The sequence below is a fragment of the Rhineura floridana genome, chromosome 4 (genome assembly GCF_030035675.1).
Source record: "Rhineura floridana isolate rRhiFlo1 chromosome 4, rRhiFlo1.hap2, whole genome shotgun sequence".
NCBI classification, from domain to species: Eukaryota; Metazoa; Chordata; class Lepidosauria; order Squamata; family Rhineuridae; genus Rhineura; species Rhineura floridana.
Genome location: NC_084483.1, coordinates 139,535,659 through 139,607,747, shown reverse-complemented (window position 1 = coordinate 139,607,747; position 72,089 = coordinate 139,535,659). Strand labels below are relative to the sequence as shown.

Here is a 72,089-nt window from a genome sequence, read left to right as displayed (position 1 = left end):
TTTTCTTTTCCATTCCTGTGGCTTCCCAACAGCAAATGGATGCCACGGAGCTTCCTGCTGGCTCCTTCTCTGCTGGCACCCCTTCTGCCGACTTCCCCTGATTTGGATTGCTCTGCCCTGTGATTATTTATGAAGAAAGTTTCTTTTTCACTGCAGGCAAAATTTACCTATTTATAGGACAGTTAAAGCAATTTCTTTTAACATCCTACAGTTTTCTGACTGATAAAAACAACATAGATTTATAACATGTTATCTGTTAAGCAATAATGTTTTTGTCTATAACTTGAATAGTATACCATACTCCTACACAGAAAGCTCAAGTAAGTGAAAGTCAGGAGGTGTGAAATAGAAAACAATTGTATGTAACATTCTTTGTTTAGGAAGGACAATCTGATTATTCTCTTATTCTACATTGTATGAGCATGAGCCTTCTCATTAATGTATATCTTGGTGCACTGCATCAAGCCACAAGCCAAATGTATTGATGTACTAAAGAAACATGTTAATAAGGAATAAAATATATTCTTCAGTGTCTTAACACATCAGTAGAAATTGGCATTAATAAAGTGTCATTATCCAAAGAGCTTGCACGCTGATTAAATTTACAAATTTAAGACCTTCTCCTGCAAGTGTTACTCATATATGTAGTTCTGTAAATAGTCCAAATAAAGCTATTTTGAATGTTGTTTTTGTTGAATGATGCACTTCAGGTAATCAGATGGTTATTATTATGTTTGGGTTGGTCTTTCACAGTCCAATCCACTTCCTGTGTAGCTTGGAAGAACTTGGTAATGTGCCTCTGAGCATATGGTGAGTGGTGGCAACACCTGTCATCTCCAAAGATGGAGAAATACATTTTTTGTATGTTTGTTGGTGTTCTTCTTTGCTTCTTTCCTGTGTTACTACTATTTCTACAGAGAATCTAACCTAGAAAATTATTTTTCTCTCATTATTCATCAAAAAATCTGTGTCAAATATATTTTTATTAAAGCCTTTTTATTGGTCAAAGTCATATGATGGTGAAGCCTTTTGTGCTTCAAACTGGAGGCTATATTTTATTTCTATTTTGGGTGCATTAACAGTTGAATCTGAAACTACAGTTTGATGTAAAATTAGACTCGATTACAATATGTTGCTACTTAAACAATAAATCTAGCTGTTGGAAAAACAAACTTGGCCTGCCCAAGATGCATGTTTTCAGCCTGCTATGCTTAAACTACTTAAGGACTGCCGGGCATGGTCAATTAACATCATAGACCACACCTAGAAATTTGCTAGAATATATTTCATCCCCCACAGTTTTATCTTGTGCAAACTGAGACCTGCCTCATGTCCACAGAATAGCCAGTGCCATTATTCCACAACTGTTTTTGGAGGGTTTTTTGTGTAAATTATGCAAAACGTTGCTGTACCTTACATACTCACAGAAACAGAAGCAAAATAAAGTAATTTATAATAGGGCACTAAAATTGCAAAGTAAATCAAACATATTTAAAGTGACTATCTGGACTATATAAACTGTCTTAATATTGTTGATTCCTCAACAAGGGGAGGAGGGGGAGGGGAGGAGGGGGAGGGGGGAGGAGGGGAAGGGTGTCAGCTCTTCACTGAGACAGCAGTGTCGGTGGGGGTGCAGGCAGGGCTGGAAATTCCTTGGTAATTGCCAGTCCGTAAGTCCTCAGCCAGCAGCTTGGCTATAAATCTGCCAGGCTAGCAAGGAGAAAGCAAGATAAGGGCAGGGGCCGTTCAAAGCTTACGTGCCAAGCCAGAAATCCAGAAGAGACATCAGTGAAGGTCTGGATCTAGTTTGCCGAGAGATCAGTCCAAGTCAAGGTTCAGGGGATAGGAAGACACACAGTGGTCACGCCTGACGTTGTAGTCAGTAACAAGCTGAAGCCAAGGTTTGACTTTTAAGGAGCAGGTTTGTCAGCAGGTGTGAGCCATCAGCATTTTGGCCTTAAGTGGACAGGCCTGCCCCTCTTCTGCCTGACCTTCTGTTGTCTACATTCTGCAGGTGAGGGGGGAGTATCCTGTTCACTGGCTGCGTTTGGCTGAAGGGCTTCAGCTGTGTCTGGGGTGCTCTGCAGCTGAGGGGGAGAAGGAGCTGGGTTCTCAGGAGTTTCCTCTGTTTCTCCTTCTGGGTCTGCTGCTTCTGGGTCTGCTGCTGTTACTCCCGAGTCATTCTCATCTGATGAGTCCTCTGACGGGGCCATGACAAAGGGGAGGAGGAGGGCAGGTTTGATTATTTGTATGCTTATTGAGTTTTGTGGGATTTACTCCCATGCAATCATGCTTAGGATAGCTAAAGCAGACCATGGGGGAGGAGAGATGGCTGGAGTGGGCAGGGGAGGAAGAAAGGAGGAGGAGGAGGAGGAGGGGAGTGGACAATGGGAGAGGAGGAGGAGAAGGAGTGGAAAGACAGGTCTGATCATTTGCATGCTTATTGAGTTCAATGGGATTTACTCCCATGTAATCATGCTTAGAATAGGTAAAACTGACCTGGGGGAGGGGCAGAGGTGGGAGGATGGGTGAGGTGGGGGGAAGGGTTGGGGTAGGGAGAAATGTACAGGGGAGCAGGGGGAGGGGAGGAAGAGGGGGGAAGGAGATTGGGTGGTGTTGGACAGTGGGCAGAGGGAAATCCCCTTTCCTTTCCAAAAGGAAAAAATTGTTGACAATATTATTATTTTTCAGGGTTTATTCTACAGCAAACATGTGTAGTCTTCCATCCAAATTTAAACCCAAACTATCCCTGATTACATCCACACCTGACATTTATTCCATTTTAAACAGTCATGGCTTCCCCCAAAGAATCCTTGGAAGTCTAGTTTGTGAAGAGTGATTAGAGTTGTTAGGAGATACCCTATGTCCCTCACAGTGCTACAATCCCCAGACGAGGGGCTGACTGTTAAACCACTCTGGCTACTGGAGCTCTGTCAGCAGCTGCTTGTGATGATGTAGCCAACCACATGTTACCTTGACCCTTGAGGCTGATTCAAGCTTGCCAAGTATGGCTGGGTGGTCCTGGCCATATTGAAAGAGGTGGTAATTTGACCACTCCTGAAAAATTCCACCAAGACTCATTAGTTTGTGACAACTACTGCCCAATCACAAATACCCCATTTTGGACAAAGGTGATGGAAAGGGTTTTGGTGTAACAAGTGAAAATACTCTCGAATGAAACCAATCCTTGACCCATTCCAATCCAGGTTTAGGTCTGGTTGTAGGACTGAATCAGCCTTGGTCACCCTGATAATGACCTTTTTTGGGAGAAGGATGGGGAGTGTGACCTTGTCAGTTGAATTAGAGTCACACCCCTGTTCTTCTCCCAATCAAGTGGCTTTTGATACTATTGATCACAGTATTCTCCTGTGCTGACTTTGTGAGACATTATTTCTTTAACACAAACATTAGTACCAGAGATCAGAATAACATGGAATAACAGAATAGGGATAGGTTCCTACACCTGCTCATAGATGTGGGGGTAGCTTCAACAGGGGCTTTAAAGGGTGCCTACCTGGCATCCACCCACTTCCCTTCTTTCCCTTCTCTGAATTTATTGGATCCTTCCCTCCCCAGCCCTAAGAGCAAGCAAGAGATCTTTTAAGTGCAAACACACAGGCTTGTCAGTTTCACCTTGAAGCAAAGGCACAGGCTTGAAAGTTTATTCATAGCAGAGGAAAACTAGTCAGTTTCACCTTAAAAAGCACCCCTTTTTAAAAAGAGCTTGTGAGGATTCCTTAACTGAGGTATTGCTGTAATCCACTCCTGTGCAACACTGTGATGACAACCAACACAATTACACAGTACTATGATGTTGATTCTGGCCCTGTTTACATGGGGCCCTGGATCCACATTTTAAATGCTTCTTTTTGCAGCGGGATTGATTTGGACGGTTCATATACGTCCGTCCTCGCTACGGATTTCTTTTTTTTGGTGTTCACATGCGCTCGCATTAACTGCATTCGGTTTTTTTCTTGCCATGCCCCCCTATTTAAAACGTTAACTGAAGGGGCGGTGTTTCCCTGTCTCCTGCAGGTAAAGTCTGCAGACACTGGGGGGGTGCTATTCTCCTCTTTTCTGCTCTTAGTTTAGTGTCATCCAGGCAAAAAACTCATTGCAGCATTGCAGGCTTCTCCCTCCACCCTCATTCTGTGGCTGCTTGGGTGTCCTACTTTGGAAAAACCAAACAGCAAACAGGAAAAAACCCCAACCGCAAACAAAAAGAGGGGGCCTTTAGCTGCACCCCTCCCTGCTGGTCGCCTGGGCATGCTTGGGGGGTCCCTCTGCAACTTATGGGGGATTGGGGTTTGCAGCGCCATGGAAGAAGAAACATGCTGTCAGGGAAAAAGCTCATCAAGTAGAAAAAGGGGATTAAAAAAACCCAACCGCAAACAAAAGGAGGGGGCCTTTAGCTGCACCCCTCCCTGCTAGTCACCTGGGCATGCTTGGGGGACCCTCTGCAACTTATGGGGGGTTGGGGGTTTCAGCGCCATGGAAGAAGAAACATGCTGTCAGGGAAAAAGCTCATCAAGTAGAAAAAGGGGATTAAAAAAACTCCAAACGCAAGCAAAAAGAGGGGGCCTTTAGCTGCACCCCTCCCTGCTGGTCGCCTGGGCATGCTTGGGGGATCCTCTGTGACTTATGGGGGGTTGGGGGTTTCAGCGCCATGGAAGAAGAAACATGCTGTCAGGGAAAAAGCTCATCAAGTAGAAAAAGGGGATAAAAAAACCAACCACAAACAAAAAGAGGGGATCTTTAGCTGCACCCCTCCCTGCTAGTGGCCTGGGCATGCTTGGGGGATCCTCTGTGACTTATGGGGGGTTGGGGGTTTCAGCGCCATGGATGAAGAAACATGCTGTCAGGGAAAAACCTCATCAACTGTGTGTAGTTGTGTTCCTTAATTTCATTTAAAAGCAGCACCACAGCAGCAGAGAGTAACAGCAGATGTTGAATTGCGAGTGTGCCAGCGTGTGCATGTGTTTGCCTGAGAAAGCAGGCTTTTACCCTGCATCAGCATCACTGAGACTGGAGACTTGGTAAAATAAAAAAAGCTACTTTATTTATAGAAATACATAGTAGATAGAAAAAGCATACCTACTTCTAACTAACTAGCTAAGTTGGAGGCATAACTCCCAGGTGTAGGAGTCAGCCTCATGCTCGGAAAGAGAGAGACGAAGGGATGCTCCTCTCTCCTAGTCAGCCGGAGGAAAAAGGAATGGAAAGGGCAGAAGGAGGAGGGGCAGGTAAGCTTCCCTAAAGGCGTCACAGTCTAGCGACAGAAGGAAGTCAGTCAGAGCATCACAGGTAAAAGGTAAACAAAGCCTATCCATCTGGAGGACCCTAGCCTATCTTCCCTCTGGAGCTTAAACAAAAGAACAAAACAGGAGTTACTCTTGTCCCACTTCCAACACCCCTTCTCAACGACTGTTTGGTTCAGTCCATGAGATTCATCTTGTCTGGCAGCTTGCAATGTCTTGACTTTGCCCAACACCTTTCGTGAGAGCGTCTGCAGTCATGCCTGTGGGTGCTTCACGTCTATGTACTTGGTGCATGAACTCACCCCTTCTGACTCCAAGAGTCTGTTGCATCCTTGCTTGCTTCCCAGTGCCTTTTGGTTGGCGAGCTGGTTCTTCAGCACAGGTATCCCAGTGCTACCACCACATCTGGCTTGGTAACAGTACTCATATGCAGGCTTTTCTTTAGCATTTGGCTTCTTCTTGAATTTCCTCTTGTAGCCTGCAGCTTTCCTTCCTTCAGGAAGCTTGGTTGGTGTCCAAGTTTTACTTTGGTGTAGAGATTCCAGCTCTTCCTTGGCTGGCTGCCTCCACCTCTCAGCTTCGGCTTTGGGTAAGGCATAAATCTCTTCCCAGGTCTCTGGTTCTGGAAGTTCATCTCTTACGAGGTAAGCAAGTCTCTCTGGTGGTACACCTCTGCTGGTGCGTTCAGAGCATCTGGGTGCTGGCGCTGCGGCTGCCCCTTCTGGCTCTGATGCCTGTTCTGGCTCAGACTCCTCACCTTCCTCTGCAGGTATACTGTTATACCTTTGGGATCCCCGGGGTGGGCTAATTTCTTTATATTGTTTTAAAACTGTCTATTGATGGCCCTAAACTGTTCTGCACTGCTGCTTTTAAAATGATTATTGTTGACTGCACTGTATTTTATTATGTATTTATATTGTATTTGAACTTTAATGTTGTACGTCGCCTAGAGTGGTTTCGGCCAGATAGGCGACACAAAAATTAAATTTATTATTATTATTATTACCTTCTGTGGTGGAAGAATAACTCAGCTTCTTCTTCCATTTTGCTGTCATCTGTTTGGTGTGGTGCCCCTTCTGGTTGGTGTGCGCACTTTCTTTCATCAAAATGGACAGCTCTGCATACTTCAACTTTGCCAGTTTGGGGATCTATTACTTTGTATCCCTTTTTCATTGGAGAATATCCAATAAAAATCACTTCCCTGGCAGTGTTGTCAAGTTTGGATCTCTTTTCCTTTGGGATGTGCATAAAGGCCTTGCACCCAAATACACGAAGGTGTGACATACTTGGTATTCTGTCATGCCACAGTTCAAATGGTGTTTGTTGGTTGCAGATGCAGGAAGTCGGTTCTGCAGGTAAGTGGCAGTAACTGCAGCTTCTCCCCAGTACCTCTTTGGTAACTGTGCATCATCCAACAGGGAACGAATCATTTGTTCAAGGGTCCTGTTCATTCCCTCCGAGACCCCATTCTGCTCTGGGTTGTATGCGACTGTAGTCTGGTGCTCTATGCCTTCCTCACAGATTGTTTCAGTTTTTTATATTAGTTTTAACCTTTTAATTGATTTTGTGTCACTTTTGCTTCACCTTTGTGAAGAAAGGGACTAATAAATTTATTTATTTAATAATAATAATAAAAACTCCTAAAATGAATATACATTCTGCCCAATGCATGTCTTACATTTAAATTAAAGAAGCAGAAAATTCACGAAGTCCTTTAGAAATATGTTCTAAACGTATTTAAGTAAGCCATTTTGAAACTTTTAGGATTAAACAGGTATTATACAGCCACAAGAGTGGCTGTATACTATAGCCAGTGTGGATTTTTCACATTTTGCAATGTTAAATTGAAAATACCCCCATGCCATTCTGATGCTTCCCATAAGCTCATTTCAAAACAAAACCTTACAAAACTTACAGTCCTGAACTCAGAAATCCTTGCTTAACAACCCTGTAAATTTTCATGGTGATACACAAAACAGTCAGAGAGAATAGAGAGTTCAAAGTCTAAAAAGAGAGAGAAAAAACCCAGAGCCCTTTTGGACTTTTTTCTGTCACAGTTCTCATAATCTGCTGAAATTCATTAAAAATCAGCCATGTTCACAGAGTACCTGTAATCCTACTACTGACATTGCCCTATACTCTGATCTTCATCTTCTGCAGTTTAAAAGATAAAAAAATGCCTGACTGATTTTTAATTAATTTAATAAATTTTGCATTGAACTGAATGATAGTGTCAGGCATGCTCAGTAAGAACCAGCTGTCAGTATTCTAAAAGCCAGACTCACAGCTGCTGGGCTTGGCTAATTGGGGCCACACCCACATCAGACTTTGATTTCACGTGAGACAGTCAAGGCTTCCCCAAAGAATCCTTGGAAGTGTAGTTTGTGAAGGGTGCTGAGGGGAGAGTCCTATTCCTCTGACAGAGCTCCAGTGGCCAGAGTGGTTTAACAGTCAGCCACTCTGATTGAAGGTCTGTGAGTGATACAGGGCATCTCCTAGCAACTCTCAGTACCCTTCACTAACTAAACTTCCCAGGATTCTTTGAGAGAAGCCATGACTGTCTAAAGTGAAATCAAGGTCTGGTGCGGATGTGGCCAGGGACAGCTTTGGTTTAAATTTCAGTGAGAGGCTACATGTGCCTGCCATAGGATAAAAAGGTGAGGGAAACGCTGAGAAGCAATGATGCTGTTCACAATGTTTTCCTGTTGGAAAGGAAAGGCTTCCCCTCTGCCCAATGCCAACCCACCCTATCTCCTCCCCTCCCTGTCCCTCCCCCGGGTCAGTGTTGCACTAGGACCTGGGAGACCAGGGTTTGAATCCGCACACAGCCGTGAAGTTCACTGGGTGACCTTGGGCCAGTCACTGCCTCTCAGCCTCATAGGAAGGCAATGGTAAAACCACCTCTGAATACCGATTACCATGAAAACCCTATTCATAGGGTTGCCATAAGTCGGGATCGACTTGAAGGCAGTCCATTTCCATTTTCAAACATGATTGCACAGAAATAAATCCCACTGAACTCAAAAAGTATGCAACATGTCAAACCCACCCTCAGTTCTCCTCCCTCCTATCCCCTCCCTCTTGCCCCACCCTCCCCATCCCCATCCCCTTCCAATCCCCTCCTCCCCCTTCCCTTCCTCCTCCCCATGGTCAGTTTTACTTAAGCATGATTGCACAGGAGTAAATACCACTGAACTCTATAAGCATGCAAATGATTAAACCTCCCCTCCCCCCTTTCTTTGCCCCCCTCTAATCTGCTCCTTCTCCTTCCCCCTCCCCCTCCTCCTCTCCCATGGTCAGTTTTACCTATCCTAACCATGATTGCATAGGAGTAAATCCCATTGAACTCAATAAGCATGCAAATGATCAGACCTGCCTTTCCCCTCCTTCCCCCTCCTCCCCTCCCCTCCCCTCCTCTCTTCCTTCTTCCTCCTTCCCTGCCCACTCCAGCCCTCCCTCCCTTCCCCCGTCAGTTTTACCTACCCTAAGCATGATTGCACAGGAATAAATCCCACTGAACTCTATAAACATGCAAATGATCAAACCTGTCATTCTCCTCCCCTCCCCCTCCTCCCCTCCCCATCGCCTTTGGTCAGTTTCACTTATCCTAAGCATGATTGCAGGGGGAGTAAATCCCACTGAACTCAGTAAGCATGCAAATGATTAATCCATTCTGAGCAAGCTTGCGCTGGATCCCATTTCTTACCTCCCAGATTAAAAAGCAGAGAAATTCACTAATAGGCAAAAAAACCTTGTTACCTAATTCTTCTAAGCTACACAGCAAGTGGATTGGACTGTGAAAGACCAACCCAAATTGTGTTTGCATTTTTACAGATTTGTGGGGCAGTACAATATCTCAGAGAGAAGGTCAGGTCTCCTGCTCCCCTGGTGCATTCATAATAGTTACCCAATTTCTCTGCTTTTTAAAGTTGGATAGAAATATCTGCGTGCTATAGGTATGTTCTTAAACCGCAAGGTTTTTTGCCTGTTAGTGAATAGCCCTGGGTTGTTAGTGCTGTGTGTGGAAAATATACTAAAAATGTTTGGGAGAAATCAGGTTCAAATTTTTAGTAAAGTTTATGTAGCTTAAAAGTAGCAATTCAAGGAATAATTCTTTGTATGTGGTTTTTTTTTAAAAAAAATAGACGTTTCATTTTTTAAAAACTGTATTATTTGGACGAGACCATTGGTTGTTAAAAGTCTATAGCAAGATAGCTTGAAAGAGAATATGAAATGTATGGACAGGTGACACCCAAATGCATGGCAAAATATGCAGTGAAGCATGCAAAATGAAGCAAACAAAGCCAATGAGCTATAAAGATTGTGGTGCCAACACAAACATTAAAAAAAATGGGACGAACATTCTTAGTCATTCCTTCTCACAATATGTCTCTCTTCTCATATGCACGCAATTCACAGTCAATAGATGTTATATTTACCTGGTGACTGCAAGGCAATAATATTCAGTAGAGCACTTCCTTATCAGCAGGCAGCATGAGCATGATGTGAAAAGGACTGCTACATGTACAGTTCCAGCAGGATGTTTCACGTTAGTCCCCATGTAAAAAAACATAGACTTAATTTATTATTTTGCAAGTCCAATGTGCCGTAAAATTTCTGGGAACTGCAGCACAGATACCTAATGTCCTGAAGCTCAGCAAAACCTTTCTTGCAAGAGCTGAACATATAGAATAATACTGCAACAGAAGAAGAAATCAGTGACTCTTTTTTATGTTTGAAGGTGGTACAACGAAGCATTAAAACCATTTGGCACTGATTTCAGCAGTTACAAAGGCAGGACAAAAGATAGCATTTCCCCTTTGCCTTTCACCTTCTAGAATTTAAGTTACAGAACTTTTCTCCAAAGCATATGAGTGGGGAAAAAATCTTCTTCCCCAGTAGTCTACTCTGGTCATTAATTTTAATAGCTTAAAGGGATGTAAGGAAGCCCAGCAACTATCCATGAAGTTAACAATGATAAATAAGGTGTCATGTCAAGGTATACTCCTGAGGCAAGCCATGTTCTTCTGCATGTTCTCCAAGTGCTTAAGAAGGCCAAAATACTTAATATGTTATTCTGATCCAGTGCAGAAGTTAAAAGATAAGCAACAGTCCAACTCAGGCTCACTTAAGTCCATTGATTTATATGAGTTTAAGCGGACCAACTCTTGGGTGAATGATAGCTTTAATGCTTGATTTATTTCCCCCTTCCCACAAGACAATAAGAAATATTCATTATTTAGCATTTCCTATAAAAGGAACACAGTACTTCACATAAAACTTTACTGTACTTTAGATAAACCTCGATAGTAAGTATGGTACACAGAGCTATTAAAAATGAACCAAAATTGTTATATCCATAGAAAACAGGAAGGCTATCTATTAATTCCACAAAGAAACCACATTTGCAAAACTTGTATTTACTATCCAACTAAAATAGAATTTAAAACCCATAATCATGTTGAGTGAACATTACAATAGTCATGCTTAGAGTATAACCATAGAAATCAATGGGACTTAAGTTAGTCATGACAAACTTAAGTTCCATTGATTCCAATGGGTCTTTTCTCAGCATGCCTAATTCTGGAACCAACCCAGTTATCAGGATCACTCTGCATAGTATCTTCTATGGTGTTTCTTGCTTTAGATTTCTGACTTGCGAGTTACACCTCTGTATGTTTGTCAAATGATCAATCCACCAAAAACTGGTTGATATTATTGGTTGTGCAGTCTTCATTGATGCACACATGTGTCTGCTGGTCTTCCCTAGGCACTGTGCTGACTACACATGTGGGGAGGGAGAAAGTCACCCACCCAATTGTGCTTTAACATAACTCTAGCTTCTGGTTCCACATGTTAAGTGAGTATTATAAATGAATAAATAATAGTTATTATTATTATTATTATTATTATTATTATTATTACATTTTATTTATACGCCGCCTTTTGGCCAAAGGCCCTCAGGGCGGCTTACAAGAAAACTAAACACAGGTATAAAACATAATAATATACAATATAAACAATACAATATACAAAAATTAAATTAAATAGAAACAACATTATCATTATCGACACCACCAAGAAAGAGGTGGTGGTGTTAGCGGGGGCGGCAGTTCTTGAGAGGCAGAAGGGCGACAGGCATTTATTACAGCGAAGCTGTTTGCTGGTTCAATATTGTCTTCCTCCCCATGTCCTTGGGCTCACTCAGCTGCTGCTCCCTGGGCTTCTGCTGCTGCTGATGGCAGTTTCAGGAGCGTCACTAGGGCGGTGTGGCAGGTGCAGGCCGCATCGGGTGACACCACCAGACGGGGGTGACACCCAGAGCCGCCCCCCCGGCACCGCCTAGGCACCAATGAGAGTCTTCACATGGCACGCCGGCTGCCTTCCTGGGCTGTTAGAAGGTGGAAGTGGCGGCAGGCAACGAGGCGGCGGCACGCTCCCGGGTCCTGTCGTTTGGCCGCACGCTCCTAGAGGCTGCGTGCATGCATGTGTGCGTGCGCGATAGCATGCGCGATCACTCAGAGTCAGAGAGAAGGCGCTGCGGGCCGCACGGGGTGACACCAACCCTAGTGACGCCACTGGGCAGTTTATGTCAGAGGGCAGCTGTGAGAGCTCGGGCTCGGGGATCTGGGCCCTACCTGGAGCAGGAGGGGAAGAAGGATGGCACCCCCCAATGCTGCCCCGGTGCCCCAGCAGCCGGTCAAACAGCCGCCTCCCTGCCCCCGGCATGGCCAGTTCTAAGTGTTAAATGTGCACACCAAAGGCCAAATCCCTTTGCTAAAAAATAATAATTAAAAAAGTGTGTGGGTGCGTGTGGGTGTTTGACTTATTGTTTGGATTAACACTATCCTCAGGTGTGTTTATCAGACATGTGTCTACCTGACATCATTATAGGCAATTCTCTGCTGAGCATGTGGGTCTCCCAAGCAAGCTTAATTTTATTGGAACTATTCCTGGAAGGAAAGGCAGAATTTCATAGTACTTAGTGAGTACTGCTTGTTCTTCAGTGTCCTCAGTGCACTTAAACAAAATCCATCATAGTTTTGGATTGGTCCACTTTAGGCATACTAAAACAAACCTGACAACTCAACATTTTTCCTAAAGATGTCTGGTACATTTTCCTGGAAAGATCCTGAATATTACTCAAGAAACACAGGTAACATGTATCTAAGTCTCAAAGGACACAACCAATCCCATCCTGAATGAGTTGTTCCTTGGGGAAATATCTCTTTAAAATCAGATTCTGGATAGCACTGCCAATGTTCTGCCTGTACTGTTATTTTACAGAGAAACTGTAGCAGGCTAAGGGTCCTGATGGAAAGATCTAAATATCATTACTTTCAAAGCTAATCAAGTGATGTTTATCAGAAATGTTCTTTCTTAGCTTGACATGATACGGGAAAGAGTATACCCCCCTCCACATTTGGGAACTGGGGAAAAAGTGCTGGAAACTAGCTTTAAGAGGCATTGTGACCAAATGACATTTCAAAGGGCAGGAAACGGTTTCATTCTAGTAGCTCCTGGCATTCTGTTATGCAGCTCGGTGTGTGAGGCTGAGTAACATACTGATGGACCACCATCATTTCAGTCAGGCTTATATAGACTCTTCTTTTTCCATCCCATTCTTGTCTGAAACTGATTAGGTCATTAACACATGCTGTCACGGATAGTCAACATGATCTCTTCCAGATGTGGTTGGACTACAACTCCCATCAGCCCTAGCCAGCATGGCCAATTGTCAGGGATGGTGGGAGTTATAGTCCATGAACATCTGGAGGGCACCATGCTTGGCTACCCCTGCTGTGCAGTCTATTTCTGACCTATTATCTAAGTTAAGACACATGAGTTATTGATTCTCTTGATTTTTTTAAAAAGTCAATGAACACTGTTCTGACATTTCAGAATCTAATGTTAATAATGTTAAAGTTAGATTCCTAGGGAAGGTGTGGAAGTAGTTGTGGTGGGGCAGCTGAAAGCCTGCTTGGATGGCATGGGTTATTTAGATCTATTCCAATGTAAGTTCAGGCCTGATCATGGGACTGAGTTGGTCTTGGTCATCCTGATCTTTACTGAGAACAGGTCAAGGGGAGTATGACCTTGCTCCTGCTTCTCCACCTCTCTGTGAGTTTTGATAGCATTGACCATGATATCCTCTGTGTCCTTGTGGTATGGGAATTGGGAGCACTGTGCTACAGTGGTTTTGATTCTATATGATCAGGTTCAGAGAGGGAGCGTCCTTGTTGTTTCCCTGGCAGATATGCTATGCAGGGGGGGGGGCTTGCAGGTTCACTATTTGATCCCCAATGCTATATAATATGTCAATGAAGCCACTTCATCAGACAATTTGGAGCAAGGTTCCATCAATATGTTGACGACACTCACCTCTATTTCTCCATAACATCTGAATCAGCAGAGGCTGTGTGGGCCCTGGACTGGTGCTTGGATGCAGTGATGGGATAGATTAAAGGAAATAGATATCCTCCCCAGGAGGAGTTGGAGGGGTGGGATTGACCCCAGGGGCCTGAACAAGGCTTGTTGGAAGGTAAATAGGGAAGTCCAGCCCGCCCTTGCTGGTTGGCAGGGCGAGGTAGTACATCATCCGGAGGTGAAGTGTGGAAGGGCTGATCTTTACCGGCCAGACGGTGTTCATATCTCTGACTTGGGTAATGATCTGTTTTTGACTGATCTGCAGAGTGCCCTGCACATAATTATTTGTCTCAGGTGGGGGAAGAGGGACTAAGCTGAGGCTTGTCCTCTTCTGTGGCAGATAGGTGCGGGAATTTCACAGGATAGGGATTGGTGACCACCCTTAGTAGGGTTGCCATATTGCCTGGTTAGCCGGGTTTTACCCAGATTCTTTGCATGCCACCTGGCACCCGTTTAGCCCCTTAGGTGGCCTGGATTCTCAGCTTTAATAAAAATAATAATTAAGTTTCTAGGTGGTCGGGTTCTCGAGAGATACATAAAAACGTCAGCCGCCCCCGACTGTTAAATCTTTCTTTAAACAGTACTGTATAGCACTTCGTAGCTTTAACCCCGCCTGTTCAGGATTGCAGCCAATCAGTGAAGCCAGGGTTGTGTTTCAGTTTGGTTGAGCTGAGGCAGTGTCTAGAAAACCTTATTGCAAGGCCAGAAAATGGTGGTTTCTCCCCCTGTTTATCTGAAAATCTCATAAATTGGGTAAGTATATAAATTTCAGTTTTTTTCCTCTTGTGTGCAGGAGTCAGATCCTGGGCAGTGTTTTGAAAACCTTCCCAATACTTGCTTTTGTAAAAGCAATGCTAATCCCATATGCCCAGAGTAAATCCCATTGAATTCAATAGGACTTACTTTTGAGTAGACATGGTTATGAATGTGCTGAAAATCAATGGGACTTTGGAGTGAATGTAAAAAAGAATTGTGTTTGTGTTCTAACTCTTTCTGTTCCTCCCTCCAGTCCTATTTTAAAGCAAGTAGGCAGGGCTTACTTAGGTATTACAGTTTTTATTCTGTAGGAAACTAATACTGATTTTTTAAAACTAATACTGATTTTTCTGCAATGACCAACTGGTTTGACAATAAACTGTTATATGGACTGTATGTATTTATACATTTGCAGTGTGTGCATGTGCGTGTATGGAGTCTTATGATTCAGAATTTTGGGTTGTGTGAATGAAGTTGCTTATCACTTGAGGTTGCATTTCTGTCCCTGTTTGAGTAAGCCCCACTGAATACACTGGGACTTGCTTCTGAATAAATAAACCTAGGATTGCACTATAAATATCTTTACAGTTTGTGTAAATAATACATATATTTGATAGTCATGCTTATATAAATATTTCTCTAATTTACCATTCTTGGGCAAGGTGATTGAGCGAGTGGTGGCCAAACAGTTACAGACACACTTGGAGGAAGCAGATTATTTAGATCCATTCCAATCGGGCTTCAGGACTGGACATGGAACTGAAACGGCCTTGGTCGCTCTGGTAGATGATATGAGGAGGGCATTGGATAGGGGAGAATATACCTTCCTTGTCCTCCTGGATCTCTCAGCGGCTTTTGATACTGTTGACCACGGTATCCTTTTAGATCATCTGGAGGGATTAGGAATAGGGGGCACTGTTTTGCAGTGGCTCCGTTCCTATCTCTCTGACAGACGTCAACGAGTGGCATTGGGGGATGAGGTGTCAGACCCTTGGCCTCTCAATTGTGGAGTACCACAGGGTTCTATCCTCTCCCCCATGCTATTCAACATCTACGTAAAGCCGCTGGGGGCCATCATCAGGAGTTTTGGGCTGCAGTGTCACCAATATGCGGATGACACTCAGCTCTATCTCTCCTTTAAGTCCTCACCAGAATTGGCTGTGAAGACCATGTCCAAGTGCCTGGAATCCGTAAGTGGTTGGATGGGAAGGAATAGGCTGAAACTAAACCCCGATAAGACCGAGTTGTTGCTCGTGGGAGACAAGGGAAGGTTGGGAGATATAGACCTGATGTTCGATGGGGTAAGATTGCCCCTGAAAGACCAGGTCCGCAGCCTCGGGGTCATTCTTGACTCCCAGCTGTCCATGGAAGCTCAGATTTCGGCAGTGAGCCGGGCAGCTTGGTATCAATTACATCTGATACGAAGGATGCAACCCTACCTTCCTGTTCATTTGCTCCCACGGGTAATACATGCCCTGGTCTCCTCCCGCTTAGACTACTGTAATGCGCTTTACATGGGGTTACCCTTGAAAACGGTCCGGAAACTACAGCTGGTACAAAATGCGGTGGCACGTTTGAGTAAGAACTGCCGTCGCCGTGATCACATTACTCCGGTGTTAATAGATCTACACTGGTTACCAGTTGTTTACCAAGCCCAATTCAAGGTGTTGGTATTGACCTTTAAAACCCTATACGGTTTCGGCCCAGTTTATCTGAAGGAGTGCCTCCAGCATCACCAATTATGCTGCCTGACAAGATCAGCCACACAAGACCTTCTCTCGGTCCCACCAGTTAAATTGGCTAGGCTGGTGCGGACTAGAGAGAGGGCATTTTCGATCATGGCTCCCACCCTCTGGAATTCCCTCCCGTTTGATCTTTGCCATGCCCCCTCCCTGTAAAGTTTCCGCCGGACCTTGAAGACCTGGTTGTTCAGGCAGGCTTATGGGATTTCTGGGGTGGGTTAGTCTTTTAACTCTTGTTATTAACTGATGTTTTATTAATTACTGATTATGGTCCTTCTCAGTTTTTATAGTGTATTTTATTGTATTTTGTACGTCGCCTAGAGTGGCCGTTCACTCGGCCAGATAGGCAACTCAAAAATAAAATTTATTATTATAATTTATTATTCATTTATCATATTTTTGGTTTTTGGTTAGGAATCCTGACTGGTTGTGAGATGCTTAGTTTTCTGCCTTACTCATAGGAATCTCGTTGTGGTTGGTATGGTATTGCATTTAAGAAATCATGGTATGAAATGGCCTGAATCAGTATAAGGCAGATTCCTTGGTTCTTAAAAGTGGGAAGAGACTCAAGGGCCACAGTGACTCCAACATTTATTTATTTTTATTTACAACATTTATAGACCACTTTATTGTAAAAAATCTCAAAGCGGTTTACAGAAAGAATTAAAACAATAAAATTATTGCCAAAAGCGTTAAGGACAGATACTTAAAAACATTCAAAATAATAAAATGAATAATGAGTTATAAACAGATTTAAAAACACAATAGCTGTCGGTGTGTGCGTATAGAGATCATACAAGTAGGAAATTCTAGAGACGCATAGAATCAGTAAATGAGCCAGGCCAGGCAAGTTTCTTGTAAGAGTCTTTACTGACAAAATCCTAAACACAGTTCTCTCACTCCAAACTACTTTCTTCCCCCACACCAGAGCTTCTGCAAGTTCCTCCTTATCTACTTGCCAGCCAGCTGCTGACCTTGGCAAACCTGGCGCTCTGTTCTGCTCTGCTCAACCCGTTTATTGCAGGTTTCCTTCTCTCACTAAAAATCCCTGTCTGTGAGTCTCATAGCTTGCTTTACTGAACAACAGCCCCCACCTGAGACTCACAGATTACAACACTACATATTCATTGTTACATTTATACAATCTTACTTTTCATTTCAATACACATCAGTACATGTTTCCGTACAGTATTTATTTACATTTCCATTTCAGTTTTTGTTTCTTTATTCATACAAGTTTTACAGAGTTTTGGTCACTTTTATTTGATAACACTCATTTATATTTCATTCTTCAATACAGTATTTCCACATGAGATCCATTGTTTCTTTGTCTATTGGACCTTCTTTTTCCCATTCTACAGGATATTCATCTGTCTCATCATTCTTTTGTGTAACATTAAATGTGAATCTATGAGGTGGTTTTCCTTTCGTTTTTCTTTCTGACCGTCTAACAGTATCTATTTCCATTTCTTCATCACTCTCAATTTTACTTGGTCCTGCACCTGTGTCTGCACTTGTTCCTGCACTAGTACCTGGCACCTCTTTATCTTGCATTGCCATGTCTTCACTCCTCAGTTTTTTTCACAGTACGTTTGCCACTTTGAATTAAGTCAGTCAATGCGGTTCTTAATGGTATTTGATGCCCAAAAGGAACATCTGCTGCTTCCTGCTTGCTTGCACCATCAAGTATTACTGTTTGACTGTCTCTCCAAGGTTTATCTATCACCTTTATGTTTCTGCTTAACACTACTTGTTGTTTCTCAGGCAACCAAATTCTATAATATGAATGCTGAAATCCCAAAATACGACCTGCCTGAGCTCTTGAAGCTAATTTACCATGTCTTTTCTGCTTTGACACATGCACCCAGCATTTTGCTCCAAAACGCTTTATGTGTTTTACTCTGGGTTTTCTTCCAGTCAATTTCTCATATGGAGACATGCCTATCACTCTGTGTACAAGGCGGTTCTGAATGTAAGCAGTGTACAGAATACATTCACTCCAATAGGTGTTATTCATATCTGCATCAGCCAGCATGGCTCTCATTGAATCCTGCAGTGACCGGTTCCTCCTCTCTGCAGTTCCGTTGGAGGATGGGCTGAAGGGAGCAGTGAGACTTTGTATTATTCCCTTCCTTTCCAAATATGTTTTAAATGAATTACTGGTAAATTCCCCACCTTGATCTGATTTGATATTTTTGATAACAACCCCATATTGTGTCTCTGTCCTCTGTATAAATGCCTTTAATTTATCTTCTGCTTCACTTTTCTTTTTCCAATAAGAATACATGTGTGAATCTGGAAAAATCATCTACAATCACTAAATAGAATCTTGCTCCACCTTTTGAACACTGGAAAGGTCCAGCCAAATCCACATGTATGAGCTGATAGGGTTTAGTGGTAGTACTTTCACAGCTCTTATTTACAGGAGTTACAGTCATTTTTGTTTTATAGCATACCTCACATTCATCCACATGCTCACAATGTGTTAGTTCCAAATCTTGACTATGCTTTGGGGTATTTTTCACTTTCTCAAAATGTGCGTGCCCTAATTTTCTGTGCCATTCATGTATGCAGTTTTTGTGTTTGTTTTTATTTACTCCTATCCAGGCACACGTGGGTTTATCAAGCTTGCTCTCTACCATAAACATTTGGTTCTGTAATTTCCCTTGCATACAGATTTCACCATCTTTTCTCACAAAACATCTATCCCCTTCAAATGTAATTTTACAACCTATTTGAGCTAGTTTTCGTACAGATAGAATGTTATATTTTAAACCAGAAACTAATAACATATCTGTCAATATAGTTCCCAAATTACTTAGCTTGAGCGTGCCTCTTGCAATTGCGTCCTGAGTCGATCCGTCAGCCAGATAAATCTTCTCCTGCACTGGCTTTGATGTGTAAAATAAACTAGAGTCTGTGATCAGGCAATTAGACACCCCGCTGTCTAACAACCATTTAGAGTTAATTAGTTTATTGTCCTCCTTAGTAATAAAGTTCACGCTTGTTCTCTGACATCCAAAGTCCCTGTTATTTCTCTTCTTACTTAAACAATGTCTCTGTATATGTCCCCGGGACCCACAAAAATAACATATTTTATTCTCTTGCCTGTTTCTTTGATATTGATGTTGTTGTACAGCCTCAGTCTCCTTTAATTCAGTCTTCTTATTCTCTTGTCTCCTATTCCATTCTTGTTGAAGTTTTTGTTCTACAAAGTCCAAATTTAAATTTCCGTCTGGTAAAGTTTCTAAGCTCGAGACCATTACATCCCATTTTCGATCAAATGAAGATAACAGTATATAGACCATCTGAATGTCACTATGATGCACTCCTCTTTCTTGAAGTTCAGCAAATAATCTACGAAATTCAGCCAGATGCTCTGTCATAGTCACTTCATCTGTAAAACGCATCTGATAAAGCTTCCGTGCTAAACACAGCTGGCTCCCTGCGGTTTGCTGCACATGAGCAGCCATTAGCTTCTCCCACATTTGATTAGCTGTCGGCTCATTACTCACCAGCAACAGTTGAGAATCAGACAGCCCCAGAGTAATAAAAGCCTTCGCTTTCTCGTCTTTCTTCATCCACGCTGCTGAAGGAGCTGCCGGAGGGGGGTTTTCTACGACATCATTCAAATCTTCTTTAATCAGAACTGCTCTCATTCTCCATTTCCAGCTGGAGTAGTTTACAGCATTCAGCCTCTCCATCGGCATTCCGGATGACAGGTTTACAGCCATGTTGTCCACTCTTACTTGCCTCTTTCTTGCACTTTCTTTTCTCTGCAGCAACGTCACTCGAACCCCTTACTTTGTATGATAAGCTGGGCCCATAACCCCTGTCGGTGTGTGCGTATAGAGATCATACAAGTAGGAAATTCTAGAGACGCATAGAATCAGTAAATGAGCCAGGCCAGGCAAGTTTCTTGTAAGAGTCTTTACTGACAAAATCCTAAACACAGTTCTCTCACTCCAAACTACTTTCTTCCCCCACACCAGAGCTTCTGCAAGTTCCTCCTTATCTACTTGCCAGCCAGCTGCTGACCTTGGCAAACCTGGTGCTCTGTTCTGCTGTGCTCAACCCGTTTATTGCAGGTTTCCTTCTCTCACTAAAAATCCCTGTCTGTGAGTCTCATAGCTTGCTTTACTGAACAACAATAGCTTCCACATGCCTGGAGAGACTTGCTTCAAGAAAACTGATTTTAGCAGGTGCTGAAAAGAGGCGTCTGCCTAATGTCAATAGGCAAGGAGTTCCAAAGCATAGGTGCTGCCACTTTACAGGACTGATTTCTTACAAAAGCAGAACAAATACTATGTGGCACCATAACATGGAAAGCACAGCTTGAACTTGGCCTGGTAGCAAATCAGCAACCAATGCAGATTTCAGAGCAGAGGTATTATGTGCTGATAGGATCTCACTCATGCCAGCAATTGTGCTGCAGCATTCTGCATTAACTGCAGTCCCCAGGTCAGGTTGTGCTGCATGGGGATTTCTGTGACCTTGGCTGACTGGCTGCTAGGATTTTTTTAGTTTGGGTTTTTGGTTATGAATCCTGACTGGTTGTGGGATGCTAGGTTTTCTGTCTTACTCATAGGAATCTTGTTGTGGTTGGTATGGTATTACATTTAGGAAAGTGTTACTGCCTTTTGTTTTGTTGTTTTTCCTATTTGCATTTCACTTATCTTTAACCTCACTCTGTTGCAGCTATAGAAGCAACAGCAGCATATGCAAGATAATTAACTCCCATTAGTGATAAGAGCAAGAATTTATAATTATTATTTTAATTAAAACAAGAGGCTTATGAGTACTTTGAAGAGGACCAGATATTTATTTTCTTTCTGAGCCCAGGACTGGGTCTTTCATGATGCCATGAGCAGGAAAGTAGTCGATAAGACAGACATCCTGGCATTGGTAATCCAATTAGCAAGGTATGTGTGGGGTTGTTGCACACTTCTAGGCCCAGTTTCATTTTGAGTATGGAGGTGGAACCTGTGTAGATGTGGTTGATCAAAGGGAGAAGAAATCTTGAGTTAAGCAAAGCTCTGCTTTTATAAAACCTAAGAAACATACAGATACTTTGAATGTCTGAGTGCCTGCATCAGTGGAATACTGGAGCAACTTGTAAAACTTGCTGCAACAGTATTTAGAACTGAGCATGTGGTGTGAAAGACTCCTTTTCCTAACATTTTGGCTTCTTGTTTTTCTCCACCCACCACATCTTTGAAATATATAATATATGGTTAACTGTACTAACATAACTACAGGTAGTGGAGATGTAGAACTGACACATTCTCCTGTTTGCATCCTGTTATTAGAGCAAATCAATGCAAATATAGTAAATTAATTAGCTTGAAACAATATGAAATAATTTTGCTTTGCATGCCCCACTATCTCCATATGAGAGAAGGCACAAATAGCAGTCTCTGTCAGCAACTAAAGAACCACAGAGAAAGAACCATGCAGATTAAAAATCATGTGTGACAAATATTCATCTCATCTCTTAATAAAATCCTTTTTTTTTTAAAAGAAAATACTACAAATTTCTCTAACAGCTTGCTCCATTGTCCTGTTATATTTACACATTTCCTGAAATCTAGACTAAATTTTCATGGTTGTGTTTTGAAGCAATTATTTTTATTTATTTATTATTTTATTTTGTGATAGTATTTTAAGAGTGCTTCAAACATGAGTTTCCTACATAGTAAACTCCTACATAGAAAAAAATGTACATTTATTTTTTGTGTCTACACACTGTATTTTTGCAGTAGGAAACAACCACCAATTCTAGCTTTACAATCACAGTATGTAAAGCAGGTTTGTGTGATATTGTCAAATGTGACACTTGACTTATAACTTGCATGCTTTGTCCTACACATGTGTGCTTTCTATATAGGAAGTGTATCACATTTGGGGCAAACCTCCCCCACCGAGATATTTACAAACTGCTATCATGACTCTCTCCTCCTTAATCTTTCCCACCTGGAATAAACATGCCTGCTTAATCTTTTTCCTCTTGGATAAACATGCCTAAACTTTCCTCTAAAGAGTTTGGAACATGATTTATAATACAAAAACGTAAGAATGGCCTTTCTCCATCACATGAAGATCCACCTACAGAGCAATCCAACTGCCGGGAAGCCAGCCGAGGGAGGGCCAGTGGAGGAGGAGCCAGCAGAAAGTTCCACAGGATCCTCCTCCCTCTCCTGAGCTGCCGACCGGGCTGAACGTGGGCTCCATTGGGAGCCATGCTCTCAAGCTGGCTGGGAAGCGCCGGCTCTGACAAACAGGCCTCTCAGGGAGTAAGCACTCCCTGTAGGCCTCAATGGGGCATATTTAAAAGTATCTTACTCCACTATCCTTTTGATCGGTGCAGTTTGACGGGGGATTGGGACCCAGGAGAGGGGTCCGAACCCTCCAAACACACACTGAACAACTGCACAGAGTTTTGGTGATCTGACACAAAGATTCCATTTACTTGTCATGGCTAATAGTCTATTATATGACTTGATTTCACTGGAAACTCTAATCAGCACTGTTGCTTCCACCATAATCATTTGAATTTGTAGTGTAGAGTCACTACAAGGGATGGGAAAGAAAGAACAACGGTGGCCTATTGGGGAAACAACGTGGAATCCATGGAAGTTTGGCATCCAACATTTTTCCACCCAAAATTTCCATGACTTTTGCACTGGCATTCCATCAAGCATTCAAGACAGCCAATAATAATTAATATTCAATCATAAGACCAGTAATAACATATAAACAATCCACAATTCAACTAAATCACAAATCAAAATATGAGTGTAAAAACCAGGACCACCACCACAATTCCAACAGCCATTGGAATTAAACATCAAAATACCAGAAAGAGGAAATATTCAGCCAAAGTCCTCTTAAAAAAATTATGTCTTCTCCTGCCTTTGCTCATTCAGCCAAGCGCACCACAGTGCAGATGCCACTATAGAAAAGGCACTAAGCCCTGGTCACTGCCAAACATGCATCTGGATCAGGGCCTCTGATGATGGTTGCAGCATGCAGAGAGGCTCATTTGGAAGAAGACAGACCTTGTTAAGAAAAGCACCTTGAGTTAAGCATAGAAACAATCTGTAAGAAAGAGCATATCACACAAAACTGACATAATAGATTCCTAACACCTGTCAGTATCCTAGCTGAATTTCTGAACACTTTTCAGGGGTAGCCCCACATATGGTGCATCACAATAATCTGTCTCTTTCCAGGTCTATTTTAAAATACTGATTTAATTAATTAATTAATTAATTACATTTATATACTGCCCCATAGCCAAAGCTCTCTGGACAGTTTACAGCAATTAAAAACAATAAAAAACAAATATACAAATTATAAAGCACAAAAAACAATTTAAAAACACAATTTTTAAAAAAATTAAAAACAAATGTTAAAATGCCTCGGAGAAGAGGAAAGTCTTGACCTGGCGCTGGAAAGATAACAGTGTTGGTGCCAGGCGTACCTCATCAAAGAGATCATTCCATAATTTGGGGGCCAGCACTGAGAAGGCCCTCTCCATTGTTGCCAGACTCCCAGCTTCCCTCCGAGTAGGCACCCGGAGGAGGGCCTTAGATGTTGAGTGTAGTGTACAGGTGGGTTCATGTCAGGAGAGGCGGTCCATCAAGTATTGTGGTCCTAAGCCGTGTAAGGCTTTATAGGTTAAAACTAGCACCTTGAATTGAGCTCGGAAACATACAGGCAGCCAATGCAAGCGGGCCAGAATCAGTTTTGTGTGTTCGAACCATCTGGTCCCTGTTACCAATCTGGCCACTGCATTTTGCACAAGCTGCAGTTTCTGAACCGTCTTCAAAGGCAGCCCCACGTACAGCGCATTACAGTAATCTAGCTTGGAGGTTACCAGAGCATGGACATCTGAAGCCATTTTATCCCTGTCCAGATAGGGGCGTAGCTGGGCCACCAACTGAAGTTGGTAGAAGGCACTTCGTGCCACGGAGGCTACCTGAGCCTCAAGTGACAGAGATGGTTCTAGGAGAACCCCCAAGCTACGAACCTGCTCCTTCAGAGAGAGTGCAACCCCATCCAGGACAGGTTGGACATCCACCATCCAGTCAGAAGAACCATCCACTAGCAGCATCTCAGTCTTGTCTGGATTGAGCCTCAGTTTATTAGCCCTCATCCAGTCCATTGTCGCAGCCAGGCACTGGTTCAGCACATTGACAGCTTCACCTGAAGAAGATGAAAAGGAGAAATAGAGCTGCGTGTCATCAGCATAGTGATGGCAACACACTCCAAAGCTCTGGATGACCGCACCCAACGGTTTCATGTAGATGTTGAACAGCATGGGGGACAGAACTGACCCCTGTGGAACCCCATACTGGAGAGTCCAGGGTGCCGAGCAATGTTCCCCAAGCACCACCTTCTGAAGCTGACCTGCCAAGTAGGAGTGGAACCACTGCCATGCCGTCCCTCCCACTCCCAACTCAGCCAGTCTTCCGAGAAGTATACCATGGTTGATGGTATTGAAAGCCACTGAGAGATCAAGGAGAATCAACAGAGTCACACTCCCCCTGTCTCTCTCCCAACAGAGGTCATCATACAGACGACCAAGGCTGTTTCAGTGCCAAAACCAGGCCTGAAACCTGACTGAAATGGATCCAGATAATCGGTCTCATCTAAGAGGGTCTGGAGCTGGCCTGCCACCACTCGTTCAAGGACCTTGCCCAGGAATGGAACATTTGCTACTGGCCTATAATTATTAAGATTTTCTGGGTCCAGGGAGGGTCTCTTCAGGAATGGTCTCACTACCGCCTCTTTCAGGCAGCCAGGGACCACCCCCTCTTGCAGACAGGCATTAATCACTTCCCTGGCCCAGCCGGCTGTTCCATCCCTGCTAGCTTTTATTAGCCAAGAAGGGCAAGGATCTAGCACAGAAGTGGTTGCATGAACCTGTCCAAGCACCTTGTCAATGTCCTCAGGCTGTACCAACTGAAACTCATCCAAGAAATTGGGACAAAACTGTGCTCTGGATACCCCGCTTGATTCACTTGCTATAACACTGGAGTCTAAGTTCTGGCGGATGCTAAAGATTTTATCCTGGAAGTGCCTAGCAAATTCAAATTTTAACCTATGAAGCCTTAAATGGCTTAGAACCAGGTTACATGAAATCACTTCCTTCTTCATATGCCTACCTGAACCTTGAAGATCCTCTTTGGAGACCCCCTTCCAAGTGAAATGAGGAGGGAGGTAAATAAAGGACTTTTTTTTAGTAGCGGCACCCTGGACATGGAATAGCCTCCCCAAAGAGGCTCATCTGGTGCCTTGTCATGGTCTTTTTGGTGCCAGTGAAGACCTGTTTATTTTTCTGAGCTTTTTAGTTGTGTTTCATGCTGGGCTTTTTAGTTGTGTTTTATGCTATTTCTAGTACAAGGAAAGTGGTATTTTTTTCCTGTCTTTTTCCCCATCTTAATTATTATATGTTGTATTTTTAACATTGTTTTGCTTGTAAGTCACCCAGGGATTATTTATTGATGGCCAGCTATAGAAATGTAATAAATTTTGTACATAAATTCTTAATAATCAATACACTAAAATAATTGACAAGGGTTTTCTCAGAAATTATTGTTTGGTACTTTCAAAAGTAATATATTTCAGGCTTTTCTGTCCCACATTCCTTCCACATTGCTTCCATAACCAAGTTATGTTTCCATAAGAAAAGAATAAGCAGTTGTTTCTTTTCAAGCTCGCTATACTGTTTAATCTATTTTCTCTTTTTCCCCAGTCACCTGCTGCCAAACTGTTGTGTGTGTGCTTTTGCATAAGCTCACATTGCTGGCATCATGGGGCTGGTACAACAGCATCCTGGGCAACCCTGCTGTGATGACATTAGGAAAGCAGCTCTGTCATTCCTGTATGTCGTACAGAGCTTGCCTTATTGAAACTGAACATTAAGACACAGCAATCAGACAATGAAGGTGAATGATGGTTAATTTAATTAAGCAGTATATTATATCAATGCCTTTGGCACACTAATGTTGCCTTTCAAGAGAGAAAAGAATGAGAACAGGTAATAAAACAATGTAAATCTATTCTTAGTACAGCCAGCAGGTTTTATTGTAGACCTGGTTGGATGCCACAGTAGAGCAGATGGGGGAAATGAGTAATTTGTAAAAAGGGTGCAAGCTAATTTCCAGAATATAAAATGTCAGTGTGAAGGTTAAGGGATGTATAGTCATTCATACTAGGAAATACAGAGATATTAGTTGCAACAGCTGTCATGCACCAAGATGCCTATCTTGATTTTTGAAGCACTTTTTGCAATCCAGATTCTGCTGCATTGTTACTGCCCAAGCTACAATTGCAGCTCAGATCTGTTGTGACTACTGTGAAGCACCAGTCTTTTCTGCAACAAATACATAAAGGGTGGATGTAAAATGTGTGTGCATTTGTCTCTTTAACTACCTGTCTATATATATGCATATTTTACTGCCACACTTATGCAATTACTGCAGAAAGCAGTTGTGTAAACACTAGTGTTTCCCACAGTAAGCGTAATGTGAAATGCAGTTGACAGAGCAATTTGTAGTGAAGGATAGGACTGGCTTTTTATCTGGCTATAATCCTAGGCTTTCAAGAGAGAAAACAACTTGAAAGTATTTATTTATTTGAATTATTTTTTATTCTCTGTCCACCAAAACCCGGTATACCAAGCCCTTAAAATCTCCCTCCACTCTAAATTTGCCCCCTCTTTCAAACTATTCACTTTAGCAGCTATGCAACAACTCCCTGTGAACCCCTCTTTCAACAATTCTTTGCCTCTCATTTCCAAATTTCTAAAAATCATTCCCCTCCCATCCAATAAATAAATAAAACTGATTACTTCGTAAATGATGTCTCTCCCTTCTTTTCTATGTTGGTTGCTTTTAATGGGCCACCGGTAACAGTTAAATATAGGGCTGAGGCTACCTTTTTGCATTACCTGCAATATTTTATTGATGAAACTTGAGACACTTCTGTTCTTATAACACTCATATACTTACCCCAAGGATCTGCCTGAGCCACTTCCTTATTCACTATTATGCACTATTATTATTCTACACATACTGTGTTCATTTACCCTTTAATTGTTGTTATGTGCCTTCAAGTCGATTACGACATATGGCAACCCTATGAATCAGCAACCTCCTAGAGCATCTGTCGTGAACCACCCTATTCAGAGCTTGTAAATTCAGGTATGTGGCTTCCTTTATGGAATCAATCCATCTCTTCTTTGTCCTTCCTCTTTTTCTACTCCCTTCTGTTTTTCCCAGCATTATTGTCTTTTCTAGTGAATCCTGTCTTCCCATTATGTGTCCAAATTATGATAATCTCAGTTTCATCATTTTAGCTTCTAGTGTTGGTTCTGGTTTAATTTGTTCTAACACCCAATTATTTGTCTTTTTCACAGTCCATAGTATGCACAAAGCTGTCCTCCAACACCACATTTCAAAGGAGTTGATTTTTCTCTTATCCGCCTTTTTCACTCTCCAACTTTCACATCCATACATAGAGATCGGGAATACCATGGTCTGAATGATCCTGACTTTGGTGTTCAGTGATACATCTTTGCATTTGAGGACCTTTTCTAGTTCTCTCACAGCTGCCCTCCCCAGTCCTAGCCTTCTTCTGATTTCTTGACTATTGTCTCCATTTTGGTTAATGACGGTGCCGAGGTATTGATAATCCTTGACAAGTTCAATGTCCTCATTGTCAAGTGTAAAGTTACATAAATCTTCTGTTGTCATTACTTTAGTCTTCTTGACGTTCAGCTGTAGTCCTGCTTTTGTGCTTCCCTCTTTAACTTTTATCAGCCTTCGTTTCAAATCATTACTGGTTTCTGCTAAGAGTATGATATTGTCTGGATATCTTAAATTATTGATATTTTTCCCTCCAATTTTCACACCTCCTTCATCTTGGTCCAATCCCGCTTTCCGTATGATATGCTGTGCATATGGATTAAACAAGTAGGGTGACAAAATACACCCCTGTCGCACACCCTTTCCAATTGGGAACCAATTGATTTCTCCGTATTCTGTCGTTACAGTAGCCCCTTGTCCAGAGGATAGGTTGCACATCAAATCAGATGCTGTGGCACGCCCATTTCTTTTAAAGCATTCCATAGTTTTTCATGATCTACTCAATCAAAGGTTTTGCTGTAATCTATAAAGCACAGGATGATTTCCTTCTGGCATTTCTCTCCCTATATATGGTAAGAGCCTTTGTTGTAGAATCTTGAGCATTACTTTACTTGCATGGGATAGTAAAGCAATAGTTCAATAATTACTGCATTCTCTGGAATCCTCTTTCTTTGAATTGGGATGTATATTGAATGCTTCCAGTCTGTTTTCCATATTTCTTGACAAATTTTTGTCAAAATTTGGACAGATTCAGTCTCACTTGTAGCAACTCTATTGGTATGCCATCTGTTCCTTGTGATTTGTTTCTTCCAAGTATTTTAAGAGCAGCTTTCACCTCACATTCTAAAAGTCTGCTTCTTCAAAATACGTGCATTCTTCCCTGATAATGTCTCTGACTTCAGTCCATAGTTCTTCTGGTTCTCTGTCAACTAAGTTTAACGCCTCATATCTGTTCCTTATTTGATCTTATGGGATGTTATTTAAATTGTATTTTGGCATTATGATTGCTTTGTTGTTCTTCTTTAGTTTTACTCTGGTTTTCGTCGTGACCAGTTCATGATCTGAACCGCAGTCTGCTCTTGGTCTTGTTTTCGCAGAAAGTATGGAACTTCTCCATCTTCTGCTACTATTTATATAATCAATTTGATTCCTATATTGACCATTTGGCGTCACTAGGGTTGGTGTCACCCGGTGCGGCCCCCAGCACCTGCGCGCACGGCGGAGCACGCACGTGGCCGAACGACAGGCCTGACCCATAAGAAGACCGGTACGACCGTACTTCAGTGGGATTTCAGTGGGTAGCAGCAAAAGCAGAAAGAGGGTGGGCAGCAAAGTAAAGGGGTAGCTAATAGACTGATGTCCCCCTTACTCAGGAAATCCCCCCACCCAATCCTCAGAAGGAAAACCCAAACCCCCCTTTGAACACCCCCCGTTCTGCACTGGGAACCCCGGAGTCTTCTTTGGGGTGCTCGGCTCCTCCTAGGCACTCACCTGTTGGCTCTGGCTGTGGTTGTCCGCCTTGGTGTCGGGCTCACTGCTCCGCAGCAAGGATTCACAGAAGCAGCAGCAGCTCGGCCACCAGGCGCACCATCCTCCTGCAGCGGGCGGCTTTAGGGCTCCGTGACGGCAGCGACAACTCAGCAGGCAGCAGAAGCAACAACAAGAGAAGGAGCAGGAGGCGGAGCGGCTTTAGCCTAGCCTGCCTGGTAACAGGCTGCAACGCTGCTGAAGTTGAGGAGGCCCCGTCGCGTGGGAGATCCAGCCCGGCGCCCTTCCCTCATGTGCCTCAGCGCCTCCCTCACATGTCAGTGCGTGCCGCACGTGCCGCCCAGGCAGGGCTGCTCTCTGCCGTCTGACTGCCCTACTTCCTGGTGCCTAGGGGCGGGGCAGCTCTGGGTGACACCCCCCTCTCATGGTGTCACCCGGTGCGGTCCGCACTCCCTGCACTCAGGTAGTGACGCCCCTGATTTGGTGATGTCCACACGTACAGTCGACTTTTCGGTTGCTCAAAAAATGTGTTTGCGAGAAACAAATTATTGGCTTCACAGAATTCAACCAGTCTTTCTCCTGCTTCATTTCTATCTCCTAAGCCCCATTTTCCTACAATTCCTTGTTCTTTGTTCCCTACTTTTGCATTCCAGTCCCCCATGATTATCAGCACATCTTGTTTTGGTGTGTGATCAATTTCCTCCTGTACTTATGCGTAAAATCTCTCCAATTCCTCTTCTTCTGCATTTGCCGTTAGAGCATAGACTTGGATAATGGTTATGTTAATAAGTTTCCCATTAAATCTCATTGATGTAACTCGCTCAGAGCTTGCGTTATAGCTCTTAATTGTTTTTGCTACATCATTTCTCCCTATTAAAGCAACCCTGTTTCTTCTTAATTTCTGATTTCCTGCATAAAATATTTAGTAGTTGCCTGATTGAAAATGTCCCATTCCCGTCCATTTTAATTCCCTCACACCTAGTATTGTAATGTTGATGCATTCCATTTCTTGCTTGACAATTTCTAATGAGCTTCTCACATTCCATGTTTCTACTGTGTGCATCTTACAACTCTGGACTCTCCTTTCACATCTGTGCGCATCAGCCTCTGGGCTTCCTTTTGGCTTTGACCCAGCTGCGTCAGTCACAGCACTACTCGTACTTGTCCTTTGTTCTTCCCCAGTAGCTCAGTGAGTGCCTTCTGACCTGGGGGTTTCATCTTCCAGCACTATCTCATGTGGCATTTTGGATACTCTGTTCATAGGGTTTTTGTGATAAGAGGTATTCAGAGGTGGTTTACCATTGCCTTCCTTTGAGTTTGGGTTCATCTTAGTCTGGTGTTTCAGCTTTGGCCATTCCGTCTTGGGTGCCCCTGCTAGGAGTCTAGCCTCTTGGTATAGACTCCTGATGGCATTGCTCTCAGCTTCTTCAACACTCTCAAACTCCCTCACCATGTTAAGGTGTGCATCGTAGAGGGAACCTTCTTCTACTACTTGTGTTTAACGGCAAATCAAGGCCAGGATAAGGCCCTGTTATTGCCACCTACTGTCAATCTCATGTTACACAACTCATTCACAACTTTTCATAAAGCTTAGTATCATTAACAAACTGCCAAATATTCTCCAGTACCAAGCCCCAGGGACATTTGTCTCAAAGGGCCAAACCCACATTCAGTTTTCTAATCCCTGAAACACTAAGCTTTTGGAAGACAGGCTCGCTATCTTCCACATATCTAATGCAATCACAAATGACATGGTCCACAGTTTTCACCACTCCGCAAATCTCACAGTCCTCAGAGTCCATAAGTCCAACAACACACTATTTCTTGTTCCATGCATATTTTATACTTCTGTTTGAACTCAGAGAAGCTCTGCAAACATTTCTGTTGATCTATGTCTCTTTGGCCAATGAGCTTCTTGCTGTCTAGCCAATCAGCTCTGTGTACAACTCAGCCAATCCTAACCCAAAAGTGTAGCTATGACAAAGAAGTCCCTCCCCTTCACCTGGCTGCTTGTGAGCCCTCCTAGGAAGGCTCCTACTCCATCTGTTGTTATGAGGCCTATCTAGCACAGGCGCTATAGCAAATTAGGGAGGAGCCAGGGAGGAGTCTAGGCTGCTTCAAGAGCAGCCCTTTTTGGTAGTCAGAATCAGAATCATACATAGGTTCCAAGCAGGCTCAAAGCTGTGAGAGTAAAGCACAGGACATAATGTGAGTCTCAGTGTTGTCTATTTATAATAAATATGAGACTATTTTTTATTTTATTTTCATTTATTTTGGGGAATGGATAGGGAGACAATTGAGAGGAGAAATATCACGCTGCCTCAGTGTGTACGCTTTGCTGTAACAGTTTGCTTTGCTTGCAGGACTGGGGTGGGGAGCGAGTGAGAGTTTTTTGTTTTATATTTGTTAACACAGAGAAAGTGACTGAACAGTTTGAGTCTCTTTCTATACTAAATATTTACCAGTATCTATTTTTTTTACTACTTAAGACGTTTGCATTTATTTTTATGAATGGGCAGGGGATAGTATAGGGGGATTGGGAGAATTGGTGGACTTTTGGGAAGGGGTAGCTGATGAAGGTGAGTTATTTTCCAGTTTCCCTGTATGCTCATCCTCCATGTGCTTGGCAGTAGTCCTCCTCTCCTGCAAGCGTGTGTTCTCCCAAGGGCTTTTGGAAAGGTGGGAGCAAGAGGCTGCAGTAATTCTCCACTCTCTTAATGTATTTATTTATTTATTTATTTCATTTTTAAACCGCCCACAGCGAATAGCTCTCTGGGCGGTGAACAAAACAAGATTAAAATACAATATTACAATAAAATTACAATAAAATCAGCAACAAGTTAAACGAGTTAAATGTACCACCAGTCTTTCTATCCTCTAAGCCCGCAAGATTGCTTTCAGGAAGTTCGTAGGAGATGGTGGATCATTGCTCCAATCCAAATTTTGCTCCCTTGCTAGAGTTGCAATCTGAACCCCACTTACGTGGAAGTAAGCCTCACTTAATTCAATAGGACTGAATTCTAAGTAGACATGGTTAGGATTGCACTGTAAGGTGGTGACTTGCTGAATTAAAGACTCTTCTATAAGCTTGTTTGCTCCCAAAGTCTTTTGGAAAGTTAGGAGGAGGCCTAACTACTGACAGATAGAGGGGAACTATACTTTTATTATTGTAGCCTAACATAGCACTTGGCTTTTTTGCAGCCACATCGCACTGTTGGCTCATATTCAGTTTGTGATCAATAACAATTCCAAGATCCTTCTCGCATGTAGTATTGCTAAGCCAAGTATCTCCCATCTTACAACTGTGCACTTGGTTTTTTCCCCTAGGTACAGACCTTTGCACTTATCCCTGTTAAATTTCATTCTGTTGTTTTCAGCCCAATGCTCCAGCCTATCAATATCACTTTAGAATTTTGTTTCTGTCCTCCAGGGTATGAGCTATTCCTACCAATTGTGTATCATCTGAAAATTTTATAAGCATTCCCTGCACCTCCTCATCCAAGTCATTACTAAAAATGTTGAAGAGCACTGGGCTCTGGACTGTGGTACCCCTTTCATTTCTTCCCCCCACTTTGAGAAGGAACCATTGATAAGTACTCTTTGAGTATGATTCTGTAGCCAACTGTAATCCAAAGACCCTTTCTCTTCACTTGTTGAAGCCCAGTAAAAGAAGATTCATTTCTACCAAGCCTGGTTTTAGCATCTCAGGTTCCTCTAGGTAAAACTGAAACTGAGAAATTCTGCAAAATCTTGGCCTAGTGGCTGAAAAATGAATCCCAAAGCTATGGTATGGTCACACTCTTATGCTTTAAGAAACATCATGCCAAATTTTTCCTTTCAAATATCATTGAGATGATTCCTTGGGTTTGGCAATAGGAGAGGGTAACAGGGGATGTAAATGGGGGGAAATGCAGTTCCAAATACTTAAGACCGGCCTAAGACATTTTGCTGCCTGAGGTGAAGAACAAGATGGCAACCCGCCATACCACTTGCAGAAATTGATTGGACTGGCAGTTTAAAGTTACTTCAACAATGATGACAGGACAGGGTTCTCCACTGTACCTGAGGGCTGCAGGCTAGTTTTGGAGGGCAGAAGAAGGCAGGCTGCATGATGCATGCAGCTCTGTCCTCTAACACCTTGCTGCTGCTCTTCACCCTCACTTGAGGCAGCTACCTCACTCTGCCAAATGGAAGGGCTGGTCCTTCTATAGGTTCTGTTTCTGTGGGGGATAAGGATTTAAGAGTTTAAGCCAAAGACTTCACAGAAAATATTTTGATGAGGGATTTGAAGGAACAGAAAGAGTTGACACTATGGAAGTGTAATGAGAGGAAATTCCATGCACAACTGAAAGAGCACTTTGATTCTGGCAGAGCTATCCATTAAACCTTTTGCCAAATAAAGATTTTTTCTATTCTGCTTTCAGGGCAGACACAATTTGTTAACATGACTGTCCTCTCCAGATTAATCATTTTTTCCTTTGCTGAGTGATACTGTCAGGCTCTTGAGTTTAGTGTGGTGAATCCACATCCTTGGAAACTGAAATTCTAAAACCAAAGAGAATTGTCTTGGATTAGCTACACTAACTAAGAATTTTTATAAGGTTGACACAGTTTGATAAATAAAAGGCAGGAAGAAAGACATTTTAAAAGGTTTCAGATATTTATTTATTTATTTATTTATTTATCATTTGATTTATATCCCACCCTTCCTCCCAGAGGGAGCCCAGGGTGGCATCTACCGGAAACAAAGGCTACTTTCACACATGGGGCTGATTGCATTAGTTTAATGGATTAAAAAGGTAGCACTTCTGTCACGATTTCTAACATCCCTTTCACATTGCTGTACCTGTTGCATTAAGGAACAGCAGCTCTTTCAGCCCATATACTGGCATTTCGCTCAACTGTCTTTCACACAGCTTGTTTTCGTCCCTCACCCATGCACACTGTTCCCCATTGTGTAGGAGGTCTAAGATCTCGTCCCATCGCCATGCAAGCCCTCTCCCTTTAGGATCTGACTTTTTAAATTATTTTAGTTGTATCAAGACAGGAGTGTGTGTGGGAAATGCTGCTATCTGCACCGATGCCAGAATACCAGTACAACGTTCATCAGGCAAAAAACCCCCCGCACAACTAAAGGGTAGGAACACACTGCATGCTGGGATGCCTGTCACGTGAGTGGCTGCAGCTAGTGAAAAACTCCTGCAATCTTCTGGGTTCCCAGCCTTGCTAACGGATTATTTTTGGTATCATTTATCATGGAAATTAGCACTAAACTTCCACTGTATTCCACTAGAATTATGGAGCTAGCTTGTGTGTCATGTGAAAGATCAAATATAATGCGCAAGTTATTCTGACGATTTCACGGAATAAAGTGCAGTGTGAAAGCAGCCAATGTTTCTCATTGACATCTACTTGACACACTTTTGAATGACTATAGCAAGAATTTGGTTGTGTTTTCAAGCATATATGAATCACTGTGTAAGCAAAAAGAATTCAGCACCCATTCTTTCTGATGCCCAACTAGTCACAATTTTCACAACAAATTGTACTTGCATAACGGCACTACGCAAGGTTTGCTTTGCTGAGTACTTTTTTAAAAAAGATCTTGAAACAATTGCATTTGTATTCTTTGTTTCTGAGACTAGCAGGCTGGAGACAGTGTTCTGAAAATTCTGAACAATGGGTTAATATCCATGTGATTCATAAGACATTAAATGCATGTCTTGCAGGGGGGAGGTGGGTGGTGAATGAAGTGCAGCATGTTAAGTAGCGACTGAATGAAAGCAGCCTGTTCCAGGATTTCCTTAACAAATATTGCTGAGGTCACCGTCACAGATAAGGAGAAAAGCATAATGCTTTGTTCAGATTGTCTGCCCACCTGTTCCTCTGGTTGACTACTTACTACCTTGCCTATCAACTGCCAGAACCTGAGAGTAAGTCATCGACTTTTTGCTAATGCTCATTTTTTCAACATAAACAAATGCATGAAAAAGCTCTGAGTAATTGTTTCAGGAATAAAATGTAACAGCATTGTATGAGGTACATTGTAGTCTGATTCAGATCTTTCCCAATCAAACTTTGTTAGATGTCCTTTCTGCAGGTTGCTGTGCTGATTGGGTTTAGAACTTCAGCAGTCAGGAATACCATGCAGGGGAACTCAGTCACACAGCCTTTGTTAAGCAGTTGTTTCACTGTCGTAGTTCAAGGCCTGTCAGCATTCCTTATTTTATCATTTCTTATTTTCAGCAATCTATTACTTTGGCTATTCTTCTTAGCCCAGAGTTTGAGCTTGGCACAGCCCAGATGTCTTTATACTGTTGTGGTGGATGGTGTTGCATAACAATTTTGATTTAGCCATTTTATTCATTGTCTGAAGAGCAATAAAGAAAATAACTATTATTTGAAGGTGTTAGGAAATTGTCCGGAGAGAGAGAGAGAGAGAGAAGAAGGAAGCTTTCTAAATTCAAATTACATTTTAAGAGGGCACTTGATAGTAAGAGAAGCTCTCATTTCAGAAAGTTCATTTTGGAAGAGAGATTAACTCTCACAGTACAACTCTTGGTCATCTTCCAAGTATAGGAAACCACCTCTTGGCAATTGTGCCCCTCCTCTGCTTCAATACTTGAAGGCCTTTTTATTCTGGACTGGTATATCCTCAAGAAATATAAATGATCATTCCCATAAAATCTCATTTTCTCCAATTCATCTTCTATATCTTTATACTTTTTGTTACATCCAGGCTTCAAGCCCTACCTGTATCACAACTGCTGTGCTTAACCTCATAGAATCAAAGCTGCAGTGTTTTAGAAGTGCATCAAGTCCAATCTTCTACTACAAGAAAGTACAAATCAGTGCCCCCTCTTCACCTCAGATCAATCCTGACAATAGTGTGCAACATATCCCCCACACTGATTAGGAAGACAGTCTCGACCAAAAACAAAAAAGATGAACCTCACAAGATGCTAAAGAAAGGGCACATATTATTTACATAAATGTTTCAGTGTTCTGTTGTTACATTAATGTGTTTTGAGCAGTCAAGAGGGAATTCAATAACTGATTTAGATTAACTGCATGTCAGGAACTAGTGAGTCAAATGCCTGATCTATAATTGTCCCTATATTATGGTACCCATCCTGGATAAATCACTGTTCCTGTTTTGTCAAAAGAGAGATAAAACATGAGCCCTTTACAGACATTATAAGAATGTAGAATGAACATGTATTGGCAGAGACAGCACTGTGGCAGCAGGCTCTGCTGTTGACCTATACATGTTTGTTTCAACTTCTGAAGCAGCCCCACACACATACGCATGTATGGATATTCCGGATAATTGGGAACCCTGCTGGAGCAAGCAGATATATTTCCTAACACATCCTGCTCAAGATTCTACAACAAAGGCTCTTACCATATATGGAGCGAGAAATGCCAACTGGATTTAGAAAGGGAAGAGGCACAAGAGATCATATATATTATATTGCTTATATTAGCAACAATGGAGTTAATTTTAGGTGGTGTGCTAGGCATTTTAAGGCATAAAGTGTTTTTACAGCTGTTCAAGAACATGATTTTTGTAATTTTCATTGTACATTGTTTTATATTCTGCCTTTCCTCAAAATGTGATCCTCAAACAATCCTGCGTGATAGATTAGGGTGAGAGATAGTGACCATCCCACTGAGCGTCATGGCTGAATAGGGATTTGAACATGGGTCTCCCAAGTCCTAGTCTGACAGTCCAACCACTATACCACACAGGTATCAACAATATTAATATTGCATTATTATTAATATTAATAACTGTACTTGTAACTTGACTTTCTAATCACAAACTTTGTAGTGTCACTTGGTAAGAATGTAGATTAAATCTTACTGAAAATTACACATGGAGGTAATTTAAAAATAGCTGTTCTGAACCTTTTGATAATATTTATAAAATTATAAACAAAAATGGTTCACATACGTTCTTAGGAAATAATAACTGTGTCAGATGTAAATGTTTGAGGTCAACTGCAAGTTTGAGGTTTAGATCAAAATTGAACCTGGTCACTCAGTATTCCTTAGATTGCTTTGATATGGACAGAGAGCAATTATAACTTAGACAATGTTTATGGCCAAGTACTACAGCCTTTACTGATTTAAAGATGTAATTGATATCTGAGTGCAGTTCCTTGGGCTGTGTTAAGCTTTGTAGTGTGATAGGATAATCTACAAAATCTACTATGTCTTCTGAAAGAGTTTCAGACAAAGCATTATGATTAGAATATAGTATAAGAACAGGCTGTTTGTAGTTCTTAGGAAACAGATGTAGAAACCCTTTTGTTTTTTGTCTCACCACTTGTCAGACTATACCATCACTAGCTTCTTTCTTAATTTTAATTTTATTTTTCACATTTGTATTTGTTTGTAGGAGCCACACAGCTGGGGCCTCACCAACACCTCATATTTCACCGGTGGCAGTGATGTGGTAGCAACACTTCTGGCTGGCCTGGGAGTGGGAGATACTGACTGTGGAGAGGAAGGCAATGAAGCTTGATGGTGGTGAGACTGAATTCATTAGCATTGTAGTGCACATTTCTCCCAGTATCAGATCTTTCCTAATAAACACTTTGTTGCAAGCAATTTCCTCAAATATAATGCATTTTGTATGCTGTTTTCACTTACATTTTTATGCACATGTCCCCTAATATACACATTTTTGTATGCATTTATTTTTTTGTTGGAGAACATTTGCAACATTTGGAAAAGTGTGAATTTTGAAGGATTCAGTTTGCATATTGTTTCAACAAAGGCAAATTGGGCAAGTTTGCATTAACATATGAACTAAATGAAATGTCTCCCCCGTCCCTCTGTGCTCCTGCCTGCATCCTCTTCTCCCATTTAGTCAGCTTCCCTATCCACTTAAGTGCCCTTCTACTTATTTCCTCACCCAATCTCCCTCTGGATGGATTTATTTCTTCAGACCCAGAATTCTGCATTGACCTTCCTGTGGATCAGCTGACTATTCCCCTCCCCACCATCCCTTTCTCCTCCTCCTGACTTTCACAGTGTATGCCTGAGGGCAAGGACTAGGGTTGCCAGGTTCAGGGCCTGAGACTGAACCTGTATCTTTAAGAGAAGAGAAAGTCAGCCAAGTGCAGGTGTTCTTGCAAGGCTGTAATGAGAAAAACCACAAGGTGGAATTCTCCCTTCCCCCTGCACAACTTTTAAAGATACAGAAGACCTCTTAGTTGCCAGGCCCAGCCTCCAAGAGGTCTTCTGTATCTTTAAAAGTTGTGCAGGGGGAAGGGAGAATTCCACCTTGTGGTTTTTCCCATTACAGTGTTGCAAGAACACCTGCACTTGGCTGACTTTCTCTTCTCCTAAAGATACAGGATCAGTCTCAGGCCCTGAACCTGGCAACCCTAGCAAGGACTGTCTTACTACTTTCTGTTTTCAAGACTCTCAGAGAGCCTTTTGAGGTATAAAGGTGTGGGGTATAAATGTTTTAAACAAACAAATAAATAAAGCCTGCCCTATCATCCCTATTCTAGTCCCAATCCTGTCCTACTTAGCTACCTAGAACAGCCTTTCCCAGCCTGTGGGTCGCCAGATGTTTCTGGACTACAATTCCCATCATTCCTGACCATTGATCATGCTTGCTGGGGCTGATAAGAGTTGTAGTCCAACAACATCTGGGGACCCGAAGGTTGGGAAAGGCTGGCCTAGAACAAAGGGTCAAAAAAATCTTGGTCATGTCTCTTCCCTACTAAAGTTTCCCCTCCTTTCCCCCAAAGAGCCCATTTTTCCATTTGCGTTTAGTAAGACAGTCTCTTACATGTTTGTCTACCAGCAGTTGTTCAATATCACTGAATGTTTACATTTGTGCACAATTTAAGTTTTGGGTATAAAAGCCCTTAACAGTATTACACATCTTTTCAAAATCTTGGATAATGGTGTCAGCTGGGACAATGGCTCATGTGACGATATAAAGGGGGGGAAATACTTTGGACTTGAATCTGTTTGAAACCCAGCAAGAAAAAGAACTAGAGCACAAGGCACTTCAATGATGGTGTATTCATTTAAACACACACACAATATGCCTTTGCAGATTTTTTTTGTTGCAAATTGCCATTCTTTTTTCCCCCTTGGTTTTTAATTATTTTTTTCCAGATGACTCTTTCAACCTTTATTTTAGTCAGAATTAGTCATATGTAATGCTCCAATAAATAGGAGTTTCAGGAGGAAAAAAATATACTCCTGCGTTTGTCTGATTTCCACACAGAATGCCTCATCATTAGCTTTAGCATTAGCAGCCATTGTCACTATTGCATTATGTTGACGGAACCTTATTATGAATAGCACATAAAATAAGCTTGACTTTTCTCCTGTACAAAGGAATAAATAGCCCTTGTTTCAAATGCTCTATTTTGATAACTGCAATAAAAAGCAAACCATCCATCTGTCATTAAGGAGATTATGAGTGCTGTTTGCAACAGATGTTTTGCTTTGGTGGAGCCTTGTCACCGTACCTAGATGATAAACAGAAATTATGCAAAGATGTATTGGGGTTGTCTAAGTCTTTCTAGGAGCATCTCAACAGCAAGAACATACATTGAGGGAGAGGGCATCATGCTTTGCATGCCAAAAGTCCCAGATTCAAGCTGTGACACCTCTAGTAGGTCTGGGAAAGACTCTTGTCTGAAACACTGGAGAGTTATGGCCAGTCTATGTAGACATTACTGAGCTACATGGAGTAGTGTTTTTACTCTCTATAATGTAGTTTCCTTTGTTCTAGTTCATTAGCAATAGTTTAATGTGTTAGCATTTATCCATTTCAGAGATACTGTTTGTGCTTCTTCTGTTTTCTGAAATAAAGAGTTTTTCAAAGGAAAGGGCACAATCCACTCAATGTTAAACAGTGTTAATCCCACTGATATCTGTAGGAGAAGCAAATTAAGTATATGTTTAACTTAATGGGACCTACGGCTGTACAGCCGTGGCTATTGCTTGCCCCAGATCAGCTGATAGTAACTCAACCTTTCATCAAGAACTCCAACATGCCATAAACATGCCATCATAAATTTGAAAGGGTCGTATAACAGATAATTTAGTCCCTACCATAAGGGAAGTCCTGAATATCTAAAATATACATTCAGCTGCTTCAACTCTAGCCCCAGTCAGCATTTCCTTGACAGAGACAAGGGAATAAGAAGATTGACCAAGGAATGTGTACACAATACATGGTTGGTGGATGAGATGTGGTGTGATTAACTGGCATGTATGCATGAATAGTAAAAGTCTTGATGTATGACTCCAAGAGGCATCATGGCGCCCAAAGTCTCCATGCCTGTTGCATGGCAGCATGTTCCTGAGCCTCCAGATACAATTCACAGAGGGGATCAGGTAGAGAGATTCAGACATTTTGTTGCTGTTGTTGAACTATGTTGGATGCAGTCCTATCCTGCGGGGGAAGCATTGGACTTCCCGAGCAGAGTACAGCTAAGGATTTAATGAAAATGAAGAACAAACAAAAGCACTAGAGCCATTTATAGTCCAGGGGCTTTAAGTCCAGTCACAAACGAAGAATACAATGGGAGGAAGAGTCTCTTCCAAGTGCTAGCAGCCCAGGAATACAATCTAGACAGGTGTTTTCCCTAGGCCCATGCATTGCCAGTGAAACACATTATACCACTTACTGCTATTACTTTCTTTCTCCCCTGGATTCTGCCACGGCGTCCTCTGTGTTCTGCTGCTCACTTGCTGGGAGCATTCATAGATTCATAGAAAAGTAGAGTTGGAAGGGGCCTATAAGGCCATCACATCCAACCCCTTGCTCAATGCAGGAATCCCTCTTGAAGCATACCTGACAGGTGCCTGTCCAGCTGCCTCTTGGATGCCTCCAGGGTTGAAGAGCACACCACCTCCCTAGGTAATTGGTTTCATGGTCTACTGCCCTAACAGTTAGGAAGTTTTTCCTGATGTTCAGTCGAAATCTGGCTTCCTGTAACTTGAGCACATTATTCCGTGTCTTGCACTCTGAGATGATCGAGAAGAGATCCTGGCCCTTCTCTGTGTGACAACCTTTCAAGTACTTGAAGAGTGCTATCATATCTCCCTTCAGTTTTCTCTTCTCAAGGCTAACCGTGCCCAGTTCTTTCAGTTTCTCCTCACAGAGCTTTGTTTCCAGTCCCCTGAACATCCCTATTGCCCTCTTTTGAACCTGTTCCAGTTTGTCTGCAGCCTCCTTGAGGTGCAGTGTCCAGAACTGGACACAATACTCAGTGAGGCCTAACCAGTACTGTACTTCTGTTAATGCAGCCTAAAATAACATTTGCCTTCCCCCCCCCCCCCAGCCACATCACATTATGGGCTCATATTCATCTTGTGATCAACAAAAATTCCAAGATCTTTCTTGCATTGCTGAGCCAAGTATGCCCCATCTTATAACTGTACATTTGGTTTCTTTTTCCTTGGTGTAAAACGTTGCACTTATCCATGTTAAATTCCATTCTGTTGTTTTCAGCCCAATGCTCCAGCCTATCAAGATCACTTTGAATTTTGTTTCTGTCCTCCAAGTCATTTATAAAAATGTTGAAGAACACTGGGACCAGGACTGGACCCTGTGGTACCCTACTTGTTACCTCTACCAAGTTTGAGAAGGAACCATTGATAAGCACTCTTTAAGTACGATTCTGTAGCCAACTGTGAATCCACTTGATAGTTGTTCCATCTAGCCCACATTTAGCTAGCTTGCTAATCAGAATATCATGGGGCACTTGTTAAAAGCTTTGCTGAAGTTGAGATATATTGAGTCCACAGCATTCCCACAATCTACCAGGGAGGTTACTCAATCAAAAAACGAGATAAGAGTAGTCTGGCAGGATTTATTCTTGACAAATCCATGTTGGCTTCTGATAATCACTGCATTGTTTTCAAGGTTCTTACAAACTGACCAGAATTTTCCCAGATTTTGATGTCGGACTGACTGGTCTGTAGTTCCCAGTTCTCCTTTTTGCCTTTTTTGAAAATAGGGACAACATTAGCTCTCCTCCAGTCACCTGGCACTTCACCTATTCTTCATGATTTCTGAGAGTTCTTCAGCCATTTCCTTCATAATTCTAGGATGCAGTTCATTGGGTCTTGGAGATTTGAACCCATTCAAAGTAATTAGGTGTTCCTTGACCATATGTCTATCAATCTCAAGCTGCAATCCTGCCCTTTCACCTTGTACTTTACTTTTGCCTGGAAGGTCATAGATATTTTTTGGGGAGAAGACTGAGCCAAAGTAGGAACTGAGCACTGCCTTTTCTTTGTCATCTGTTATCATTTTGCCATCCTCATTGACATGCCATCCTTTGAGCAAGGGGTCCTTCCTCAGATTGAGTCATTGTGGATAAGGTGGCCCCAGAGATCACCTCTGCCCTTTCTGCTCTGCCAGAATGGTGGCAAGTTCTGTTTAATAATATCTCTTAAACCTTTATAAAACTAAGCTAAACAATATATTTAAGTTACAAAACAACATAAATCTTACCTAAGTGTTTCCTTCCTGAATCTCTTTGCTAAATTCTATCCAACTTGCCAATATCTTTGAACAATGCTGAGCACACGTCCAACGTCTTATCATTCTTGGAAGAATGGTTCTATTACTTCCAAGTCTTCAAATTTATTTCATTTGATGTAACAAAAAATGGCTTTGCCCTTTTGGGTCACGCCATCACACTGCTGATGTGTTCAATTTGTTATCCATTATAACTTCTAAAACTTTATCCAAACACTAGTGGAAACTTTATGAATTAGACTTGCTAATTAAGGTACAATTCTCCCACATATTTGTTCATAACATCTCTTCTAGAAAGAATCTTGACTTTCAGAATGCTCAGTAATTTTGATACGGGCTCATTCTGATGAGGAAAAACTAAATAAAACGATTTTTAAGTTCATCCAGTTCTGCTGTTATATCTGTATCTGATACTAAAGAACTGAATGTTAGTAGGAAAAGAAGTAATCGTTTTTAATGCAAAAATAGTGGGTATCTTAATCTGAGTGCACATAGAGTTAGGACCTCATGATCATATTGGTACTAAATGGTGATGTGTAAAACCTATATTTTATTTCCTTGTATATTTTTCCTTCACACTGGCATTGCATGTTTGCAGCAGTACTGACTAAAACTTTTATTCTATATTACATGCAAACAATTGACAATTGGCTATTGCACATTCCATTGTCCATTTACAAGTCTGGAATCTTTCTGAGTACAATGCAAAGCTGAATCAATTTTTGCACACTGCATGTGGAATTGCATAACAGCTTGTACATCCAGTTATCAATTTTGAATGTATCAAGAAGTAATTTTCTCAATATTATCTGGACACCATAAGTGTCCCCGTCCAATGCACTTATCTGCAACAGCAGTCATTTCAGTGGAAGTAGAAAATAATAGATATTTATAACAACTTTAAAATAAATTATTTCCATAATTTCTCATGAAAGTTCTTCTCTACACATTTATGTCAAATGTTCACTGACAGTTCTCCAAATATTTGCTGAGCATTCACAGAATGGTTTAGATGTGCTTGTGACGACATGGCCAGCAACGTGTCCTCTCGACCCTTGCCCTTCCTGGCTTATTAAAGCTTGCCATGGAGGTTTGACCAAGCGAATTCAGGGTGTGATCAACGCATCGTTTTAGGAGGGAGTGGTTCCAGCTGCCTTGGAAGAGGTGGTAATCCAACCGCTCATGAAAAAGCTCACCCTGGACCCATTGGTTTGTGACAACTACCGCCTGGTCGCAAATGCCCCCTTCTTAAAGAAGGTGACTGAGAAGGTTGTGGTGCAACAATTGCAAGTACTCTTGGATGAAACAGATTATCTTGACCTATTCCAGTCTGGGTTCAGGCCTGGTTATGGGACTGAATCGGCCTTGGTTGCCCTGATGGATGACCTTTATCGGGAGAAGGACAGGGGGAGTGCAACCCTGTTAATCTTGCTTGATCTCTTGGCGGCTTTTGATAACATTGACCATAGTATCCTTCTTGGCTGACTTGGTGAGATGGGTATTGGAGGCACTGTTTTATAGTGGTTCTGATCCTATCTCCAGAGTCATTTTCAGAGAATAGCATTGAGTGATTCTCTTTCAGCCCCCTGGCAGTTGCGCTGTGGGGTGTTGCAGGGTACCATCTTATCTCCCATGCTGTTTAACTATATGAAGCCCTTGGGAGTGGCCATCGGGAGATTTTGGGCAAGGTGTCTGCAGTACACTGATGATACCAAGCAGGCCCTCCCTTAGCCTGTGCAGGGACCGGGGCAAAAGCATAGTTGCCCCCCCACATTCTCTCTTTCAAACCTCCCGCCTAGAATAAGCCGGCAAGCGCTGCCTGTAAATGCGCTGCACAGCTGATGAGCGGGCGGCAGGCAGCACAAGGAAGCCACTCAGGCAGGGGATTCAAACCTCCCGGCCTAAAAGCCTCACGCATACCTGCTTCACAGCTGATGAGTGGAGAGGGGAAAAACCACTCAGGCATGCATCTGAAGAGTGGGAGATTCCCCAAGAGCGGGAAGCGGCTGGCGAGACTGCATGGCTTAAAAGAAAAACCCCCGCTGCAGCCCAGCTTCTCATCGCCAAGTGCATGGGCCCCCAAAGCGTGGGGCCCGGGGCAACTGTCCCCCTTCCCGGTGCCTAGGGGCGGCACTGATACCAAGCTCTATTTCTCTGTAACATCTGGATTGGGAGAGGCCATGCAAGCCCTGGGCCACTGCCTGGTCTCAGTGGTGGGCTGGATGAGGGCCAATAAACTGAGTCTGAATCCTATCAAGATGGAGACGCTGTGGGTTCTTGGTTCCTGAGTTGGATAATTGGTCAGTTGCCTGCTTTGGATGGGGTTGTACTCCCTCTTAAAGAGCAGATCCATAGTCTGGGGGTGCTCCTGTATTAATCTTTGTCACTAGAGGCCTAGGTCACCTCAGGGGCTAGGAGTGCCTTTTACTAGCTTCAGCTGGTAAGACAGCTGCAGCTGTTTCTGGACTGGGATAGCCTAACCACTGTTGTCCATGTACTGGCTTGGATTACTGTAATGTACTTTATGTGGGGCTACCCTTGAAGTTGGTCCAGAAGCTGCAGCTGGTGCAATATTTATTTTAAATGTATATATCCCAGCTCCCAGCTGTCTGGGTAAGCTTACAGTAAGCTTAAAAATACATACAAGAAGTAAAACAAAAACAATAGTAAGAACAAAACACCTGCCTCAACAGCAACACATATAACACATGACAGGTCTGGAAATCATATGCAGCTTGCCATCAGCACATGTGAAAAGTGTAGTACCTTCTCTTTCTGTGTGGACAGTTGGAAATGTATTCGCTGTGCAAGATGATTTTTCAACTTGCCTGTCTTAAGGCCAAGTAGCAATAGTAATTTGGGAAGAGGGCATGATATATATTTAATAATAAATAAAATAATTAATATATAATTTCAGAAACCTTCTTTATTCAACAAATACACATACAGAATATCTAGCAGGTTGGACTATACAAACAAACACACCCTACTGTATTGTAAATACCCTGAAGAATGTTGTGATTTAAAGGAGATAGCAATGGCCCCATTAATGACCAGTCTGAGGCTTATGTAAAGGCCTGAATCTGTCAGCCATTGCAACATTGCAGTCCTTTTAGGCTGCATCCTTTAAGGAGTTAATTCGGTATAGAAATGCATTATGTCATAAGAGATTACAGCTGGAGGGGCAGTAAACTTCATATTAACATCAGGGAGAGAGAAGGTGCAGCTGAGGGGTAATGGGCTTCATGTCAGGGCTACAGAGAAGTACGTGGCACTGGATAGTTGCCAAGCATCTCAAGTGCATAACATACACTATTGTCATTTTTACAAGGAATTAGTCTTAAGCTTCCTTTAGGTAAATGAGTTTTTCTTTTAATAATATTATTCTTTGGTTGCCCTCTTCCTGTTGTTTTGTAATATATCTACCAGCACAATGCAGTGTGTTATTTTGTGAGTTACTTTGAACCTGGTTCATTCTGTAATAGGCATTTCTTTGTAAGCTTATTAAATTTATATGAATTTTACTTTGAATTTTATTCTGATGTTGTATTATATAGCCATTTTGCAATGTTAAATTGAAAATACCCCCATGCTATTCTGATGCTTCCCATAAGCACATTTCACAACAAAATGTTATAAGACCTATAGTCCTGAACTCAGAAACACTTGCTTAACAACCCTCTATGTTTTCATGGTGATACACGGAACAGTCAGAGAGAATCGAGAGTTCAAAGTGTAAAACGAGAGAAAAAAGCCAGATCCCTGTTGGATTTTTTCTGTCAGTGGTCTCATAATTTGTTGAAATTAATTAGAAATCAGCCATGTTCAGATAATACCTGTGACCCTGTTACTGACCTTGCCAAATACTGTGACCTTCATCATCTGCAGTTTAAACATTTTTTAAAAAGTGCATGGCTGATTTTTAATTAATTTAATTTAAGAAATTTAACATGGGCTCCTGCTGGGAGGAAGGGCGGGATATAAATCAAATAATAAATAAATAAATAAACATTGAAGTCTATTATAGCTCCGAGCAAGCTCAGTAAGAACAGCCAGTGTTCTAAAAGCCAGACTCACAGGTATTTGGCTTGGCTAATCAGGTGGCCACACCCACACCAGACCTTTATTTCACTTTAGACAGTCATGGCTTCTCTCAAAGAATCCTGGGAAAAGTAATTTGGGAAGGGTGCTGAGACAGTCAGCCCCTCTTCTGGGGATTGTAGCTCTGTGAGGGGAATAGGGAATCTCCTAGCAACTCTCAGCACCCTTCACAAACTATACTTCCCAGGATTCTTTGCGGGAAGCCATGACTGTCTAAAGTGAAATAAAGGTCTGGTGTGGATGTGGCCAGGGATAGCTTTGGTTTAAATTTGGGTGGGAGACTACATATACGTAGAATAAAAAGGTGGGGAAAATGCTGAAAAATAATGACACTGTTCACAGTGTTTTTCCTTTTGGAAAGGGAAGGGAATTTCAGAGCAACAGAGGAAGTGGATTGTACTGTGAAAGACCAACCCAAATTGTGTTTTCATTTTTACAAATTTGTAGGGCAGTACAATATCTCAGAAAGGAGGCCAGGTCTCCTGCTCCCCTAGTGCATTCACTATAGCTGCCCAATCTCCCTGCTTTTAAAAGTTTGATAGAAATATTTGTTGGCTATATGTACGTTCTTAAACCACAAGGGTGTTTTTTTTACCTATCAGTGAAGTCATTTATTTTTGTAGCTTGTTTTTGATAAAGTGTTGTGTGTTAACCTGAAACAAACTGAGCTATAATACATCGTCTTCATTACTTTTCCAACCCTGTATTTTCTTTTGGCTTGACACCTTGAGGATTCCCCTCTTTCACTGGCCTGCATGTACTTTGGTGCTTCCCCACTGCTTCTGTTCATTCCTATAATTGTGTATTATGCATCAGCAGGGAGTTGGACTAGATGCCTTTGACAGTTACTCCATTTCCATGATTTTCAATTGAAATCAGCAGCTGGAACATATCAGGACATTTTTAACTAATAGTTGTGCATCCAAATAGAACGTCCCAAGCAGTGGACACCCAGTAAATATGATTTAGACATATAAGAGTGATGTAATGAAATACAAAAAAGTGTGTGTGTGAATATGACATTGTGACTATGAAACAAATTGTGATATATATAAACATACAATTTTAATAACATTTAGAACATTTAAAATGAAGTCAAAACCCTTATTTCAAACACTATTAGTACTACTTGGAAATTAATATCAGCAATTAGAACTAAACTATAGGAAAATGTGTTAATACTAGGGTTTACAGTTGGTTCAGATGAATCCCAAATCTCAGATTGAAGTGGGATGGTTCAGAAGAATTCTGGGCTTGTTGGAAGCAAAGTAGGATCTGTCAAAGGCATCCTGAACCAAAGTGGGAACTCCCAAAACACTTCGTGGTGCCTCAACAACAGGGCCAGTTCTAAAGGGCAGCCAGGTTGGGCACTGGCCCGAGGGCCCCTGCAGCTACAGGGGCCCCTGAGGGGCCCCTCCACTCACCTTCCGCGATCTGTGGCAGCAGCCGTGGATCGCAGGGCAGGAGCTTCTGCCTGCCCGCCATTCCCTCACCCCACCTACCTGTCTCCTGCTTTTTAGCATTGCCCTTAATGAAGATGGCGGCTGAGGTTTCCCTAAGGTGCTGAAGCCCCTTCCACCATCTTGGTTGATGGCAGAGATGCGCGCGCATAGCACGCACATGTGCCATCAACCAAGATGGTGGTGGAGGCTTCATCCTCTTAGGGAAACCGTGGTCGCCATCTTAGTAAACGGCAATGCTAAAAAACAGGTGACAGGTAGGTGGGGGCCCTGCGCACGCACACACGCACGCACGCACACACACCAGGGCCCGGGGAAAGCTGATGCCCAAGGTCCCCGGCATGCCTGGAGTCGGCCCTGCTCAACAACTCAGACAAAAGAACTGTAGACATTGGGTTGTATTCAGCTAAATTCTACTCAGAGTAGGCCCATTTAAATTAATGAACCTAAATTACAAATGTCTATTAACTTGAGTGGGTCTACTCTGAATAGGACTAGCATTGAATACTGCCCAGTGTGTCTGCTAAAAACAAACCAATATCTCTAAGCTTACCATATATTGTAAGGAAAACACTGGGTGGGTTGGGGTGGGGAGTAGGGTTGCCAGATGTCTGGTTTTTACCCAGAGACTCTGGAGTTTTGGGAGGCTGTCTGGGTGAGTCACCTTAATCTCCGGACTCTCGGCGTTCATTTTTTTTATAAAGTAAGTTTCTAGGTGGTCTGGTTCCTGAGATATACACAAAAACGTCAGCCCCCCCTTCAGTTAAATGAGCTCATAGCTGGCTGCTCTAATCCCGCCCTGTCAGGTTTGTAGCCAATAAATGAAGTCAGGATTGTGATAGACAAGCAGTAACTAGAGCCCTTTGCAAGTCAGAAAACTTGTTTTTTCCTGCTTCTCTGAAAATCTCATCAATTGAGTAATTAAGTATATAGCTTTCAGTCTTTTTCTCTCTTGTGTGCAGGAGTCAAACAACTTTAAATTTTCCTGGGCTGTTAAAGAAGGGCACTGTTTTGAAAACCTTCCCAATATGAAGCTTTAATCCAGTACTTGCTTTTCTGAGAGTAAAGCTGCAATGCTAATCCCACATACCCAGAGTAAACCCCATTGAATTCAATAGGACTTATTTTTAAGTAGACATGGTAAGGATTGTGGTGTAAATTGATGGGGCTTTTGAGTTAACATAGCAAAGAATTGTGTTTGTGTGGTAAATCTTTCTCCCCCTCCAATCCTATTTTTAAAGCAATTAGGCAGAGATTACATAGGTATCACTGCTTTTATTATGTAGGAAGCTAACACAGATTTTCTTATTTTTTAAAATATTCTGCAATGACCAACTCGTTTTGACAATAAACTATTATATGGGGTGTATATATTTTTACATCTCCAGTGTGTGTGTGTGTGTGTGTGTGTGTGTGTATGGAGTCTTTCCAACAACCCTTTGAGGTAGGGTTGCAGACTGGAAACCAAGGCAGCTCACAATAAGAAATAAATTGTTTTAAAATCCAATAACCATAAAAACAAGTATACACAGTTGCAAAACAGCTTAAAGTGGCACAATTCTGGATTTTGGGTTGGGTGAATGAAGTTCTTTATCACTTGAGGTTGCAGTTCTGTGCACGCTTCCCTGTTTGAGTAAGCCCTACTGAATAAATTGGGACTTGCTTCTGAGTAAACAAACATAGGATTGCACTATAAATATCTTTACAGGTTGTGTAAATAATAATAGTAATAATAGATTCACACAATAAGTTTAAAGCACATCTAACTTGCATTTAAAGCACATGACTTCACTAAAGAATCCTGGGAAGTATAGTTTCCCCCTCACAGTTATAGTTCCCACCACCCTTAACAAACTACAGTTGCAATGATTCTGTGGTGTGATTCGTATGCTTCAAATATGTGTTGAATGTGCTTTAAATGAATGGTATGGATCTGCCCTAGGTATGATGTGCATTCATTAGTGAATTGAAATGAACAATTGTAAAATATATTTTTTTAAACGGGAAGGGTTGTAGCTCTGTGGTAGGGCATATGCTTTGTATGCAAAGGTCCAAAATTCAATTTCTGGAAAAGACTATTGCCTGGAATCCTGGAGAGCCGATGCTAGTCCATGTCATCAGTACTGAGCTACATCGTAACAAATGGCCTGAGCCAGTATAAGGCAGATTCTTTTGTTCGTAAAAGTGGAAAGAGACCCAAGGGCCACAGTGACTCCAAAATTTATTTATGTATGTTATTTACAGCATTTATGTACCACTTGATTGTTAAAAATCTTAAAGCAGTTTACAGAAAGAATGAAAACAATAAAATTAGCGGCAGAAACAGTTAAAGAAGGTATTTAACATATTTAAAATAATAAAAGCAACAATGAGTTAAAAATAGATAAAACATAATAGCTTGTACATGCTTGGGTAGGCTTGCCTAAACAAAAATGTTTTAGCAGGTGTCAAAAAGAGTACAATGAAAGCACCTGCTAATGTCAATAGGCAGGGAGTTCCAAAGAGTAGGTGCTGCCTTGCTAAATGATCGATTTCTTACAAGAGCAGAAAAAGTACTATGTGGCACCTGTAACATGGAAAGCACACCTTGAATTTGGCCCTGTAGCAAATCAGCAACCAGTGCAGATTTCACAGCAGAGGTATTATGTGCTGATAGGGTCTCACTTATGTCAGCAGTCGTGCCACAGCATTCTACACCAACTTCAGCCCCTGGGTCAGGTTGTGCTGCATGGGGATTTCTGTGACTTTGGCTGACTGGCTGCCGGGATTTTTTTAGTTTTGGTTTTTGGTTAGAAATCCTGACTGGTTGTGGGATGCTTAGTTTTCTGCCTTACTCATAGGAATCTAGTTGTGGTTGGTATGGTATTGCATTTAGGAAATCATCACTGTCTTTTTTTTTTTTGCATTTCATTTACCTTTATCCTCAATCCTTTTCATCCATAGAAGCAACAACAGTGGTTCCATGCACTCCGCTCAATCCCGTCAAACCCTCTGATGATGCATGACAGTTTGTTTCTTGCCCAATAGTGGTAAAAGAGAATTCACATACTGGGCAGCGTGGCTGCAATTGTTGTTGTTTCCAAGCTGCTGCCTATGAAGGCAGACAAACCTTGTGTGTTTTCTCTCTGTCAATTATTATTCACTGGAATTGGGTTGGCTGTCAAAGTGAGTTTATAGCAGCCCACAAGGGAGACAGAAAAGAGTAGAGAATCTTCTTTCTCTTACTCATTTCTCAGACCTCTTTCTGAAGTGAAGGGTCAAATCTGAAAAGACATTTGGAGCAGCCATGTTAAAAGGTAGGGGCAGGGCATTCCAGGCAGGGGCTTGCCAACCCTACTTGGATATGGATATCTTTGCAGAGGATCCCTGGTCAAGCTTTACCAACAACAAATCCAAACCATATCTACCCAGAAGTAAGTCCTATTGAATTCTATGGGGCTTAGTTCCTTAGTAAGTGTGTTTAGAATTGCATTCTTTGGGGGCATCCATCTTTACTCCTGAGTACTCCCATCTAACATCTCCACAACACTAGACTCCTTTCTTCCTACAATGGCCTTCTGGTGACTAGTCTGGCCTGAGAGCACTTAAACTTAAACCCTTTTGGCCAGAAGCAAGTAGGCTAGATTAAATGTTCCCTACCCAGGCGCCATATTTTAGCTAAGATTTCTATCTTAATTTCTAATCAGAGAAATGTTTTTGTTTGAATTTTATGCACCAAGCAACTGTGGTTGATGCTTAGTATATCATGCTTAATGACATCACTCGGGCCCGCCCCGTGACATCACTCGGGCCCACCCCATGACATCACTCGGGCCCGCCCCATGACATCAATATGGCCCGCCCCATGACATCAATAGGGCCCACCCCCAAAATTTCAAGGTTTGGGATGCTTCTGATCTGGCCACCCTAGCGGGGAGAGTTCCTTAGCAACTAGCTTGTAAGAGGAAATTATTTTAGTAGGGCTCTCTGATCACAGGGGTTTTCAGGTGGGGTTTTGATTAAATAAATATCTTTGATCTCCAGTACTTATTGCTCTTTTACAGTTCAATCTCTAAGGAGCAGTACATTAAAAGAGTTCTGGCAGAGTTACTTGGGAGCTTCTTTTGCATTCTTTACCAGTATCTCATTCTAATCCATACACTCAGTCTGTTTTTACCCACCCTTATCAAGTCTTCCTCTTTTATTTATTCCACTTTGATTTAATCTTGCTGCTGTTTATATTTTGAGTGTTGCTTGTTAATATTATTTAGAGGCAGCATTATCCCTGACCTTTCCACTTAGAATAGTTTAGATCTGATTAATTTTGCTTTAAAAGTCTCCTTTTAACTTTTTATTTGTGATTTTTAAATTTTATTTATCACTCACTGACAGACTAAAATAAATTATTTCTTAGCTTTGGACTGGATGAGACTTCCCCCCCCCCACACACACACACTGTGACTGTCCTTGGACTGTATTGCAGTTATGGTGCTTATTGTTGTAAGCAGCAAAGCAGCATACAATACAGATTTCATTTATTATTGTTTATTATTATCTACAGTCACAGTTCTTTTGTTTAAATCCACACCCTTCTGTATGTTACTGGACTGTAGTGTATTGTGGTAGTACTGTGCACAAGCACTCATAAGCAGTGAAGTAGCACATGTTTTTATTGTTGTTAGTGTGTCTGGTCATGAGGTACTGGCGTACGTGAGGTGCTGGCAGCAGACCACATGATGCCCCAGGGGCAGAGGTGTTGGCAGCACCATTGGCCGTTTGACTTCTCAAAAAAAGCATCTTCACTGTTGCAGGCAGCAGCACTGACAGATTCCCAGAGGTGTTGGCAGCAGTAGCAGTGAGAGCAAGCCCACTCTGGCGAGGGCTGCTACCACTGCTATTGCTATGAGACCTCTTTTTGTAGAGTAGCAGGCAACACCTTGCCACTGGCAGCTCCTCTGCCTGAGCCTGTAGGGGAGTTCAGCTTGATAGATGTGGAGAAGACCCTCCAGTATTTGTCAGAAGTGGTAGCCAGCTTAGTTGAGGAGGATATTTTCTTCAGCAGCTCTGATAGCTCCCCTCCAAAAGACAGAATGGAGCAGTTACAGCCACCCGTGCTAAAAGAGTCCCCCTCCTATACCCTCCTGCTTCTCCTGTACAGGTTCCCCAGAATGAAGGCAGAGACTGTGCTCCTCACAGAAGTAGTACAGCATAGTCTGGGACCACCACAGATTCCAGCTATGCCACCTGCCTGTTGTTGCAGGAAGAAGCTGAGCAGGGGGAACATTCCAGGGCATTACATGAACAGCAGCTTTAGAATGCACCTGTACAGGCATCACCAGTCTCACTACAGGAAGAGGCAGAATACAAGAAATCAAGCAAGGTGGGCAAGAGGCCAGCAGCATTCTCAAGCCTCCTCTCTCCCCCTTCCCCTGCTGCCTCCATTAAGCAGAAGGAGCATAGGCAGGTAATTATGGAGTATTTAGGATAAGGAAAGTACAGTTTTTAACACCTGCACAGAAATACAGGAGAATGAGGTTGGTAGCCTCACTGAGAGAATCTGAATTAAAATTAATGGGGCAAGGAATAAAAGGAACATGGTGGTTGGAGTCTACTACTGATCACCCAGTCAAAAAGATGAGGGTGAAACTGTTGAAAAGCAAAGTGCCAATGTTTCAAGAAGTCATGATATAGTAGTAATGTAGCAGTAGTAGCAATCAGCTCCCCTGATACATGTTGGGGGACAAATTCTGCCAAACATGGCGCCTCCAAGAAATTCCTGACTTGTGTTGCTGATAATTTTCTCCTACAGAAAGTGGAGGAAGGAACTTTCCCAACCAGTGTGCCTCTAGATGTTGTTGGACCACAATTCCCATCTTTTCTGACCATTGGCAATGCTTGCTGAGGCTGATGGGAGTTGTGGTCCAACAACATCTGGAGGCACACTGGTTGGGAAAGGCTGAACTAGAGGATCAGCTATCCTTGGTTTGATTCTAGCCAACAGAGATGACTTAGTGGATGAAGTGGCAGTTACGGGAACTCTGGGGGAAAGTGATGTGTTACTTGATTTATTTATTTTAAAGGAACCAAAAGCTGGGTGTAGCCATACGCCTACCCTGGACTTTAGGAAAGCCCATTTTGATAAACTTAGCACAATGATAAGTAAGGTTCCATGGCAAGCAACCCTAATGAGAAAAGGAGTCCAAGATGGGTAGGAGCTTCAAAACAAAAAGAAATTCTAAAGGCACAATTGCAAACAATTCCAACAAGGAAAAATGGTGGAAGACAGCAGAAGAAGCCAATGTGGCTTCACAGAAAGCTTATAGATAACCTGAACACAAAAAAGACACATATAGGAAGTGGGAGAAAAGCCAGGCCACAAAGGAAGAGGAAAGACAGGCAGCACAGAATTGCAGGTGTGGAGACAGGAAGGCAAAAGGTGAGAATGAGCTGAGATTAGTGAGGGATGCTAAAAGTAACAAAAAAGCTTTCTTTGGGACATGCATAGTAAAAGACAGAGAAATGAAATGGTGGTTCAGCTACTCAATGAGGATGGCAAAATGACAAGAGATGACAAAGAAAAGGCAGAACTGCTCAGTTCCTACTTTGGCTCAGTATTCTTCCAAAAAGAGGGGCTATGACCCTCCTGGCAAGGTGACGTACAAACTGAAGGGGCAGGACAGCACCTTGAGGTTGATAGACAAATGGTCAAGGAATTCCTAATTACTTTGAATTAAGTTCAAATCTCCAGGGCTCGATGAACTGCATCCTAGAATAACGAAGGAAATGGCTGAAGAACTCTTGGTAACACTGTCTATTATCTTTGAGAAATCATTAAGGATGGGTGAAGTGCCGGTTGGCTGGAGAAGAGCTAATGTTTTCCCTATCTTCAAAAGAGCAAAAAGGAGGAACTGGAAATAACATCCAAGTCATTCTGACATCAATCCCTGGGAATATTCTGGAGCAGGTTATAAAGCAGTCATTCTGTAAGCACCTTGAAAACAATGCAGTGATTACTAGAAGCCAACAGGGATTTGCCAAGAACAAATCCTGCCAGACTAAACTTATCTCATTTTTGATTGGGTAACCTCCTTGGTAGATTGTGGGAATGCTGTGGACATAATATATCTTGACTTCAGGAAAGCTTTTGACAAGTGCCCCATGATATTCTGATTAGCAAGCTAGCTAAATGTGGTCTGGATGGAACAATTATCAGGTGGATTCACAGTTGGCTACAGGATCATACTGGTAGAGTGTTTACCGATGGTTCCTTCTCAAACTGGGGGGAGGAAATGAGTGGGGTACCACAGGGATAGTCCTGGTCCCAGTATTCTTCAACATTTTTATTAATGATTTGAATGAGGAGGTGCAGAAAATGCTTATCAAATTTGCAGATGACACAAAATTGGGAGGGATAGCTAATACCCTGGAAGACAGGAACAACATTCAGAGTGATCTTGATAGGCTGGAGCTATGGGCTCCAAATAACAGAATAAAATTTAGCAGGGATAAGTGAAAAATCCTACAGCTAGGAAAAAGAAACCAAATGCACAGTTATAAGATGGGGTATACTAGTCTCAGCAATACTACATGCCAGAAGGATCTTGGAATTGTTGTTGATCACAAGCTCCCCATTGGCTGGAAGAAGACTACAAAACCTGCCCAGCCTTGGTTGTGGCAGGGTAACATGGGAGGCAGACAAGCAAATGTGCCCTCAGGAAGGTGTACTTTGTATCTTGCAAGAAGTGTAACCTACATGGGGACTAACTTAAGATGTGTCAATAGTATGCAAAAAATGAGATGAAAAATACTATCACTATATAAATTTGTATGAGGCAATGGCCTGCATCCAATATTCCCTAATTTGCATTGTTTTTAGTTTTTTATGTAAAAAGTTATTTTTTGTGATAAAAATATTTTTCCTCAATAGAAATTTTAGGAAAAACACAGATAATATGGCTGCACTGTGGGCGCAGCGAGCACTCAGTTGAAGTTTCTTTTAAAATGGCCCAGAACAGAAAGCAGCAATTCTATGTAACATTGTATATGCCAGATGATGTGGAACAGTATATAGTACGGTTATGCACAGGCTCTATGGGTACCCGGAATTACAAGGCGATTGAGGGTGATTTGGGGAAGGTTCTCATATTTTTGAGTCAGGTTGTGCCATTAACAAAGCATTTCAAAGTGAATCAGGGACACCCTAAGTTTCCGAGTTGTTCTGTGGCCTCAGCTGTGCAAGAGTTCATTTGTTTGCAGTATTTAACAGTTGACAGGAGATATTTCATATCTGACAAAATCAACATGATCAAGAAATTCTAGGTCTAAAGCTGCAACCTATATATGCGTTTACCCCAGAGTAGGGATGGGTGAGAAATTCAATTCCATTCTCATTTCAAGCTGAATCTACCAAATGCACACTTTCCAAAACAATATGAGAACTAAAACACAACCATCCTTGGATATTCACACTTATTTGAATTTTGCTGTGGAGATTGCCAACCAAACAATGTTTACAAAATGCTTATGTTAGGGAAGTGTGCATAAAAATGAATATATGATTGAAAATAACATACAAAAATGAATTATATCAACCTTTCCTAACCTTTGGGTTCCCAGATGTTGTTGGGCTACAACACCCATCAACCCCAGCCACCATGGCCAATGGTCAGGAATGATGGGAATTCTAATCCAGCAACACCTGGGGACCCAAAGTTTGGGAAAGGCTCCATTATATGATGAGAAACTGCTTGCAGAAATGTGTACATTAGTCAAAACTGTGTTTATTACTAGAAATGTCCTAGAGACTTTTAATGAGGACTTAAAATCCTCAAATTGCTACAGAAATGTGGAGAAATAAATTTCAGATTAGAAAAATGAGAAACTGAGAGAACCAAAATTGGCAGATCTTTCTGTCCCTACTTCAGAATAAGGCCCACTCCACTCAGTGGAGGCTTACCTCTGAGTAATATCCAGAATTGCACTGTAATGCACTCGAACCATTGGATAAAAAATCTACATCCAAAATGATAATTTTAAGGTTAAACGTTTTCATTCAGGATGCACATGATAAAATTAGATTTTTTTGTGAATTTTGAATACTTTCATTTGAAGCCCTGATTTTGTGAATTTCAAAGCAAACCTGAAGGCGCACTCCTATCTGCCCAGGATGGAGCATGCCTTCAAAAAAAACCCCTCCCTTCATTGGAAAAGTGTGGAGAAGATGGAAGGCATGCTTCTATCAGTTTATCAGCTGATGGGCAGATGGGAGAGTGTCTTCTTTTTTTGTAATAAACTTTTAATTTTTACAGAAAAAGTAAGATCTACAGTAGGGTCCCACTCATACGGCGGGTTATGTTCCAGACCCCCACTGAAAAGTGAAAATTGCTGAAAAGCAGAACTCTGTCAATAAAATGGTGCCTGACGCTCAGCTGCTGAGTGCGTCATGCCGATAAACACCGTAAAAGCGGAACAAGTGGCTTATGAGTGGGACCTTACTCTAATTGAAAACTGCCGTATTAGCAGAACGCCGAAAAGCTGGACTTCGAAAAGTAGGGCCCTACTGTACATTGAACTCCAGAAAAATATACAGCAATCACAACAACAAAAGAAGAAATTTAACAGGAAATACTGCGTACAGGTAATGGGGTATACTAAATCCTTTTACACTTATTGCTGTCAATAATCTGAGTCCCTCTCTGTTCCTCCCATATATTAACAAGAAATTAAACAACTGAACTAATTAACTGACTAACTGAACCCTGCAAAGGAAGCCATAGGCGTAAGTATTTAAAGAGGTGTTAAAGTTGTCAAATGCTGAATGGGACATAATATTATCAAATTCCATTAATTTCTTAATGTGAATCTGCACCAAGCAAAGATTGATACCATAATACAGTAAAGATGATCAAGCATTTCATATCCATACATATTGTGCTGAAGGGATCATATTATTAATTTCATCATTAACAAAACAAATGAAATTATACCATTCTCCTATAAAATAGTCAGTTTTTACTTGCCCCCTCAATACTTTTAATTTAGCGGTGATTTTTTCCACCATAGCCAGTTGCCAGATTTTTTTAATGCTAATAATCAGCTGTGGCCCGAGTGAGTAAGTCTTCTAATCCCCCTGCCTCTGCCCTTCTCCTTCAGACCTCAGAGGTCTGAAAGAAAAGCACAGAGGGGATTGAAAGCACATACTGGTCTGTCCATCAGATGATTGGCAGATGGTAGCACACCCACCCTCAGTAGTGATGTCAGCTGGTGGGCATGATTTGGGTAAAATGGTCTCGGGGCCAAACTGGACCCCTTGGGCGGCCATGATTGGCCTGAAGGTCAGAGGTTCCCCACCCCTGGTGTATAGTAATAGGTAAATAATTTGAGATGCTCTGACTTCTCAAAGAATCAGCATAGTTACTTCAAGTACAAAACTATAAGGTTTAAAAGAGTCATGTAACAGTTTTTTCTGCAGATTGATGAAGATAATCAAGAAGAACAAATTAAATGAAGAGGACTTCCAGAGAGAATAAATTCACTTAAGAACCTGGAGAGAGGGTAATTTATGTCTAAATATAACTTTGCTGAGAATGTGCCCGGAGAACCCAAAACAGTGCTCATAATATAGGATACAAGAGGGTGGGGGGAAATCAAGTTTTTTCTTTCTCATTTGGATAGATTTTCCTTTTGGCTGTTCAATGGTGAGAAACCAAACTGAGAAAATATGCAGGAAATGAGTTTGTTTCCCAGCTCTGGCTCAATCAGTTTCTGAGTTGGTGGCTAAACAATAAATGTCATCAATCACTCTTCAGATTTTCAACAGTGGTCTTAGGCTATTTGTAGTGAGAAACAGGGCTGTCTGCTCCATTTGAGCCAGAGCACATGTTATTTGTAACAGGTTTGCAATCAAAAATGACCTATCCATGCTGGCAGATTCCTCTCTTCAGGGAAAGTACCCAACAAGTGAATTTTAACACACATGTTTTGTTTTCCTTGTGCAACTAGCCCCTAACTTGTAACATCTGCCACAATGAAAATGTCGACCCAGCGTGCGGCAGCTGTGAAAAAGACAAATTCCATGCTAGCGATAATTAGGAAAGGTATTGAAAATAAAACAGCTGATAATGCCATTGTATAAATCTATGGTGTGGCCGCATTTGGAATACTGTGTACAGTTCTGGTCGCCTCATCTCAAAAAGGATATTCTAGAGTTGGAAAAGGTTCAGAAGAGGGCAACCAGAATGATCAAGGGGATGGAGCGACTCCCTTACGAGGAAAGGTTGCAGCATTTGGGGCTTTTTAGTTTAGAGAAAAGGCGGGTCAGAGGAGACATGATAGAAGTGTATAAAATTATGCATGGCATTGAGAAAGTGGATAGAGAAAAGTTCTTCTCCCTCTCTCATAATACTAGAACTCGTGGACATTCAAAGAAGCTGAATGTTGGAAGATTCAGGACAGACAAAAGGAAGTACTTCTTTACTCAGCGCATAGTTAAACTATGGAATTTGCTCCCACAAGATGCAGTAATGGCCACCAGCTTGGATGGCTTTAAAAGAAGATTAGACAAATTCATGGAGGACAGGGCTATCAATGGCTACTAGCCAGGATGGCTGTGCTGTGCCACCCTAGTCAGAGGCAGCATGCTTCTGAAAACCAGTTGCCGGAAGCCTCAGGAGGGGAGAGTGTTCTTGCACTCGGGTCCTGCTTGCGGGCTTCCCCCAGGCACCTGGTTGGCCACTGTGAGAACAGGATGCTGGACTAGATGGGCCACTGGCCTGATCCAGCAGGCTCTTCTTATGTTCTTATGAAGAATTCTGGAGAACTCAACAGTTTGCCACATTTTTTGTGATTTTTCTTTTGTTGGTCCTAATATAGGAAAATAAAGGTATCTATTGCAGTAATAGCAACTTGTTGTTTGCACTCACATTTTTGTAAGGACATTCACTACATTTCTGACCCCTTTCAAAAGCTCTAGGGATAATGCACCCTTAACTATCAATTGGCCAACTGCATCTGCTTACAGAAATCTAGCCTCAAAGTACCAGTACCATCTTAGAGGTTTTCAAGTAGGATTTCTGGTTCTTAATTACAAATATTAATCTAAGAGGAAGAATAATGAAAGAAACAGAGCAATCCAAATGCCGGAGGACTGGTGGAAGGGGGCTGGCGGAGGATAAGCTAGTGGAAAGCCTACAACATCCTTCTCCTTCTCGGGAGCCTCTTGCTCCATTGGTAGCTGTGCTTATGAGCTGGCCAGGAAATGCCAGCTGCCACAAATTGGCCTCACAGGGAGTAAGCACTTCCTGTAGAGGCCCATTACAATGTTTTACTGTGCCAGCCTTTTGGCTGATGGTGTTGTGAGCCCTGTTGGAGGGAGGCGGGCTGATGAGAATGAAGCAGAGGAGGAGGAAGACTTAGAGTGGGATGGTTGAGCCAGTAAGGGCTGAATGGGGAGTTGGACTCAAAATGTACCCCAGCTCTGGACTTTGACAGTTCAACCCTGCAGCTTCAGCACAGCCAGCGGTCCGCAGCATCTAACTCCCACTAGACCAGTGGAAAGTGAAGTTGGATTATGCCCAAAGTCAAATAAATGTAAACAAAATCCAATGAAACAAGAAGTGATTTTCTAAAAATTTCCCTGCAAATATATTTTAATTTTTTAAAAGAGTAGATTCATTCATTCATTCATTCATTCATTCATATATATTGGTCAGGGTCCTGGCCTTTAAAACCTAGATGATTGACAGAGATTCAACCCATGTAGGGTATTCAATCAATGAATTTTCTTCCGTTGTATTTTCCATGCATGGTGTTCTTAAAGGTTGAGAAGTCCTGACAGTTAAAAAAAGAGAGTTTAAAAAAGGAAAAGGAGAAAAAGAACGCTCTTTAATTTTTGGTGTGGGACAGAAGGAAAAATTCCCTGAAAGTGCAGCAACAGAAAGAAAATCCTAATCCTGCCAGTTTTTGAATTTTTCCTAAATTGATTCCTATTCATTTTCAGAACTCTTGTCGTTCACATGGAAGATTCTGTCTAAGGTCTGCAATTGGAGATCAGATGTGACATTCTGCATGGTACATTATAGTCTAGATGTCTATTCTCCTGAAGACCATATCTCTTCTGAACGCAGCAAAAGTAGGAGGCACCTGTGGGAATGGAAGACTGAAGAACAGTCAGCCTGAAAAACAATAGGAAGAGGGGAGCTCCAGCCCAAATAATGAGGACTGAGACAAGCAAATAAACAATCCAGCATAAGTCAGTTCTGTCCCATTACTGAAATATTACCTGTTCTTGTTTTATTTTTGAGATGATTTTTAATCAAGAAAGAAAGAAAGACCTGCTTCCTAAACATGTTAGCATATTCTGTTGAGGCTTCTACTGTTGACTTGACTTCTATTGGTTTAAACTCAACAAAGATGCCTGAACTGCCTCTCCAAAGAGGTATGCATGTCCTTAACTCTTCAGACTTTTAAATGGATCTTAAAGACCATCTTTTGGGGAATGTATTTTCCTGCATCATTATCTGAACTCGGGAACCTCCAACCCACAACATCTCTGTCTTGCTAGGATTCAGACTCAGTTTATTGACCCTTATCCAGCACACCACCGAGTCCAGACAGCGGTCCAGGGCTTGCACAGCCCTCCTAATTCAGATGTTACAGAGAAATAGAGCCGGCTATTGTCAGCGTACTGCTGACACTTCACCTCAAATCTCCTGTTGACCAGTCCCAAGGGCTTCATATAGATGTTAAACATCATGGAGGACAAGATGTTACCCTGTGACACCCCATAGCACAACTGCCAGGGAGCCAAAAGACAATCACCCAACGCTATTCTCTGAAAATGACCCTGGAGATAGGATCAGAACCACTGTAAAGCAGTGCCTCCAATACCAATCTCACCAAGTCGGCCAAGAAGGATACCATGGTTAATGGTATCAAAAGCCGCTGAGAGATCAATAACTGAGTTGCACTCCCCCGTCCTTCTCCTGATAAAGGTCATCCATCAGGGCAACCAAGGCCGATTCAGTCCCATAACCAGGCCTGAACCCAGACTTGGACAGGTCAAGATAATCTGTTTCATCCAAGAGTACTTGCAATTGCTGCACCACAAACCTCTCAATCACCTTCCCTAGGAAGGGGGTATTTTCAACCAGGTGGTAGTTGTCGCCAACCAGTGGGTCCAGTGTGGGCTTTTTCAGGAGTGGTCAGATCACCGCCTCTTTCAGGATGGTTGGAACCACTCCCTCCCACAATGATGCATTGACCACACCCCGGATCCACTTGGTTAACCCCCCTCACCAAGCTTTAATAAGCCAAAAAGCCAAGGGTTGAGAGGGCATGTTGCTGGCTGCATCATCACAAACACCTTGTCGATGTCATCAGGCTGCATCAACTGAAACCCTTCCCAAGAAGTTGCAGCAGACGTTGCACTGGACATCTCATTGGGGACTACAGTAGATGAGGATAAGGCATCAAAATTGCTACGGAGTTGAGCAACTTTACCCTCAAAGTGTCTTGCAAACAATTCACAGTGGGCCTCCAAAGGGGCTAAAACTCCATTTTCTGGAGCTGATGTCAAGAGATCCCTGACAATATGGAAAAGATCCACTGGATGGCTACTTGAGGTTGCAGTGGTGGCAGAGAAGTGGGTCTTCTTCGCCGCCCTCACTGCCACACGGTAGGTGCGGTTATGATGTATTACTTGTGCCCTCTAGCCATTGTCCAGCCTGTTTCATTGCCTTTAGTTCACTGGTGTACCAAAGTGCAAACCAGGTTCCACAATGCCAGAGAGGGTGCTCGGGGGCAACCGTGTCAAAAGCCTGATATGCCTCGCTGTTCCACAGTGTGACAAGGAATTCAACAGGGTGACCTGCTGTATCTACTAGGAACTCACCCAAGGCATTCAGGAATACTGTGGATTCCATTAGTCTCTGGGAACAGGCTATTTTAATCTGTCCATCACTCCTGCAGGGGAGGATCAGAGCCATAAGTCTAAACTTTACCAGGAAGTAGTCTGACCATGACAGTGGGGTGACATCCATCCCCCTACCTCCAGACCACCCCTTCCTCCATCTGGAGCAAAAACCAAGTCAAAGGTGTGCCCTGCCCTATGCTTCGGGCTGGTGACAACTTGAAACAGCCAAATGTTTGTTGTGGAGCCCATGAAGTCCCGAGCCACAACACTAGAGGCAGCCTCAGCATGGACATTGAAACCATCCAGGACTATCATTCTGAGCTCCCCCAATACCACAGTAGAGACGGCCGCCACCAGTTCAGTCAGAGAAGCTGCCAGGCAGCAGGGTGGACGGTACACCAGCAGCAACCCTAGTTTACTGTCTCCTTGACCTGACACCAGGTGCAGGCCCTCACAGCTAGCTCCAAGACAGAGTGGTTTCCTGGTGACAGAAATTGAAGTTCTGTAGAGCACAGCAACTCCTCCCCCCTGTCCCTGCAGCCTGTGCTGGTGATGCACTGAGTATCCAGGTGGGCAAAGCTGGGTCAGATCAACTCCTCCCAGCTCACCCACCCAGGTCTCAGTAATGCACACCAAATCAGCACCATCACCCGTGATCAAATCTGGCATTAAAGAGCAGCACACACAGGCCAGCAGGCACAGCAAATGAGCAACAAGGAGTGGGAGGAGTGGGAGCAAGGAACAAGGCGCAGATAGCCTTTCCCTCGTCTTCTATGGTAGTTCACCACCTCTCCATTGCCATACCTCCCTCTACCCATGATCACTGAGATTGGGGTGGCATCACCCGTGTTCCTCCTTACTAAGTGTTCTCCGAATGGTATGGATCCAACAAGAGCCCACCAACAAAACCTACCTGATCCAATTATCCCAATAGGCCTCTGCGAGAATTGGGAACAGTCAGACCCACTCAATGTTTTTTACACAGGGCACATCTATTCCCCCCGTCTGACACCCAGGGAGGGCCCTTGGACTTCAAAGGGCGGCAGCACTACCTGCAGGGACCTCCCCTGCTGATCTCAACATTTTGGCAGCTCTATAAGAAAGAGGCACTCTTTCAGATATTTGGGTTCCAAGTCACTTAGGGCATTGTATAAGCACCTTGAATTGGACTTGGAAGCAAATTGGCAGGTCTTTTTAGGACAGGTGTAATAAGTCAATAGTATCAGTTAGTACCATGACCACTGAATTCTGCACTGGTAGCTGCTTCCACACCATCTTCAAGGGCAACCTCATACAGAGCACATTGAAATAGCCCACTGGAGGTTACAAGTGCTTGGATCACTGTGGCCAAACTCTCTGTATCCAGGAAGGGCTGTAGCTGGTAAACCAGTCATAGCTGAAAATAGGCACTTCTAGCCAACAGAACCATCTGGACCTCAACTGACAATGCTGGATCAAAAAGTAGTCCCAAGTTACGCACCTTCATTCCAGAGGAATGAAACCCTGTTCACACTTCCATAAGAACAAAGGAAGAGTTTGCTGGATCAGGCCAATGCTCTACGTAGTCCAGCATCCTGTTGTCACAGTGGTAAACCATACTTAGGAGCCTGGAACACACAACACCTCCTAGTTAAAGAACCTGCTGCTCCAAAAATGGCTGGTGGAAAGGAAACATCAACCTGCCACTGGAGCAAACTGGTCCACAAGGGTCTTCAGTAGTGGTTTGCTGTTTGCCCTACTACCACCAGCTGTTTTTGGACATGGCAGCCTTTTAAAATCTGCCTACTGAAATCAATGAAGATAAGGACATTTTCATAGATTTCAGTGGGCCCATTTTAACAGGCTGCATCTCTGAAAATGAGTAGTGATGGTGGTGGTAGGGCAGCAGACTGCAGTTCACACTTGAGCAACCTCTTTCTTGTGCCTTCAATTTCAATAGGCAGTTTTCCAGGGGATGTATGCCTATAACCAGTAGTGTACTGGCAAATTCAGAAGTGCAGGGTCCCTTCATGATAGTCACAGTCATGCTACATCACAGCTACACCCCTTCTAAGATTATACAACTTTCTAAGATAATACTCTGGCCAGGTTTGAATACTGCTTTCTGCTTCTCTATCCTTGTTAATACCTTCTCCCACAACAACAGACATCCCTAGTAGCCAACCAGGATGAAAAGGGAATTTGTTAGCTACTGAGAAGAGTCTTCTCAGTGGCTGACTCACCTCCTTCAACTCTGACTGTCTCCACTCAGCAGGAAAAGACAAGGAAGCATGTTAGAAGACTCTTTTCAGTGGCCAACACACTCCCCTTTCATGCTGATTGGCTCCCAGAATGCTTGAGACACAGGGACCCTGTTGATACCTGGCTCCCAAAAAAGTAAAGGGTCTAAGACCCCCTGAGACCTTGGGCGATTACACCCCTGCCCATGATAAAGTTGCTGTTTGTCGTACACCATTTGTTTGGGGTCAGGCATCTTTAAAAAGACTGACTTTAAATGAGCAGAGATGTCTGTAACTTCATTGATTTTAACAGACACATTGAAGTTTTGCATTTGTGTGTGTATTTTCTTGCAAAAGCCTTTGAGCTTTTCAAGCACTAGAAGGAAATGCTCACAAAAAACTGAACATTTTTGACTAAACTCTGGGATGTTTGTGCATCCCTATTGCTGGGCCACATGTCGCTTTGGTCTGGTTCCAGCTCTCATAACATGAAAGATGTTAACATAAGTCTGCATTTGTGAATCAGGCCTCCTATGAGATGGAATATTGGGATAAGAAGTTCCAAACCAGTCTCAACTGAGAGGAAGAAGGATTTGCATTGGCAGCCAAGAAGTATGAAAATGAGGCAAACCAAATATGCATGCAACTTTTCCCTTTATGAGTTTTAATAATTCTTAGATTGGGAGAGCAGAGAAACTATGTGAATCTGGTACTAAAGATATTTGAAATGGCTGAGGAGATATAGGTAGTAAAACATTATATATAGACTAACACTCTGCACTTTCGTTATGCCAAGATGGTGAGAAAAGTTACCATTTTACCAGAAGGATGCTGCCTCCCCCCCTTTTTAATAACCAAAACTAATAAATTCACAAATGTCCTATATTTCATGATATTTTCACTCTGCATTTTGCAATCAAAATCTTGACAAATTCCCAATTTCCCGTAGCAAAATAGGGAGTTCTTTCTAAAAATGACTAAATCCTGGGATGGTGCCAAACTGAATGAGAGATTAATTTTATTGAGGCCTCTAATGAAAATTTGGGCCAGTGCATGTGACAAGTAAATGATGGCATGAGAAAAAAACAGTCATTTGCAAAAGGTTATATAACTTCCCATTCAGTGTGAGACAGGGTGCCAACAAACTGACAGCCAGGATATTTTTTCAGCGATATTGGCATCTGATACGCATCTAGTTACACAAAAGAAATGAGACCCATTTATTGATTTGGCACCAAAGATGTTTGCCTACTTGCAAGAGGAATTGAAGCCAAGATGTAAGAAATGGCCACTGAGCGTTGACGGAAGTTCTTAGAGCTCTAAGAGCTCTGGTTGCTTACAAACACTTAACAGCTGATGTTAGAATTACTTCCTGCCTCAATCAAGTCTGCCAGTGTCTAGGGCATAGCCAGTGATGGGAATAAGTTGTGTTTACCCTGCCAGGTTTCAGCTGTGTGTCTTTCAGGTATACAGAAATACAAAGTGGAGTGATACTATAATTTTTTTCCCCGGTGAAACAAGTGCTTAAATACCCAATATTGTTTACATTAGCTGGTTATTTTGAACATATATGTAAAGGGCAAGCAGCAAGAACTGTCCACTTTGATCTTGCCTGGTCAAGGAGAAATTAGTGTTGCTTTAGTGGCTACTTGATGTATCAAAGGATATGTAAACCTTACCTGGCTGGTAAACCATCTGGAATTCCACAGGGGTTTCAGGTGTAAATCCAGGGAGAAGGCTGGTAGACATCAGGGGGCATCGGAAGAAAACTATTGACATGCTAGCCTTCTCACATAGCAGGATTGCTGCTTTGCAAACTACTATACTAACCCAGGTCCCTCTTCCTCACTTCCTAACCCCTGCCCTCAACTCCTGGGATGGGCCGACCTCAGCTGTCAAGGGTTTCCTCACTATTCCCAGTGTTGGTGCAGCCACGATACCACCTGCAATATCCTCTCATTAGCCCTGGAGACTGAGCTCCACTTAGGTGAATGTCCCTCAGCTCCCTACCCTGGCAATTGGATTCCCCTTGGAGACCCTCCCCCATTCCTTATTGCATACCCAGAGCTTGGGCTACAGCAGTGGTGCCGGGAAATCCTTTAATGTGCCTGAGATTGATGCTCACAAACTCTTGGGATATTTTTACAAGGCTGTGTATGTGCTGATTTTGTCTGTGCTGCTGGCTCTTGATTACCCATGTTTCCTTCATGATCAGTGAATACAAAGTTGGGATTTGATGTATCCTCCAAAAGGAAACTGGCCCTAAAAAGACAACTCTGAACATCTCACTATCCAGAGAAGGCAGGGTGTCAATTTTAATACTTGGAAGTTTATTGTGTGTGGTAAACTTAAGAAAAAGGAATAGAAGTCTGAAGGCTAATTCCCATTACTTGAGAGAAAGGTATTCACATTTTATAGCTTTTGTCTTCATTCCACCCCTGGACATCACTAAATTTTGTGATTTATATAACTTCATCCAATGATTCACAATATCAACTCTCTTTGCAAATTCCCATTCCTAAAATAATTTAGTAATCAAAAGCCTGCAGAGGAACAAGCAATTTTTGCCTTCAAATGCATCCCTGGGTTGTGAGCAAATGAAAAGTACCAAATATTAGTTTTGCAAATATATGTGCTCATCCTTTTGGAAATTAAGTGGAATGTAAATTACCAAGTAACACTTAAGGAAACTTCCTTCTCATTAATGTGCTTCTAGATACTTCTACTCCAGTTGCAAGCATCCAAGGAGTGAAAACACCTGACAGTACCAGACCTAGTTTCTCTTCTAAGATTCTATAGGCTAACTGTTGGCTTTTATCCTGCTCTCCTTTTTTGTGCTTTTTTGAAGGGTGAATGGATCAGGGATAGTCAATGTAGTGCTCTCCAAATGCTGCTGGGCTACATCTCCCATCATCCCTGACTATTGGCCATGCTGGCTGGGGCTGACTGGAGCTATAGTCCAAAACTTCTAGAGGGCACCACATTGGTTACCTGTGCTATAGATTTAAACTTGATTTAACAGGCATTCCTAAGGAATCCTAGGGAAATGGAGGGGAAGCAGAAACAGACTGATGTTAGGAACTGTAACAGAAAATTCTCAGTACTCTTGCCAAACTACATTTCCCAGGATTGTTTGAGGAAGCCATAAATGTCTAAAGTTGGTATAAAACTGATTTCTGTTTGTAGTGTAGATATTATTGCTGTTCACTGGATTCAGCCAAGGCCCAAGTTTTGAGGCAAATCGGGTCTATTTGGAGATTTTTGGTTCCCAGCCAAATCTGTCTGAGATAGCCACAGATTGCTATGGGTCAGAATGGATGACCCAGAGTGATAGGAGCCATCAGGAGATAAGGCATCAGGCAGGAAGAAGAGGCATCAGGCGGGAAAACTCACAAAAAGGCTGCTGCATCTTCCCTGGAGAAGGTAGGCTGAATGCCACAGCTCTCCTTCCTGCATGGATACAGGAAAGCTGCTTTTGAAACAGCATTCTGCAGAACTAATACCTGCTGTCAGTCAGGAAGGGGGAAGAAGATGCAACATCTCCTTCCCCTGCCCCCTCCCAGCCGTATGTTTAATTAGAGGTTTTTTAACTCTGTTTATACATTAGCCCTGCCCCCAAAGTTATTCAGGAGTGGCTCAGCAGTGGGGTGGGTGGTACCCAGGTTGACCCAGGGCAGGATGGTCTGATGCCTTCCCCCCATTTTGGAGCCATGAGGGTGGATCAGGGTGCCCTTGTAGATGTACCCTAAGATAGTAATCAGTTTATTATACTTCCGAAGGGCTGCTTCAAATATAAATTAACGAATTTATCTGTGTGGGGAAATATAAGTAGTCATTTTGTGACAGTGCGCTCTCTCAAAATTCAAAATGCACCCCCGGTCCAAAAAGGATGGTGACTCTTGGTCTGCATTGACTGACAGCTGCTTCACACCCTGCCAGCATTGAACCTGCATGTAAAGTAGATGCTCTAACACCAAGCGATGGCCCTTCCCCAAATATCTTTTGTTTTTGTTTTTAAAGAAAAGCTCAGAAGACACAAAACTAAACATATGAAGTATAAAAGCTACAAATGGGTCAACACAGGCCAACAGGAGAGGCCCAATTTCTCCCTCACTCCTGCCAGTAGCAAACTGGCTGGATGCTGATGGCTTCTTCTCCAGGAAGGGAGGAGCTGAGAGGCAGCTGGTACCAGCAGACCAATGGAAGGGTTCTTGCTGCCTCAACCTCTCCATCTGCTCTTACAAGGTAGCTGGTCACTGATGTAATCGGAGAGTAGAGGACGGCAGTGACTTTGAACGAAGAAGGAATCACCCAATAGCACCAAATCTGTCAGCACAGGAGCATTAGGTAAGTGGAAGAAACTGCAAAACCAATGAACCAAAACCAATATAAACGCAAACTACATCTTGCAGTGATGGATGCTGGAGAGCAGAGCAACATTTTACTGTCTTACATAACTTTTTTCTAAAAGGGAACAGCAATTAAGTTATGCTGATATTTGTTGTTTATTCACACACATGCTACTCTGTGTTCATACTTAAATTGCTTAGCAGTTAGTTTTCCTAATGTGGTTTATCTGTGCATGCACACACACATTTCTGCTACTTAAAATGATTCATGTATCACTAGCTTGACATCACGTTGATGTGTAGATATGTTCTATGTTTATTCTGTGAACTACCCACTGTCACAAAGACAAGTATCATTTTATAATTGGGAATTGGGCTGGAGGGAATAAATATATACATATGGAAGAAAAGGAATAAAATGCAATGAATAGTTTGCTGGTGCATCCATTAAATTAGACACAATAGCATCAGGTGTGCTGCAAAATACTATTAGGTTCTAAAGAAACTGAAGCAATCAATATATGCTTATTCTTCGTAAACTTCATAGTGGTAATGAAGGAAGGAGTTCTGAACATTGTAGCATACAGTAGTGAACATGCTGAGCTTTTTTTCCTCTCCACATGAAAGTATTGTTGTGAGTTTGGGGGTTGAAATGGATAATTTGTATGAGTCCCCTTCAACCCTCCAATTTGGAATCCTGTGCCTTGGGGTGAAAAACTCACTCTGCCAGTCAGATGAGTTTCTTTTCTTAAGCTAATAGAGTGGCCAGGTTGGTTAATGGGTCTGTCAGGTGCCCAGCAACTGGTGAACGGGCCAGGAAGATCCTTTTGTCATTGAAACTCTTCAGGAGAACCTTCCCCCTCCTCCTGGTGCCAAAGAGAGGCTTGTGTTTAGAGTTGTGTCTGAGAAAGGCTGGGACTGGAGGTAGGCAGAGAGACTGGGTCTCTGCACCATGGCTTTAGGATGCCTCCTGTAACCCTGATGGAAAAGCTGGATATTGGACTGCTGATGCCTTGAACCCGTCCATCCTAAGCTCAGGTTGGAATGTGTGTAAATAAACAAACCATATTTCATTAAGACACCACACTCTCCACTGACCTTCTTCCCAAGGAAACCAAACCCAGGGCAAGCGCAGGGACCCGGAAAGCTCGGATATTGGGGTGGCACGCAACAGTGTGCTATAATTTGCCATCTCTTAACCATTCAGGATAATCATTAAGTCCTGTTCAGGCAGTCAAATAACGTGTGAGAACATGAAGTGTGTAAGAGACTTGGAGCACACCCAGTCTCCCAATGTCTCCATGTTTGTTATATTTATATCCCACCTTTCTTCTGAGGAACTCGAGGTGGCATACATAGTTCTCTTTCCTCTCCATTTTATTCTCACAACATCCTTGTGAAGTAGGTTAGGCTGAGAGACTGTGATTGTCCCAGTGTCACCCAGCACGCTTCATGGTTGAGTGCGGACCCTGGTCTTCAAGGTCCTAGCCAAACACTCTAACCACTATACCACACTGGCTTTGTTGAGTGGGAAGGTCTGAAGAGAGATTGTACCACATCCCAAATAGCTGAATATGGAAAGTTGTGTATCATTGCAGCTGGACCTTATTGCTGCAGGTAGCATATGTACTGGGCTTAATTTAAGAAAAGGTTTCCAAGACCTAGAATCACAGCTTCTTTCACTTTTATTAATATTTTTAATACCCAGTTTGCTTTCTTCTTCTCTAAATTAACCCTTTGTGTCCTATATTCCCAAATGGCAACTAATTCTACTGTAACCTATACTTTATTACTCCAGTAAGAAATAAACAAATTCAGTTTCTCAATGAATTAATTTTCAATAAATTGATTTTCTTATTGTCTATCTTCTGTTTTGAGCAGAGAAAAATAAAATGTCTGCCAGACAAATCTGGCCTATAGGAAGTTACTATAGCAAGCATCAAGAAATGTGCAAAATGATCAAAATATTTCTGGTCACTGTGTTTTTGAGCACAGAGTACAAAAATATACATCCTTCCAGGCAAGTCACTTCAATATAAATTTGTAACAAAGATCATTATACCAAATCCAACCAATGTTTATCATGATTTAGGCAGCAATCCCATACAACCTTTCCTCTGACGAAAGACCACTGAAAACAATGAGACTTCCAACTAAATACAGCTAGGATTTGTTTCCCTCTTCTGTTGATATCAATGGGACTTCTTCTAG

At 42.3% G+C, this 72,089-nt stretch overlaps 1 long non-coding RNA gene across 1 annotated transcript; it reads left to right on the top strand.

The window, feature by feature from the left end:
• The first annotated feature begins 37,735 nt into the window (after window positions 1-37,735).
• On the top strand, window positions 37,736-61,609 carry LOC133384454 (uncharacterized). Its single transcript, XR_009762569.1, has 3 exons — window positions 37,736-37,860; window positions 58,871-58,953; window positions 61,397-61,609. It is a non-coding gene; the product is annotated as an uncharacterized LOC133384454 (long non-coding RNA).
• Window positions 61,610-72,089: the final 10,480 nt, after the last annotated feature.